The following is a 72,089-nucleotide window of genomic DNA, read 5'->3' on the forward strand; positions in this document are numbered from 1 at the left end:
ATCAATCAGCATCTTAACTGTGGTATCCCAAACTGCTTTGAGGTATAATCAGTTATTAAGTGTGATGTGGCAGCCACTTCCTTGTTCCCAAGCCCATTCTAGTCTCCTGCTGCAGCAGACTCGGTCTACAATACGCAGGTTTTGGCTTCAGACCTGTATGACTCCGTTAGTACTCTGTTTCATTAAGGAAAACTCAGTTTGGGCAGCCAGCATGACACAAGAAGTCCCCGCTATAGCTCAGGCTCCTTTTTCCCATTAGGAGCCTCTCAAGCTGCCAAGTCACACAGTTCCAGGAGGGAGATTTTAGGCCAGTTCTGGATTTTTGACAACCCTATCATGATGCATTCTGGTATCTGCAATGCAGAGCTGCCAACGGAAATGATTTTTAAGAGGGAGATATTTACAGTGCACACCCTTGCCACTTGTCATCCTAGCCCCAGCCCACACCCCAATGGTCAGTTCTACACTTTCCATCTTGTTGCATGGCACTTTTGGAATAGACTTCCCATTTTTGTTTTTTGGTTCAATTTCGGGAGGTGTTTTTCCCACGAATTTCAGTTCATGGAATGTTTGATTTGTTTCATTCATGTAAAAAAGCAAACATTAAAATAAAAACAAAATGGTCAAAAAAAAAAAAACCAAACATGGCCTCTCAAGGCCTCCCACCCACTCGGAAAAATTCCAGAGCCAGGATCCCCCCCAGTCCCCATTTACCCGATCTGGTGGGGATCTGCCTGTGAGGCCTAAGCCTAGGCCCATGCCAAAGCAATTTACAGCAATATTGTACATCAAAATGGTGCTGTCCACTGGCGTGAATGCTCCCGAGTTAAATAACTCTGGCGTGACCCCAGCAGATGGCGTCAGTTGAAGAAGAAAAGAAAAGGATGTCGGATGTTGTTGAAGCTGTTCCGAGACCTGGGATCCAGGTCTGGGCCTGACCCTAAGCCAAGTCCCTGGTATTGGGACCCAACTTCCAGGTCAGGCCTCAGTGTTGGGCCTGGATCCAGGCTCCAGCCTAGGCCAAGGCCCAAGTGTTGGATCTCGGCCTCCAGGCCAGGCCCTGGCATTAGGCCCTGGGTCCAGGTCAAAGTGCCAGCATTGGGACACTGCCTCCATACCAGGCCATGGTATTGAGCCTGGGTCCAGACTCCAGCCTAGGCTGAGGCCCAGGTATCAGGACCCAGCCTGGCTGCTTCCGCAGATACCCGACGGATCACGTAAGTTTGTTCAGTGAGGAAAGAAGCAGAAGCCCCAGTGTCAGTCTGGACCTAGGCCGAGACCCCAGTGTCATGCTCCGGCCTATACCACAGCCCCTGCTTTGGGCCACGGCCTATGCCCTAAGCGAGGCCCCAGCCTCAAGCCTAGTTCTGAATTATTCATTTATAACAAATGCAACGAATAAGGTTTGTTTCATTCGGGGGCCCCCCAAATGAAACGAATCTGCCTTATTCATTACATTTTGCGCATTTGTTTTAAACAAATGCACCTCCCTACTAAAACGGGTCCTAAGTTTGTACCTGAGACAATAGAGGGTAAAGTACTAGAAGCTACTGACACACCTTCCATCCCTCACCCCCTCCAAAAGTAACACACATACACATCAGCTGGGCTTATCCAGAGCAAAGTGCCCTTGTTCCCCCAGCAACTTCTTTGTGGCTATTATTCATGTAGTGTTTTAATGAGATGTACAGTAATATGATCCCCTTCTGGGGTACTCCAGTATGTATAAATATTTTTATTTTGTTTTATTGCATTAGTTTTAATTCTTTTAATGGCAAGAAATGATTAAATTAACTGGATTCTAAGTGTTATACTTCAGGTATGAACTCTGATATTTCCCAAAACCTAGTTTTTGTTTCTTTATTTCTGGAGAGGGGTATCAGTTTTTCTTTTTGGACAGGATATGAAGATAAGTGACCTCAAGTTATGAAATCTAAAGCACTTCCAGTCCATTTCCTGAGATAACACTGCTGGCTTCTCCGCAGTTACTGTAAAAGAAATGGGCAGCCTACGCTGGGACATGACAAGTCAGTACGCCGAGGTTCGAGGGCAGCATCTGGTCTGTGCGATATTTGGAAATGGAGCCTTGTGCATGTCCTGTGATAGGCTCTGCTGCTGAGTCATCTCATGCCTCTATGGAAATACCCTCTCCCCCACACACACACACTAATTCCATCTCCCTCGCCGCGCCTTGCCTCCCCTCCACATGTACATCCACACACACACACACGCTGCCCCTCCTTGCTTCAGAATTTAAAGTCAACAAGTGGAAAACAAAATAGCAGGAGAAGTTGGCAAGCACTAAACTAGAGGATCCCCTCCTTTCCTACTGGAACTCCGCCTGGTTCCCTCGGAGGCTGCAGTGGTTGGAAAGCTGCAGAACCCTGAGAAGCTAGATTTACTGGGGAATCGTACGCAGAAGGAGGAAATGGCGAGTCGATGGTCCAACTCCCTGAAGGATCCAGAAATTGAGCTTTTTGTGAAGGTAAGAAGTGAATGCAGTGCATACAGCTAGAATGCTTTTTTTTTTTTTTTTAACTTTTATACATAAGAACAGCTCTGTAATAGACAAAGAAGGACTTGAAATGGAAGAAATCCTTGTACTGGTGATTTGTGCAAAAGATTTTGTCTCATGGGCTGAAAATGTTTCTGAAAAAAAAAATATTTTCATCTTAAAAAAAACTTTCTGAATCAGAACAATAGATGTGATTCAGAAAGTTTTTAAGAAGAAAATAGACAACGATATATGTCTTTGGATAGTACAAGATGTTCAAAAGGGTTTGGTTATCCCTTATTTAAATTTGGAAATATCTTTTATCAACTTAAATGCTGCATTTTCTCTGGGATAATACTTCTAGAAGTTTCTTTTGAATATCCTTTACCAGTCTCCGAAAACAAATACTTCCCATCACACAGCACATACACTAAGTATAGTAACAGAAGTAAGGACCAGGCTTAGAAGAAAGCATAAAAAGTTGAGCTTGCAACTTCATGGCCTATGATCTGGAGTCACAGCTGTTCAGTTTGGATGCAGGAGAACTTTATGGGTGCTACAAGGAATAGCGTTAATGGCTCAGAAGAAAACAGGGTCTCCTTTGAGCCAATACTCCACCAATGGCTAGGCATGGTGTTTGGAAGCATTGTACAGCTGAGGGGGTGCCAGGGCTGAATTTCAACCATGGTTGTACTACTATTCTCCCTGTGGAAAGGATCAAATTACCTATTTAAGCTCAGAAAAACAAGTGCTCCATTACACTGCAATGTCTTGGGTACAAGGGCTAATTATGCAAATAGAGGGATAGTAATAACAATAACGGACCAAACTCAGGTGACGCCTGGTATCAGAGTTTATTTTTCTGTATTCAGTTTTTGCAAGATCAAATCATGCTGTTACATTTTGGGGCCTGGAATTTTGTGGCGCAATTTAGTTTTGGTAACTAGAAAGATTTTCACAGCCTGTGGGTGAAAGTGGGGGCAATTAAATGGGCAGAAACATATTCAGAGGAAAAGGAATGATCGTTTTTCTGTAGTTTTGCTCCTGCCCACGTTTCATCCTGACAGGATTTGATGGAATCCCCTAAAACAGGCCAAATTTAAGGACTGATCACTGGTCCCACTGCACCCTCGCATGTCTTGTAATCTTTCTCAGCATTTCTCTTGTTGTACACATTCACATGCTTCACATCAAAGGCAAAATAACTGAATAGGCCAAAGGGTTTGTCATATTCCTCCACATTTTGCACATTTCCTGAAGCAGAGTTATTTTAAGATGAATCCACATTCAGTGGTATGTAAATGGGAAATAGGTGTGTCTTATTTAGCTTTGCTCTAAGAAGCATTTAAATAAGATGTAGGCTTTTTTGAAAAAAATAAAATAAAAAACGGAATGACTTCTGGAGAGTTTGTGCTTATTTTTCCACTTTTGACTTGATAAAGCAATCTGATAGCAGCAAAGGCAATCCAATGACGTTTTTCTTTTTTTGACACAGCTTCTCCCAGTGGAAATAGTTCAAGGAATGGTTCAGATGTATTTAATTCTGGAATTTTAAAAAACTTTTAGAGTTTAATATCTTTCAAAGGTGAGAGTTTGCTGTGTAGGCAATCCTTCTCAAATCTGTACATACCAGTATCTACTCCGGAAAGATGGAAAGCTTATAACTTAAAGGAGCACATTATTTTGTTGGGTTTCCGTTAAAACTGATTCATTCATTTTATTTTCTAATATTACAGATGTTTTGGTTTTTTTTAATTAAGTTTCAAATAGCAAGTTTGAAGCCAACTGCATGGAACAACCATAATGAGTATTTTAAATGGAATAATTGTATTTATAAAACTACAAACAAAAAAAAATGGAAAATCTGCAAATTCTTTGCAAACCTTCTGCAACGGTGACATATCCTGAGGTCTAGCAATATGTGTTGGAAAAATAGGATCCTAGTGCTTTGTTTTAATATTTATAGTGTAAGTTTACATGCCTCTGTGTCATTTGCATGAGTGTTGAAATTTACAATTAAGTACAAAGGAAAGAGTTTCTTGTACATTCAAAATATTAGAGGTTTTTGCAAATTTTTAAATCTCATCCTTTAATCTGGTATTAGGTGTTGCATTTCTGCATTTTTTTCTGCAAGTGGATACCACATTTTGCCCGGTAACAAGTTGATTCCTAGTCTCGTGCTGTTTGTCAATTTTAGACCAGGGAAATCAATCATGCTGCCCGATAAGAAGAAGCAAAAGTGAAAGAGAAAATGTTCTCTCTTGCTTCTAGTTGGTTCCAGAAACCCCATAAGATACCTCTCCCCAACTCTTGGCCTAATAGTTTTATCTTGCCCACCCCCAATACAAATTAAGGCCAAGCTCCTTCCATTGGCCAGAGATGTGCAGCAATATGTGGAGAATGCAAATTAGTATGCTATGCTATGATCCCCGAGCTATAGTCCTTGAGGCTACCTGACTTGAAGGCATCATGAGATGAAATATTTTCCATCCCAATACATTCTGCAGGAAAATAAAAAAAGAACTATTATCTCATGATGGAATACACTAGGTCAGCAACTCAGTAGTACCCACACCTTTCAGTGTTCTGCAATATAAGGCTTGCCATACTGGGTCAGACCAAAGGTCCATCAAGCCCAGTATCCTCTTTCAACAGTGGCCAAGCAAGGTCACAAGTACCTGGCAGGATCCCAAGGGGTTATTACGTTCTGTGTATTTGTAGACCCTGGATCAGGGTGAGAGCTGACTCCACCCACAGGGAGGAGCCCTGTGGGGGGACTCACCACGATAGGCATGGCCTTAGCTCAGACTGACACAACAGTAATAAATACATTTTGTTGCAAGAAGGTGGTGGTGCCACTTTAATTAAAAAAACAACAACAAAATAACAGGAAAATAGAAAGGTCAAACAGTGTTCCGATACATTTTAGTTAAGATCTACCAGTCTTGACCTGCTACCCTTTGGGATTGTGGGAAGTATTGAACGAGTGGATGTGACTCGGTTATTTGCGCTTTCGAGTGGTGGAGGGACTGGGGGGCATTCCATGAGGTTGGCAGGTGGCACATTTGGGACTGGTTGGAGAGGGTTCTTTTTCACTCAACGCGCAGTGGAGCTCTGGAATGTGTTGCCAGAGGATGTGGTTGGTGCAGTTGGTATAGCTGGGTTCGGAGGGGGTTTGGATGGGTTCTTGGAGAAGTCCATTGATGGCTATTGATCGATTGTACTTGGGGAGTGGCCACTGCTATTGATTGCGTCAGTGGCATGGGTTCTTCTTGGTGTTTGGGTGGTTGCCAGGTTCTTGTGGCCTGGTTTTAGCCTCTGTTGGAGGCAGAATGCTGGGCTTGATGGACCCTTGGTCTGGCCCAGCATGGCAATTTCTTATGTTCTTATGTAATAGATTTTATTATTCTGGAAATATAGAGGATCCCTCCTAGTGGGATAGATAAACACAGTCCAGAGATATAGATGACTCATAGATGACATCCCCGGTAGTGGTCCACGGAGCAGGGTACACAGGGGAATCCCTCCTTAGCTGGAATCTCCTGTAGGATCTGGTAGTGGCCCGCAGTGTGGAGTACGTCAAGGATCATAGGAGAATAATTGTCAAGCAGGAGGTCAGCGAAGCTGTAGAGCAGATGATAGTCACTCTGAAGTGTGCGAAGAAGATTGCTGAGGTGATCACGGTAGTGGCCCGAGGTACGGGGTACACCGGAGGTTCCGTCAGCAGAAGATAATGAAGTCACAAGGCTGAACCAGACAAGCCTGGAGTAGGTAGAGAGATTCCAGGCAAGAGGCCCTCCAAGGAGTGGATGGCCAGAACGCGAAAGGCCCCCGAGGAGCGAGTACATAAAGTGTTCGTCTCTGGTCAGGAGCGAATTCAAGTAGCGAAGGGAAGGTCTTCGAAGAAGTGGAATTCAGCAGGAAGTCCTTGCTAACTCGTAGGTAGCTCGGACCTGGTAGGTAGCTCGGCTGGTTAAAATACATGCAGGCAGATGATGTCATGCGGAGGGGACGCCCCCAAGGTTCCTGCCATGACGTGTATAAGATGGGGCCTGGCATGCATGCGCGTGCCTTAGGTAATGCCCGATTCAAGATGGCGGACGGGATTGCCCATGCCATCCCAGGAACGCTGAGGAGAGCGGCATGAAGAGGCAGAGGTCACCAATTTTCAGAGAATTACTGGTGCAGGAAAAAGGAGGTGAGCAACAGAGGTCGCAGCTGTCTGTGACCAACGGGCGTAACAACTACATTGTGTGTCCCCTGGTCTTTGAACTTTTCGAAAGAGTAAACAACTGATTAACGTTACTCATTCCATTCCACTCATTATTTTATAGGCTTCTATCATATCTCCCCTCAGCAGTCTTTTCTAGGGATGTGAATCGTTTTTTGACGATTTAAAATATCGTCCGATATATTTTAAATTGTCAAAAATCGTTAGAGCCGCGATACAATAACAATTCCCCCGATTTATCGTCAAAAAATCATAAATCGGGGGAAGGGGGAGGGGAAGGGGGAGGGCGGGAAAACCGGCACACTAAAACAACCCTAAAACCCACCCCGACCCTTTAAAATAAATCCCCCACCCTCCCGAACCCCCCCAAAATGCCTTAAATTACCTGGGGTCCAGAGGAAGGGTTCTGGTGTGATCTTTTACTCTCGGACCTCCGTGCATTGTAGAAATGGCGCCGGCGCTACCTTTGACCTGTCATATGACAGGTCAAAGGTAGCGCTGGCGCCATTTTGTTTTTTTGTCCCCCGACATCAGGAGCGTAGGAGATCGCTCCCGGACCCCCGCTGGACCCCCAGGGACTTTTGGCCAGCTTGGGGGGCCTCCTGACCCCCACAAGACTTGCCAAAAGTCCAGCGGGGGTCCGGAACGATCTCCTACCGCGAATCATTTTTCCGTACGGAAAATGGCGCCCGCCATACGCCGTATGGCCGGCGCCATTTTCCGTACAGAAAAACGATTCGACTGCAGGAGGTCTTTCCGGACTCCCGCTGGACCCCCAGGGACTTTTGGCAAGTCTTGTGGGGGTCAGGAGGCCCCCCCCAAGCTGGCCAAAAGTCCCTGGGGGTCCAGCGGGGGTCCGGGAGCGATCTCCTATGCTCCTGACGTCGGGGGACAAAAAAACAAAATGGCGCCGGCGCTACCTTTGACCTGTCATATGACAGGTCAAAGGTAGTGCTGGCGCCATTTCTACAACGCACGGAGGTCCGAGAGTAAAAGATCACACCGGGACCCTTCCTCTGGACCCCAGGTAATTTAAGGCATTTTGGGGGGGTTCGGGAGGGTGGGGGATTTATTTTAAAGGGTCGGGGTGGGTTTTAGGGATGTTTTAGTGTGCCGGTTTTCGATTTACACGATTTACACGATATTTAAAAAACCCAAACTGCGACGATCCGATTCCCTCCCCCTCCCAGCCGAAATCGATCGTTAAGACGATCGATCACACGATTCACATCTCTAGTCTTTTCTCCAAGCTGAAGAATCCTAACCTCTTCAGCCTTTCTTCACAGGAGAATTGTTCCATCCCGCTTATCATTTTGGTCGCCCTTCTCAGTACCTTTTCTAATTCTGCTATATCTTTCTTGAGCTGTGGTGAGCAGAACTGCACACAGTACTCAAGTTGAGGTTCTAAAATCTTTGTTACTGAAATTTCCACAGCAATACAAGGGAAAATATTGTGGATATGTGTGTGGAAAGGAAGCAGTTACAATCTGTATTCTAAAAGAAGGAAGATCCAGTAAAGTTTCCAGTGCCTTATGAACATTTTGTATCAGTTACTCGTATTTTTTGAAGGAGGTTTTTTTTTCATTCTTTCCTTTTTTTGAAGCGGTTGTGTACATTTCCTTAATATTGGAGGAATAGAAAGATACCCTATACATTCAGACTGTTCCTACGTGTCTGGAAATAAGATCATCCCAGAGACCTATCCTGGATGACCAGCATTTGGCTTGCCTCCTCGCCAGGGCCAGATTAAGGCCGATGCCCTAAGCACAGCCCAACAATGGTGCCCCCTCAGCCCTACATTGTTTAACTGAGAAGACATTAAAACTCAATAAGTGATGAAGGTGAAATAGGAGATTAAAAATTCAGTTTTCTTCCAGGTCAGACTACACAACTATATTAAATATATAAACTTTATTTTATTTCATTTCTTTAACACTAAATAGCAGTAAGCAATATAAGCAAATTATATACTTACTTATAAATAGGTGGCAACAGGAAAAAATGCAAATTTTCAGCACTCTGTGGTGCCCCCCTTCCCTTGGTACCCTATGCACATGCTTATTTTGCTTAATGGTTAATCCAGGGCTCCTCCTCCCAGTGGCGGTGGAGAGTCAGACAGGATGGATGAAAACGCAGACGGAGATTGAGTGGTGGTGGCTCAAGCAATGACTAGGGACTTGGTCTGCCCATAAAAGGGGCCTAACCTTATGGCCTCTGGATCAAATCAATCGGAAATACTGGATGTGCAGCCACATCTGAGGTGGAATATGGCAGCAATTCTTGGTCAGCATGCAGCGTCTTAGAGCAATCTGAAATGAGGTAAATTAGCAACAATGCAGGGTTAGCAGGGATGGCAAAACTGGTTTAGATTAAATCAGAACTCCCCCCCCCCTCCTCCTCATCCCACAAATTAGGGGGTAAACGGAGGGGTTAGTTTATTCCTGAAGAAGCAGGAGCTTTGGGATTTATCTGGGTTTAATCTGAACCCACAGCAGCCTGGGGTATGGTATAGTTTTACAATGAATTCATGATTCTCAATGCAATCTGTGACATGGACCAACGAAGGTTAAACATTGTTTTTTGAAATTGACTTCTAAAAGCTGGAACATCTTTCGGCTTTAAAAAAATAAGGAAACTGGGTTGGCTGTAACCAGAAGGCTACAAGATGGGATTCAGTCTACATCACAGATCATTCCTCATCCCTCTCTAGGATGTAAAAAGGGTCCACACACCTGACCCTCTGCTCAACATCATCTTTAGGAAGACCTCACTTGTTCAACCCTCCACCAAAACACTGTGGTGTCATGCACCTGAATTTAATGTACATCCTGCTCTGGCACCTGATGCTCCAAGCTTCTCCAATGCTCATGAAAGATAAATCTAAATGAATAAAACATGAGAGAGATCATTTGAATATTCCAAAAAATATCTTTATAAAAAGAACATTTAAATAAGAGAAAATCGTGAGCCAGTCAATTTCACATGCCTTCTATTTAGATAAGCAAGAAGCGCAATTAGCCTTATACCTGTCATTCTTCAATACTTAAGCATGAATTTTTAACCTGGTTTCCTGCAGGCAAACTAGTTATAAAATCATTACGGTGAATTTTAAAAGCCGATAAGCACCATAATTGGGAGATGTGCGCACAAGTCGGGCTCCTGCGTGTTCACTGAATTTTAAAAGTCCCCCAGATGCACACATTGGGGTCAGTTTTAAAAGCTGCGTGTGGGCGTTCATGTGCGTGAGCTACCCGGCGCGCACACATGAATGCCCAATTTTATAACATGTGCGCGCAGGTGCATGCATGTTATAAAATCGGGGGTCAGCATGCGCAAGGGGGTGCACACTAGAGATGTGAATCAGAACCGGAATCGGTTCTGGTTTCGGATTCGTGGGCTATCGGGAAATTATTTTTTCCACGGTCCAATCGCTGGGGTTTTTTTTTATCGGCTGTGCCGAGCCGATAACTCCAAAACACAGCCCGTCCCTTTAAAATTAGTTCTTTAGTATTCCCCCACCCTCCAGACCCCTCCAACCCCCCCCCCCCCCCCCCCCAAATTTTTAAGTACCTGGTGGTCCAGTGGGGGTCCCGGGAGCATTCTCCCGCTCTCGGGCCGTCAGCTGCCAGTAAACAAAATGGCTCCGATGGCCCTTTGCCCTTAGTATATGACAGGGTATCTGTGCCATTGGTCGGCCCCTGTCACATGGTAGGAGCAATGGACAGCTGGTGCCATCGTTAAAAATGGCGCGGGCCATTTTCAATCGTCAGATAAACGATTCACATCCCTAGTGCACACTAGTGCATCTTGCGTGTGCCGACGCCCACGGCCTTCACCTGTTCCCTTCCCCTTAATCTATCCATCCTACCTCTTCCTCTAACCTTCCCACCCCCTAGCCCTATTCTAACTCTTCCCCGATCTTTATCTTACCTCTTGCGCCTGCCTCTGGGCAGGTGCAAGTTGCGTGGGCTGGCAGCCTGCTGGCACGCGATCCTCCGACACAGCGGCACATGGCCGCTGTGCCGGAGGCCTCTAGCTCTGCCCCGCTTCGCCCCCTCCCCGCCCCATCCCACTGCTTGCAGATCTCTCTCGATTTCAAAAAGGGGTGTGGTCTGGATGTGGTCTGGGCAGGGCAAGAATTGTGCCTGTAAATTCTTACCTGCCCTGGCACACGCCCAGGTCCACTTCTGTGTAAGTTTACGTCTGCTATGGAGGAGGTGTAAGTTATAGAAAAGAAAAGTGCCATTTTGGAGGGGATTAAAGGATCTGGGGTAACTGAGGAGTGTGCAAGCTATCCAACCGGGGGGGGGGGGGGGGGGGGTGTTTGCAGGACCTGGTTCTTAAATGGTCAAACTGGTGGATGAACTGGTGAAACTGGCAATGGCGTGGATGTGCACCCATTATAAAATACCATGACTTACGTGGCAGAATCGGAATTTGTGTGCCTAGGCACACGCCCACTTGAAATTAGGCACACAGATGCATAAAATCGCCACGTCCCTGGGCGTGTGCCGATGCACATGTGCCAAGGTGCTGCTTTGAAAGTTACCATCTTAATGTTTATGTTTCCCCCTCCGTCAGTCTCCCTTCTAATAACTTTAAAACCCTTCATCCAATTTCATTCTGATTTCTGTCATGCATGCAGCCCAGTCGCTCTGTCCTCTGCTCTAACTCACACTGTTCATGTGCCTTTGATGCCAACAAGGCTTAGGATCCCTGTTTATTTTTAATTCCAAAAGGCCTGTTCAGCTGAGTTGAAATCTCAGGGTGGTCAGAGTATACTGTGATGTCATCAAGCATTTTGCAAGCTGCCTTGCCATTGGTTTATGACCGTGCTCAAACAAGGAAACTGGATATCATGAAATGTGCACACATCTCCATGCCTGGAGGCATGTGTACTTATCCTCAGTTCGTAATGCAGTTCCAGTTTTCTTAGGGGCCACTTGATTCAGCCAGGTGGCAGGAAGGCTCTTTACAGCTCTGTGTGGTGATGTGGAACGTAATATACTGACGTCTCAGATATTCTCTTTGGAACATTGCATGATATTATTTGCTTAACATTCAAATACAGGGTTTGTCACTTTCCAATGATTTTACCATCTGATGAAGCCCGTGGGAGCAAAACATTCGGCCTTTGTCAGGGTTTCTGGTAAAGGGAAGACATCTTATGTGTATTATAGACGACAGCACTGTTCGCAGTAACAAGCCAGCTAAGGATCGATTCTTATGTGAAGACAGGATAACATCTGTATGTTCAGCATTGGCTGTTATAAATAGTTCATCTAAGGATTATTTTAGTTGGACTCTAATTTATTATGACATTTAAATATTTTTGTATTGAAGATTGTGCTATTTTGATATCTTGCATTTTTGTATACTGATTTGAATTCACTGAATATGCTGTAATAAAAGTTGCTTTATTTTTCCATTAGTGTTCTGCAATAATAACCTTTATATATTTAGTTCAGATCTAAACTGAATACATTCAGGTATAGAAGGTATTTCCCTGCTCCAGAGTGCTTACAATGTAAGGGCCCAATGTATTAAGGGCTCTTTGTCCATTCTATGGACCTGATTTTCAAAAGCATTTACACACTTAAAAATGGGTTTTGCATGTGTATATGCACTTTACCTATATAACTGGGCTTTTGAAAATTGCTACTCTCTATGCCATTGAATTTACTCACTTAAGTACACTTTTGCAGGTAAATGGCTTTTGAATATCGCTGCGATGATAGTTACATTTACACATGTAAATTCTTTTGAAAATTACCCCATGTGTCTATAGGGAAAATGCTTAGTAAATCAAGCCTTAAGTTTGAACCTGAGACAATGGAGGCTGATGTGCCTTGCCAGGGTCATAAGCAAAATTTGAAGCCTGGCTTCCCTGGTTCTCAGCTTGCAGGTTATAAAATAGTCTGACCACACGCAATTGTGCACCCCGTTTTTAAGCGGGTGTGCATATGTACACAGAAATCCTGCTTCTACCGCGTAAGTCGGGGAATTTCAAAAGAGGCAGGTGTCCACACCATTGCCGGTTTCACCAGTTCATCCATCAGTTCACCCAGTTAAACAGCTGGGTCCTCCCTGGTTGAATAGTTACCCCAGACTCTTAAAACCCTCAGGTGTGGCTAGTTTTTCATTCTTTTCCGCTTACACCTCGTCCCTGGCAGAAGTGAACTTCCACGGCAGGGGATGTGGGCGCGCGCCCAGGCGTGTGAGTATCTGCGCGCACATATCTCTTGGCCCTGCCCCGAAATGCCCATGCCCTGCCCGGTCCACGCCCACCTCCACCCCATTTTGAAAACTTCTGAGATGCGCCTGCTGCTGGAGACGTGCACGCATCTGGGCGGCTTTTAAAATTCGGTGGGCGCCCGCGAGCCTGTCTTGTGTGCGTACCTCCCGATTTTGGCGAGCCGCTGGGCTTTTAAAATTCACCTCTTTATGTCTAGACCCCTATGCCTTGAGCTGGAGGGCGACTCTTCTAAAGAAAGAAAATCAGGGATAACTATGAGACTCTCTCTCTGCACTGCTGTTCTTGACTGATAAGCCAGTGGCAGTGTGAAGTAACACAATCAGAGCCAGGGCGGATTTTTAGGGGGGGGGGGGGGGGGCAGGGAGAGAGATCAGCCACCAAGGGGCGCTGGAACACTGACTTGTGTGGTTCCATTCCACACAGACAGGAAATTCCAGTCCCGGGATGAGGCTTCCTCCAAAGGCCAAGGCCTGGGGCAGTCACCCAGATTCCCAAATCAGAGAAACTCTAACGGGATTCACTTCAGAGGGATTCCGAGACCCTAGTGCTGCCCATGCAATGTATCGAAACAGAATGTAAAAAACTTTTCTTGGCGAGCAAACATTTTTCTCTGAGGACCAAACGATTGACCCTGCCAGGAAGAGGTGTTCCAGTCGAGAAGCTGCGGGGCATCCCCCCCACACCTTCCAGCTAGCTAGCAGTGGTGGGGGTGGGTTCCTCTGAGTTCTGGATGAGTCCCGCCGACTGTAGTTTGCCCATCTCTGGCCCTAATTCCTCTGCTTTTCTGAATGTCGAATGGTCTTCCCTAATTTTAAAGGGAAATCAGTATTGGGAGTATACCACAAGCACTACATCCCTTTATTCCCATTCGGGTGTTCACCCTTCACAGTATGTACCAATGCGCACAAAGCAGATGCATCATTTAAAGAATGCTGTTTACTTTGGCAGATAAAATTCCAGGCTCTTGGAATGTATGCACTGTTCCTTTAAATAAGCAAAAAAAGGAGGGGACATTTCTCCCACACCCACCCTCTTGAGTTTTCCTTCTGCCAGTGAAGCTTCTCCCTTCCTGTTGTATCCATTACCAAGTTCCTTCTCCCTATACTCCCCTGCTACTGCCTGAACAATACTGGCCGCTATCTTCCTCCTATCTTACCTCACGGCTCCCTGACAATCTACAGACTGCAGAGAAAAGGAGAAAGGTGAAGAGAAGAAGGCGAGAAAGGGAGATGTGTTTGAACAGAAAGGAAAAAGGACATCTAAGAGACTGAGCAGAAATGAGGGACAATTAACTTCCTTATCAATCATCTATTCCAGCTTCTTGCAGTCCACAGAAGGAAACAGCAGCAGCAATTCTAGCTAGGTGACTCCAAATATTTTCCTGTTTCTTAAGGTCTTTGCTTTCTCTTTTGATTTTAATCCTAGGTAGAGTTGTCAACTGGCTCCAGATTTTCAGGACAGGTCGATCCGGTCCTGATTTTGCTCCTTTGCATGCAGGGATTTGTAGTTCTGACTTCTCAATTGCATTCCTTAAGAAAGGCAAGCCCTCAAGTTCATGCATGCAGTCAGGTAAAACCAGGTCTGGATCAGCCTAGCCTGAAAAATCTGAAGCCAATTCCAAACCTTAATCCTAGTTAACCTTGTTTTTTCTTTTCCTTGGGTCTGGTAGTTTCTCCCTGCTTCTTTGGGCTTTCATTGGAACTGGGGTTGGGACTCTGCACCATGAGCTTTTATTTGCAGTTCTGTTCCTCTGTTTTATATCCCCTCTCAACTCACCTAACCTAGGCCTTTCAGCAACAGTCCTTGGCTGGGGGCCATCCACCAGGACCTCTCTAGGGGCCTCATTTTCCAATATCGCAGTGGTAACGCATGAGGGGGCGTGTCCTATGCAAATAAGGCATTTTGAGAGAGAGAGAGAATTTTGGTCAAATACGGAGATAGGAAAACCAACTTTGATGAGTTATAAAAAAAATAATAAATTGTGACTTGGTGGAATGTGACTCTTGATGTGGTTACCAATCAAGGTGAACTGAGTAGAGGAAACTATTTGAAGGAAATTTCTAAACCCACAGTCGTAATTAGTAAGCAAGACACATTAACGTTAAATAGAAATGATCTTTCTGTTTCTTTTTCCCTCAAACCTGATTTTACTTATCTCTCTTTTAATACAGTTATTTATTCTTTAAATGTTCTACTTGCAATTTTAATATTCATATATGCAACATTCTTTTAGAGAAACAAATAAATAGAGAAATTAATTATCTGTGTTCCTGCACTACAACTATGCCTGCGTCCTACCAAACATCTGTATGCTTTCAGGGCAGAATTACGTGGAATTTTATAAACTCTAGGGCTCCCCCCACACAGTTTATAAAATGCTAGCATAAATCTCCACAACCCCCATTTACATACGCAGATGATGAATGCGCAAGCAGTTTTGAAAGTTGGGTTGTTAAAGTTCATCGGGTATCGTTTCCTAGAGTAGATTCAGTTTAAGTAGGGAGGAGAACAAGCCAGAAGTATATTTTATGTCAGAGTGCTGTACAAGATTCTGTGAAGCTTTCAACACGCTCTGTTCTGTTATTGAGTTAAAGTATCTTCATTTTATTATTTTTGAATTTAGATAGCACTTTTTTCTAAAGCATTCAACCTTTTAATTACAGAATTAAAAGTCAATAAACAAAAAATATATTGGACTAGCAATGCATTTCTCGATTAGCGTTCAAAAGCGACACCCCTCCCCTCGGGTCAAAAGACAAATACTTTATTTAATAAGAGCCTAACAATTATGTTCTTGCCTTTTGAGAGTTTTTTGCAGACCAGCTTGTGCATTAGTGAATGGAATTTAGCCAGGATCATTGTCTATTATTTATTTATTAAAGGGTGGAGTTTAAAAGCCCAACGTGCGTAACGTCCGGCGTTTACGCACGTGGCCGGGCCTCGCGCGCACCGGGTGAATCGTCAAAGGGGCCCGGCCACGCGCGTAAACGCCGGTATGCGCATAAGTGCCCGGCCTCTTCAAAGGGGCAGACTGGGACAGAGCCATTGATCGCTGTCACGAAGACTCGGCTGCCAGCGCACACAGCTTGCTTCAGGTCAGGCCCTGAAGTACGTAATAAAACAAAAAAAAAAGAACAGGTAGGGATTAGGGGATGGGGAAGAGAAGGGAAGGGAAAGGGAGGTTAGGTAGGGGGGTAGGGAAGTCCCCCCCCCCCCGACTCCGCTCCTTAATTGAAAATCGCAAAAGTGCCCCCCCCCCGTGTGTGCCACCCGCACATACGTATGCACGACACGCGCATGTTAGAAAATCAGCGCCCATTATAAATCTACCCCTTAATTAAATATAGGTTTTTAATACATCACTAAATTCAAATAAATCAGTGCAAAGTTGATTACAAAATCAGTTCTAGTCATACATAATTATAGTATAAAACAGAAAACACAACATAAAACAAAGCAATAAAATAATACATAAATACACAAAAATAAACATTGAATAAACACATACCTAAATTCTCATAAAGCATCTCATCATATTGATCTAACCAAAGAATAACCAGAATATAGGAATTCAGGTCAAAAATGCTCTTTTGAAATAATGATCATTTCAAGAAGGCTCAGTTACATCAGGAAAAATATTAACCTCAAAACCCCATACATGTAACAATCCTGCAAAAATTAGTCCACCATTCCCAATAGAGTATCCATTTTAATAAAGAAGGAAAGAAAGAACAGGAAAAGCACAGCATATAAGAAAATAGCTCACTCAAGCGACATTAAGCTACGGCTTCCTCAACAGTGCTTTAAAGATGTGCAGTTGTTCATGTTACAGTCCGTTCATGTTTTATGTTTATCAACATGAGGCCTGAAAGAAGTTATGAGTAGGTTCAGCACAACAGTGTCCCAAATGATGTATGTCCATAAAGGAAACAGTACAGAAACAAAGCAGGTGTGGCTTTCAAAATCTTTAATGACTGTTAAGAACGAAATTAAATCAGAAATAGGTGAGGGGAAGATCGTAATGAAGCTGTTTGCTTTAACAACTAATGGAAACTGTTGCATGTACCGGCTGCGGCAGGCCCGCAGCCAGGCTCTCTTACCCTCTTCTGCCTGCTCCAGCATCTGGCTCCACTTCCCTCGCGGCTCTGGGCCGCCGTCTCCATCCTCGGGCCGTCCCTGGCGCTCCTGTCTCCATGGCTGACTCCTGTGCTCCGTGGTGGGCCTCCCCGCGTGGTCCGTGGAGAGATGCCACCGTCCCGTGCAGTGCTCCTCACAAGGCGCGTGCGCGCACATCTCTGTTCTTTATAAAGGGACCGCAGCGGGAATCCAACCTGTGGCCCAGGATGATGACGTCACTGAGCTCTGGTATATAAGGCCGGGCTCAGCTCCTGTTAGTTGCCTTTGCAACAGGTCTCCCCACTGGACATGTACTTTGTTGCCTCCTTGGTGATTTCCTTGTGTTCCTGGTTCCTGTTCCTTCCGTGTTCCTGCTCCTGGTTTTGCCTTCTCCTGTTCCTGTGCTTCGTGTTACTCAGTTACTCTTACGGACTGATCTTCTCCTGGACCCGACCACTGCTTTGCCTGACTACGCCATTGATCTTCTCCTGGAGCTGACCACCACTTCGCCTGACCACGCTACTTCTTCTCCTAGTCCAGACCTCTGCTTCGCCTGACCACGCTACTGTTAATTTCCTGGACTCAACTTCTGCCTTGTCTTGCCACTGCTCCTTGATTGCTGCCTGCCCTGACTTCAGCTTGTTCCAAGACTTCTCTACAGTCTTAGTCCTGGACTTGGCCTTTCAGGCTTTGGCCTGCTCTTGCTCAGGCGCCCCCTGTCTGACTCTTGTTCTTATTGGCGCCCGGGTCTCCGGGACTCCGCCTCGTCCAGTACAGACTCTCCAGTTCTGCTGCTGCTGTCTCCTGGCTGACCTCATCATCATCTCATCAAAGACCTCGGATGGAAGCCCACCTAACTCCAGCTGGCCCCGGCACCCAAAGGCTCAACCCGTGGGGAAAGAGGGCTGGTATTGGTGAAGCTCCAGCCGGCCTCCGTCAGTCAGCCAGCTCCGCCTGCTGATGGTGGGGACCCATAGGACCTCCCCTACAGGTAGTGTCAACCCCACCTCAGCCCAAGGGTCCACCTCCTGTGCAACAGAAACTGAAATATTTATCTCAAAATTTGACAGTGCAATTTCTTTCAAATTTTTATAGCATTAAATGCAGAGGTCTGTAAGAGAACCCTTGTTCTCCAGGGCATGTGGTAATTTTCTAAGAGAACATTTTGAAAATTAATATAAACCATACACACTCAAAGCACCTAGAGTACATATTTTTCACCTGTTTTTTGAGAGTGGCCAAAGAGGGTAAAATAGAGTTCTTATGTGTTGATATTTGATGAGTCATTCTTTTATTATTTGTATTTATTTTGGGATTTTTTGACTATAACAATTGTAACTGGTTCTTGTCCAAGACTGGATATTTGACAGTTGGATCAATAAGTTTAAATATTATATCTGATTTTCAGAGTCATTTATCAAATCGCGTTAGGGTCATAACGCATGTGATAAATAATGCATCGCGAGATGCATATGTAAATTTTTAAAATTTTGTCAAAAGGGAGCAGTTTATGAAAATGAGGTGTATTTAACATTCTGTGCAATAACATAATGCACCTTTTAACACTGAGCATTAGGAAGGAAGAATGAGAGAAAAGGGAAAGGGAGGGAGAGAGAGAGAGAAAGTGCACCTCTAGGGTGGCCTGCATAATAGTCAACTATTTACTCCACTGTAGGAGGGTCAACTAATAACTCGAGGTGAGGTTTTGGTGGTGGTCTAGGGTTTGGGGGCAGCTTTACATGCACAATCAGATGTGCGAACAGCACAGTACACATCGGTGAAGCTTTGATGTGATTTGGAGTGAGAAAAGGTACACAAAGAGGAGATTTCTACATTGTACTCTCAACCTAGCTTGATGCACTCTCTACCAAGCTACTATCAAGCTAAGGAGAGAGTACATTGTACAAATCTCCTCTTTGTATACTTTTCCTCACTCTAAATCACATCAAATCTTCACTGATGTCTACCATGCTGTTCGTACCTCTGACTGTGCATGTAAAACTTCACCCCAAACTCTATAAATAGTTGACTTATAGGAGAGTCTCATAAAGAGTCTCTCTCTCTCTCTCTCTCTCTCTCTCACACACACACAACACAGGTGCAATAAATTTAACACATCTTGCAGTAAAATGCCTCTATTCAAAGGTTTCCTAACCACACTCTGTTTTTATCACAGAGCTATTTATGCAAAATTTATAGCAAAATGATAAATCTAGGTCTTTATTTGTTGCTTTTTTGATTGATGTTGTTTTTATTTAATTGTATTGTAATCTGCCTATATTGTTTTATTTAATTGTATTGTAATCTGCCTTTCTTAGGCAGAAAATAAGCATTTTTAAATAAATAAATTAGCATCCATGTTTTTGAAAATGTCAGGTACACATGCTATTTTACTTCATCTCCCTAAACATGCTCAGGGGAAGGTTTTGTTTTAACCTGGCTAAAAGTATGCATAATATGGAAGTCAGTGTAGATTGCTGATCAGGCTGAGGTGTGCAATATTCAGATAGGGCAACCTAGACACGTTAACCCCTTTCCAGTCCACCCCGAATATATTCGTCAGTGAGCCTAATGTATTGTGCAGTCTTCCCCGAATATATACGTTCGTGGAAATATAGAGGATGTAATACCAGACAACACCGAAAAATGTTCACGTCCTGAAAGGGGTTAATCCATTTCACTGAGTTGCTTTGAGAATGAATTGTTCTTTCCATGCTTCCGTTCTCAAGATAAATGTTAAATATTATGGTAGTCCAATTTTTTATTTTTATGTTGAACTTTCCATGTTTCATTCACTCAATCTGATGTGCCCTACAATAAATCTATGCACACAGTAAGGGTCAATTTTCAAATAGTCCATGTTGTTACACACTAGGATAAGGGTATTATGCTAATTTTCTGAAAAGGAACTATGTAATTAGTTCCTTTTTTGAAAATCGTCATAAAATCCTTGTGCTAAAAGTGCCTGGGTGCTTTGTATCTGCTGCTTTATGTAGGCAGCCAAGGAAGGAAGGCTACTTTTGAAAATGTCAAGTTTGCGTGCTATTTATAGCCCTGACTTAAATGCTTCTTTTTAGCCAAACTGTGGAGAGTTTTCAGATGTAAAGTGGATGTGCTAATCCAATTTTAACACAGCACGCTTGCTTTGAAAATTGCCATCTTACTGGGGAGTTTTCAAAGAGGTATGTGGGGGGGTTGTGTGTGTAAATATAGGTGTATAAGTAGCATGTATGTGCATATGTGCTACTTTATAAACCTCACCAATATGAGCAGACATGCAGTATGATTTCCATAATTTGAACAGGAAAAAATGGGTGGTATATAGGTGTTCCATGGCAGAGCTGAAAGGATATACCTAAGTTACTGTTTTGTTAGAAATATATGTGTTATGGTTAAGTGGTGTTTAGGTGGATTCTTGGGTACTGTGGTAGGTGACCACGCCCATGGGGAGGAGCCCCGTGAGGCGCCACAATACTGGGCTAAACGCAGACGCACAAACACAGAGTTTAGTTCTTTTATTAAAAGCTTGAAGTGTACTAACAGAGGTCGTCTGGATGTAGCAGTCTCAGTACCCTCGGCAGAGGGGACCCTTCTCACCCCGTTGGTATAGGGGGATTCCGGTGTAGGTTTCCCAGCAAGGCAGTACTATGGATGAGATAGACTGAGATAGACTCTGCCCACCCACTTCCACCAGCAAATGGTGTATCCACAAAATTTTGAAAGTTGAGCTGTTATCATATTCATCAGATATTGTTTCTAAAGCAGATTTAGTTTAAGCAAGTCAGAACTATTTTTAATTGAAATATATATATATATATATATATATATATATATATATATATGCACACATATTTAATGTTATAGTTCTTCATAAGTTTCTGCAATGCTTTCAGCACTCTCTAGTCAACCCTTTATTTACAGAAATAAAAGTCAATAAAAAATGTATAAGGTGATACCTTTTATTCAACCAACAATACATTTCTTGATTAGCATTCAGGACTACACTCCCTTCCTCCGGTCAAAAGATAAACACTTTATTTAATTAGGGCATGTACATACAGTAAAGATCAGAGATTTTTCTGAGCCTAATAATTCGATTCTTTCCGTATGGGAGTTTTCCAGGCTAGCTTGTGCACTAAAAATTGAAATTTAGCCACGAAACTGAATTAGCCTCCTTATTTGTACAAAAGTACCATGTTGTTAATTTCCCTGGAGATGATAGGACTTTGGTTTCAGCTCTCCTGTGAAAGATGGGCACCCTCACCTATTACCATGCTGGAGGACTGGATTTGGAGGGAAGAATGGCCCCTCGTCATTAACATTTCTTGCAACACCTAGGATTCCTTGGAGTTTTCTCATTCAGGTTTTCACCAGGCCTGACGCTGCTTAGCTTCTAAGACCTCATGAAATCAGAGCTCAGAGTGGTATGGCTACAGACCTGCCCCCTATCTGCATTCTTTCCTATTCCCCGAACCTTTAATGTAGCGTTATTATTTCTAAAATACAAGAGCTCAATGATGTTTTTCAGCACATTTTTTTTGCCCCTATATAGGCTGGTCTGGATGGAGAAAATATTGGAAACTGCCCCTTCTGCCAAAGGCTCTTCATGGTGCTCTGGCTTAAAGGTGTTAAATTCAATGTTACCACTGTTGACATGACAAGGTAAGGAAAGACTATCAAAGATTGGGTATACCACTCAAAATACATGTAAGCTGGGAGATGGGAAACTCATCCAAAGCCTGTAAGGAATTTCCATGTGGCTTTCATGCCATAGCTAAACCATCTTTCTTACCAGTCAATGTCCTTATAGGTTTATCCAGTATCGGACAGATATGTGTCTTATATCTCATTGATATCACTGTAGGAAACCTGAAGAGCTGAAGGATCTAGCCCCTGGAACTAACCCCCCATTCCTGCTGTTCAACAGAGAGCTAAAAACAGACTTCATTAAGATCGAGGAGTTTCTTGAACAGACTCTGGCTCCACCAAGGTATTTTATTTAGACTCTCTTTACATAGACCACCAAAACAATTATGTGGAGGTTCAGAATATTCAGAGCAGTAGCTCTGAATAATCTGAACCTCCACATCAGCAGTGTAAAAATCACCAACCCATGACTCAATTTCCCCTTGCAACTGAATTAGATAACTCACAGTAAGGTCACCTACAAGAGGCTTATCTTTGAAGTTATATTTCAGTCTCTTAATAAAATAGCTAAATATATTTTCTACTGCAATATACTCTAAATACCATATGTTTAAATTGTTAGCACTGCAGTTGGTGCATACATCAGGCATGCAAAGTAAGAAATAACAGAATATATCATCTCTCATCTGACAGTTCTGTATCATGATATATTTCTGGTCAATATAGATAGTATGTGTTGAATAATTTGTTGAAAAATAAAGCTAGGCACATTAAAGTATACATAAGTCACATTTATTCAGTTCCAAAATGGAACTTTTATCATGTGGGATACAAATACCTGTCTAGGGAGGAGGCACTATGGTAAGGTGCTCTCTCTCTCTCTCTCACATCATACTGAAACAGACCTGTCAGGAGACATCGTGAACCGCGATACACTGGCAATATAGCCCAAATTGGGCTAATAGTGCAACTTGCGATAACAGCCTTTCGCATAGCTGCAATTTGTGATACACATGCTTATTAGCATAAGGTACACCCCTTTTTGGTATCACATGCGATACCAAAAAGGGGAAAATGAGGCCCTATATGCACACCATCCTGTCAATCCCAGTGCTTAATTTTCATGTGTAAAGCATTCAAAAATTCTCCAAATAATTGACAATAATTTCCAAATAAAAATGAATTTTATATAGAAATAAAGAATCTGGGTTGCACCTGCAACATGATGTAATCATCATATTAATCCTACAGAAGACTATTCCTCTCGTGACCATGGCAACATAAATAAGTTGGCCTCATGTCTTCCATTTATTTATTTAATGATTTTAAATACCATCATTCGATACACATCACAACAGTTTACATAATGGGCCAGATTTTAAAAGTGTTACACGCGCCAGGCCTATTTTAAAAAGGCCCGGTGATGCACGTAAAGCCCCGGGACGCATGTAAGTCCCAGGGCTTGCAAAAAGGGGTGAGGAGGGGTGGTCCGGGAGTGGGGCAGGGGCAAGCTCCTGGCACAGCGGCCATATTTGCTGCGCCAGGGAATGGAGATTTGTGCAATGTTCTCTCAACCTATCTTGATGTTACCCAGGTGGAGAGTCCATCAAGCTAGGTTGAGAGATCATTGCACAAATCTCATCTTTGGGTGAATTTCCTCACTCCGAAGGTCATCAAATCTTCACGAGAGCACTGTTCTGTTCGCACGTCTCAATTTGAATGTCAAAGTGGCCCCTAACCCCTACACTAATACCTAAACTGCACCTTGAGTTAATAGGTGGGTCTCCCATAGAGATATAAATACCTATCTCTCTCTCTCTCTCTCTCTCTCTCTCTCTCTCTCTCTCTCTCTCTCTCTCTCTCTCTTTCTCTCTCCCTCCCTCCCTCCCTCCCTCCCCATAACTAAAATCTGTGTTAAAGCCATGCGATAGGACTTCACAAAATGGTGAAACCAGCCCACTCCTCCTCTTTTTCTGATTTGCATCGCACCATACGTTATGGTGCTATCGCATGTGTTAAAGGTTCTTAACGCATGCGAAAATACCATAATGCTATTTGATAAATGACCTTGTAAATGTTCTGTTAATTCATTCTGAACTACCTTTTCTAATAGTTTAGCTAGAAAAGGTAAATTAGATATAGGTCTGTAATTATTCAGCATTGAGCAATCAAGGTTATTTTTCTTAAGAATAGGTTTAATTATAGCAGTTTTGAGTTGATCTGGAAAATGATCTTCAATTAGTGATAAATTAATTAATTAGTTTTCAGTGTTGAGGTACGAATACTGACTAATGGATGTGTAGTTGGATTCATTTGTTTTATCAATGTTTCAATTTCAAGAGAAGAGGTTAGCTCAAATTCTGACCATTTAGAGGTTTCTCTGGCATGCATACTTATTGATTAGTTGTCAAAGTATTCATTCCTGAAGTTAAAATAAGAATTTTGTTCTTTAAAAAGTGGGTAATTAATTTCATTACATCTTTCTTCAGGGAGTGATGTGTGTTCCTCACAAAAAAATTTTGTAATATTTTGCACAATGGAATAGAGCACTTTTTGGATTATATTTGAACTTATGTATTTTGTTGGAGTAAAATTCTTTCTTTGTCTTATTGATTAATTTTTTGTAATAATTTTAAAAAGCTCTGTAATTCCCTAGACTGTTATTTGATTTATTTCTTCTCCAGATTTTCTCCTTCTTTCTTAGTTCATGTTTTGTGTTCCTAAATTTAATGTAATACCAGGGATTGTACCTTTTTGGATGTTTTATATTTTTTGTTCGTAAAGGGTTTATATCAATGGCAATTATATTGGTCATATTGAACCAAGAGTTAATGGCTTGTTCACTGTCAGTAACTTCAAGGTTACTAAGGTGTTTTTTGATTTCATTAATTAACTGTTCGTTCTTGAAAGGTGGACAGTAGGTAAAAGAAACTGGTTGAGTATTAATGAAGTCTGGATTTGTTTTAAATGAAATGGAGGATTGGATGAGGAAATGATCAGACCAGGGAACTGGTGTATTAGTCAGCAGTGTAAAGGTGGCAAATTTAGAGTTGATGAATATCAAATCAAGAGAGTGTCCAGCTTTATGTGTCGGTCCAGAAATGATTTGTTCTAGGCCAAGAGCTGAAAGAGAGTCAATGAGTATGTAGCATGCAGAAGAACGTGGATTGCTATCAATGTGGAGGTTAAAATCTCCAAAAACTGTTGATGGCCTATCAGGATCCAAGATATCTGCTAAGAATTCAGTGATTGGAGAGCAATTATGATCTAAAAGACCGGGTGGACAATAGAGTAAACAAATCTGTAAAATACATGATTCAAATAAAGCAATTCATACAGCTGAATGATATCCACAGGCATTGATCTCAAATTAAAGTCTTTTTTGGCTATAAGCTTAGCCCACCACTTTCCCGTTGCGGTCAGGGAACTGAAAAAATCGTGTAGTTTGGATTTCTTAAATGATTGAGTATAACATTGTCCGTTTTCTTTAACCAGGTTTCGGTTACAGCAAAAAAGTCAGGTTTAAGATCCACTAGTATGTCAGAGATAAAGATTGGTAAATCACAATCGAAGAGCCAAGTATATATTGCAAAGAAAAAACTCTATCAAAAAACAAACACATGTTGCAAAAACAAATTAGCAAAATATCACAAAAATAAATTAACTTATTAGAGTAGGACCATCATACTACCCTTTGGATTTAGAACACGATTGATGTTCAAAGAAGACCAATTGGGTCTTGTATAATCATCGGTCCAAATATAACCAGTTCAAAAGATAAATTTTTATAATTTTTCAATATAGTAATGTTTCTACAAAAATATATAAATATTTACTTCCCCTTTAATGGCAGGCTTGGTGGCATTGGATAGATTAAAGGGGAAGTAACATAAGAACATAAGAACATGCCTTACTGGGTCAGACCAAGGGTCCATCAAGCCCAGCATCCTGTTTCTAACAATGGCCAATTCAGGCAAGTACCCAAAAACTATCCCATGCTAGTAATAGCAGTGGCTATTTTCTAAGTCAACTTAATTAACAGCAGGTAAAGGACTTCTCATCCAAGAACTTATCCAATCCTTTTTAACCCAGCTAAACTAACTGCACTAACCACATCTCCTGGCAACAAATTTCAGAGTTTAATTGTGCATTGAGTGAAAAAGAACTTTCTCTGCTTAGTTTTCAATCAATGTGCCACATGCTAACTTCATTATCCGAAAGAAAGAGTAAATAACCGATTCATATTTACCCGTTCTAGACCTCTCATGATTTTAACACCTCTATCATATCCCCCCTCAGCCATTTCTTCTCCAAGCTCAACAGTCCTAACCTCTTTAGTCTTTCCTCTTAGGGGAGCTGTTCCATCCCCTTTATCATTTTGGTCGCCTTTCTCTGTACCTTCTCCATCGCAATTATATATTTTTTGAGATGCGGGTCAAGAATTGTACATAGTATTCAAGGTGGCATTATGACATTTTGCGTTTTATTCACCATTCCCTTTCTAATAATTCCCAACATTCTGTTTGCTTTTTTGACTGCCACAGCACATTGAACCGACGATTTCAATGTGTTATCCACTATGACGCCCAGATCTCTTTCTTGGGTAGTAGCATGATAGCATCTAATATGGAACCTAACATTGTATAACTATATCATGGATTATTTTTCCCTATATGCATCACCTTGCACTTATCTACATTAAATTTCATCTGCCATTTGTTTGCCCAATTTTCCAGTCTTACAAGGTCTTCCTGCAATTTATCACAATCCGCTTGTGACTTAACTACTCTGAATAATTTTATATCATCTGCAAATCTGATTACCTCACTCATCGTATTCCTTTCCAGATCATTTATAAATATGTTGAAAAGTAGGTCCCAGTACAGATCTCTGAGGCACTCCACTGCCTACTCCCCTCCACTGAAAAAATTGTCCATTTAATCCTACTGTTTCCTATCTTTTAGCCAGTTTGTAATCCATAAAAGGACATCACCTCCTATACCATGACTTTTTACTTTTCCTAGAAACCTCTCATGAGGAACTTTGTCAAATGCCTTCTGAAAATCCAAATACACTACATCTACCGGTTCACCTTTATCTACATGTTTATTAATCCCTTCAAAAAGTGAAGCAGATTTGTGAGGCAAGACTTGCCTTGGGGAAAGCCATGCTGACTTTGTTCCATTAAACCATGTCTTTCTATATGATCTTTGAACATCAGTCGTGTTCTAAATCCAAAGGGTGGTATGATGGTCCTACTCTAATAAGTTAATTTATTTTAAAGATAAAGATTGAGCATTAACTAGTAAGATGGTTAGCAGGAAACAATTAGTAAGTATTGCAACATTATTTGAAGGAATAGGCGTAGTTCTGTAGTTCGTTATAGCACAGTCTGATGACATTAGGCAGTGAATTGTTCAAAAAGATTCTGATTGTTTTAATAGAACAAAAACGTTAATAAGATTGTTGAATCAATGTAACTGTTAACTTTGACTTGCCTTTATGCCTTAGCCTGGAGAACCATTTATCAAAATTGTTTTATTAAATATGCTTTTTTTTGCTTGTTGAACGATTTGCTGAGAGATATATTTTTAATTATGCGAACAGATTTTACAAATACATCACAGTTCTTTAATTTTCTTGTAGGTAATGCTAGACCAAATATCGGACAAAACTTGCATGTGCATGAAACTGCAATTAGGCTATTTTTGAGTTATTTTTATTTGTTTGGTCACTTGTTTTAAATATTTTTGTGCATTATTTATTGCATAGCTACAAATCTTGCTGAATCCATCAAGTGTGTTGTAGCTTTCATTTAGACAATAGTTTTTGGGGAGGGATGACCTACTATCTTTTCAGAGTAATTTATAAATATTGTCATGATACAGAACAATAGCAGCCTTGCACAGTGTGTACATGCAATAATTTCATAAGGAACAAAGTATTTCATTAATTTTCCTGAAAGATTATATTTAGGAGCTTATGTCATAAGCACTTTTCCCTTAGACAAAAAATAGAAGAAACCCTTTAGTTTATTAGACCCTAATGTTTTTATAGATATTTTCAGAGCTTGATTTAAGAACCTGCTTATTTGAGTGACTACAAGCAGGCGCAAAAATTGTCCAACTGCCTTAGGGCTGGATTCATCATTCCTCGCTGTTCCTGGAGCCTCTGGCCCCGCCCACACCCTGCCCCCTTTAGTAAAGCCCCGGGACTTACATGCGTCCTGGGGCTTGACGCGCGTCACCGGGCCTTTTGAAAATAGGCCCGGCGTGCGTAACCTTTTTAAAATCCAGCCCTTAGTCTTCATAAATATAAAGATAGCATTTCAAGCAACTAGACCTTACAAGGAATGCTGGTTAAAGATAAACTTCATTTGTCATACAAGCTTGAGTTGTTGGAAAATAATGCATGGGAATGTTATCTTGGGTTCACACATGTTCCCAGAGTGCTGACTATCACTTCAAGAGTTATGCTCCATAAATAGTTAATTGAGGTTCTGAAATGTTCTCCTGAGTTGCTGCCGCCAGCAGTAAGAATGCAAGGTTTCCCTCTTTATTGGACGGGTGAGGCTGGGAGTGGAGAGGTTAAGCCAGTTTGTTTCAGTTCTTGGGCATGTTAATCTTAAATTATTGGAACAATCTCAGGAAGATGTGTGATGACCAGGACAAACACTCCTGATTTCCTTTGCTTTGCAGCCAGATAGGATTTCTTTCGTAATAAGGATGAATTATTTTTTAATCAGGAGGTTAAGGATTTTTTTATTATACAGTTTTAATTATTACGTATGTGTTTTGTACCCTGCCCTGAACCATGGAAGAATGAGTAAGAAATGCTTTAACATAAATACAATAAAAAATAAGGTTTAAAACTTCTAAAAGATTATAGGAAGAGAGAAAAATATTTTGGCACTACAAGTGAAATTTGACCAATGGGGGGCTGAATTTTTTCTAAAATTTCCAGTTAAATATATAGCTAAAAGCTGAAGAGTACAATATGTCTTTTTGTGACATAGCTTACATGGATAGATTTCTATAAGAACAAAAACATTCTTAGTGGTGGATTGCTGCCTTAATGCATAGCAGCTCACTAATTATATTTTAGTGTTGCCTAGGGCCTTTATTTCTTTTATTGGTTTCCTTATCATTTCTTTTTTTTTTTTTGTCTCTTCTCCCCCTCCCTTTCTTTTTGGATTAATTATATAGCAACTTAAATTAGGATTTCATATATTTTCCTTTTCTTGTTGCATTTTGTTTCTTCCATATTTATTTTTTCCAGTCAAACGTTTGGCTAGATATTGTGGAAATGATATTAAATAAATAGTAATAAAAAAGTAGAATCCCTGACCCCCCTCTCAATGCTGATGAGAAAAATGAAGCCCCTCCCTCGATCTCCCTCTCACCCCTTGTTCCCACTTCCCACACTCTGATGAGCAAATGGAAGAACCCTCCCAACCCTTAGAACCCCCAAATATACCTAATGCCAAGCTATCAGTCAGTATCCGGCGATGCTCTGACCCCTGCCTACCAGGAACCTGGAGGATGAAGGGAATATTTTAAGCATTGGGGGAGTGATAGCTGGGACTGGGGTGAGGGAAGTTTTTAGCTGACTGGGAGAGGAGGGCATTTTTTTTTTGTTTGTTTTACGTGTACTTGGACATAGTCTCCCTCAAGTAGTAAACTTCTAGTGCGCCTGATCACAACTAACGTGGTTTTAAATTTAGCTTCAGTTCTGAAGCCCATTGCACATTGCGCATTGATGATAAATGAGATTATTGGTGCCCCATATGGCATTTTATCTTATGCTAGCATGTTAGCATTTAACTCAACGACGTCAGCTATTTAGCATATCTTTTTTCTAGGTTGTTGGCCTTTACAAAGTTTGTTAATTAATGTACATGCAGGGCTGCCCTCGGGGGCAGGGGGGAAGGCAATTGCCCCAGGACCCTCACTTTGGGTGCTCCACATTTCAATAGGATCAGCAGTATGCACATGCTAATGGGGGTTGGTGTGCGCATTTAACACAAGTTTAGTACATTGGCCCCAAAGGCCAATGAAATTTGCTGAAAAATGTACCTCTCTTAGGGCCTGATTCATCAAGGTCTGAGAGAAATTCATCACAGACTGAGAGAATTCATCACAGACTGAGAGAAAAGCCTTACCTGTGATCAGCGCCAAAATGGAAAAATCCCTCCAACACATTGTTATAAATAGTGGATTGTTTACGAACTCAGGAAACCACTTGAACACAGAGGTTTCGTGTTTGCCTGTTGAATTTCATATTAGCCTGTTGGCATTTCTTCAGAAAAGTATATTCATTGGCCAGAACTGAGATTCTTCATTATTGTTAATCATCTTCTCTGGTTTGTATATTGCACTCTTATTGAAAGCAGTTCCATTATTTCTTATCGTGGAATATCTGGTCAAAGCTTTATTGGGGTACCAAGGAGCAATGCCCAGCACTGAAAAAGTTCTGAGCAGTAATGGGGTTTTTTTTTATACTGCCACCCTAATTATTTATTTATTTGCTTGTTTTGATAAGGGAGACTATAAATTCAGGACCATTATTCCTGTGTTTGAAGGAACTGCTAAAAGTGCATATTCAGTAATTGTAATTGCTGCAATTCAGCAAAGATCATTGTCTCTGCATTTCATCTTCTCATCATCTCTTGTCATTATCCCTCCATTCTCACTGTCACTCTATTTCATCTCCCTAAATTTAGGTACTCATTTCATGTTTTTCTTACTCTATACTGCTGCCACCATCATGATGTCTTATAGAGGTCAATATTCAAAAGTATTTTAGGTTAGTAAGTTAGTCGGACAAACAGAAATTTGAAATTCCTGCCCCTCTCACCAGTGGAATTTTCCCTAGGTAAGCCATTAGTTGTCTAAATATTTAGCTGATTAAAAAAGGCAGGGTGAGGGGCAGTGTTTTTGGACATGGCTAAAATGTATCCAGTTAGCACCGATATTCAGTGTTGGTCAGATAAACTTATCTGCATAATTCTAGCCATGAAAAATGCTGTCCTAAAGTTACATGACTCAGTGCTGCTGAATATCGAGTTAAAATCACGTGAGTAACTCTCCCACTCAATGACCTGCTGAACATCAGTTTCATAATCACTACATTGTGATTTACCTTATCCATTTCTGGGTATGAATTCTTCTTCTAAAAGTAAAAAAAAATAAGAATTCATCATGCACACAGTGGGAAGTATTTACATGTTTTGATTTTATTTTGCTCTCTATATTATAAAGAAGTTGGCTAAGCCTCTGGCACATCTGCAACATGAGCTCACATTGCATTCTCACTGGCAGCTGGGGCATGGGCTGGCTCTCCGCTGCCACCACCGGCAGGCAGCAGGCTCAGCACCGTGACATAGGCAGCAGCAAAAAGGCTTAAAGGGGTTTCCCAGGCCCCACCTTTGGCAGGAAGATGAGGACCAAGGGGGGGAAGGGTTAAGTGAGAACGAAGTGAGGAGGTGGGGGGGGGATGGAAGACAGGGGAAGAGTGTGAGAGGAGGGAGGGAGCTATGAGTGAAGTGGAGGGAAAACAAGAGAAAGGGATGTGAAGGGTGATGAGTTGAGGAATTGGAACAGAGGTGCATGAGGAGGGGGTAAAACGAATGGAGAGGGGGAGGTGAGAGTGAGGGGAAAGGTCCCAAAACATGAACACTGCATCCAGAGCAAAGTGAGCAGTGAGCAGAGCTCAGCCCCTAGCAAATAATAATAATAAAAATTATGGTTGAAATTTTATTTTTAAAAAAAGAGCTTTTGTGTAAATCAGTTACTTCCACTCTTTCCTACAGATTACTCATATATATTGGTCTGATAGCTACCTAAAAGTTGAACTTTCTATGAAAAGAAAGCTCAAGATGCACTTTATAATGGAAGTAATTTTAAAAAGCCGCCCTTGTAAAAAACTTTAAATTCATATAAAATTTTCAGGACAAGATTCAAACTGGACACTTGTATGATTGTTTCACTGTTGCAACCGTTGCTGCCCAACGGCTTCACTCTGCCTACCTATCTTTTTCTGCGACTCCTCCTGCTCCCTGTGGACATCTGGCTGCCGCGACGTCTGCCCGCCGTCCTCTCTGGCGTTCCCGGACCGGCTTGGGCGCTGCCTTCCACCATGCTCCTTAGGGACCTTAGGGCGCGCGTGCGAACACTGCCCTCATTCTTATTTCCTCTATGGCAGGAACCTCAGGGGCGTCCCCCTGTGATGACGTCAGGCTGCCCGCATATTTAGGCCTACGTTTGTTTGCTAGCCGTTGAGTTAGCAAGGGGATTTCTAGGGATGGGATTCGCTCTCCATACCCAGCTACTCTGCCTTTAACTGCTATTGGACTCTTTTCTGCTAACGGGGTACCCGCTCCTTGGGAGCCTCTCTGCTTCTTTCAGGTCGCTATCAGGAACTGGTACTCACTTCTCGAGGGCCCATGTTCCCTGACTTGCTGCCTATGTCCATCTCCTCTTCTACTTGGAAGAATTCGCTACAGACACCATCTGTGAGTACTACCATCATCTACTCCTCAGAGCTGTTTCCCTGGAACCAGGTACTCGCTCCTCGAGGGCCTGCCTCCGTTCCAGTGCCAGTGCCATCTCCTACTTGGAACTGCTGCGTGAGTACTTGCCAACAAGTCTCTGCTCCCAGGGATCTGGTACTCGCTTCTCGAGGGCCAGCTCTCCCTATCTCGGGGCTTCTCCATACTGGGGAGTCTGTGAATGTCTTATTGTACTCATTCTCTCAGTTCTTTTCACTACAGCACTGCTACTGGAGGAGCCGCTGTTCCAGCACCCTGAGGAATACTAGCCCAGCCGGGCTCCATCTTCTACTCACTACCGCTACCTTTGGTGGCTTCACAAACTGTCTAAATAAAGATAAAATCTGTGTTTGTTGGTCCAGAGCTGAGCCTGACCTGGGCTCCTCACGGGACTTCCCCCTGTGGGCGTGGTCAGCTGCCACAGTGTCCAAGGGTCCACCCAAACCTTACAAAACATAACAGATTGCTAACTCCATGGATCTGGCACAGCTCAATGCTCTGCAGGCCATTCCGGGCCTGGCCTTGTGCATTGCTGAACAACAAGACGCAATGGAGAAACTCACTTCTGCGTTCCATCAGCTGCATACACAGAAGAATCAAGGCGCTGCTTCCAGTAATGAAGGTCAGTTACCTGAAGTAACTATAAAGACTGCTGTACCTCTGCCTGCTCCAGTTCATTTCTCTGGAGAGATTCAAAGAACTAGAGGTTTTCTAAATCAGTGCTGCATGCATTTTGCATTACAGCCTTCTCATTTCCCCACGGCCTGCGCCAAGACTACTTATATTCTATCTTATCTTGATGGAAGGACCTTGTCTTGGGCCTCAATGCTGTGGGAATGTAAGGATCCAATTCTGCAGGATATTGACGGATATTTTGATTTGTTTAAGTCCGTTTTTGACAATCCTGCTAGAGTGACTGTTGCTGGTTCTACTCTGGTGGACCTGAAGCAAGGCAACCGACAACTGTCTGATTTTACAATAGAGCTTAAGACTCTTGCTTCGGAACTAGGCTGGGATTCCAAATGCCTGAAAACCCTCTTCTTCAGAGGTCTGGATACTTGCTTGAAAGACGAGCTGGCTGCTCGTGAGACACCTGACTCGCTGGATGAACTAGTGGCTTTGGCTACTAGAATTGACCACCGGCTCTGTGATTAGGTGAAAGAATTCAAGCCTACCACTAGACCGGTTCAGAAGGAGGTTCGTGCTAAACCTGCACTCCAGATAGTCCCAGCAATACCTTTCGCCAGTGGAGAAGAACCGATGCAACTTGGTCGCAAAAACCTGACTTCAAAAGAGAGAAGACTTCAGAAGAGGCATGGACTGTGTATGTACTGTGGACAGACTGGTCACAATGTCCCAACATGCCCAATTCGTCTGGGAAAAGGACGGGCCTAAGTCCTGCGGGAGGACTGTTCTTAGGCCTTACCACGACCTCTCCTCTGCGCTCTCTCCCAGTATCCCTGATCTGCGGACCGTCTGAAGTTCAAACTTTTGCTCTGGTGGATTCAGGGGCAGGAGGCAATTTTATACTTCGACGCCTAGTGGAACATTTGAGGATCCCCCTTGCCATTTTGGAAGTTCCACTGCTCTTATCATCTATCCATGGAGAGCCCTTGCGGGGTGACGTGGCCTGGCGTACCGAACCGGTAACCCTTCGCACCAGAGCCCTCCATAGTGAATTACTCTCCTTCTTTGTGTTAGAGAAGACTATGCACCCTATCGTTCTGGGTTTTCCCTGCTTGCAGTTGCATCAGCCTCAATTCGACTGGGCCACCTTAGAACTCTCCAGCTGGGGCCCAGGTTGTCATGGCAAGTGCCTTAAGGAGGTTTCTCCTGTCCTCTGCATGTCTACATCTCCAGTGATGCCAGGACTGCCGCCTCAATACGCATCATTCAGTGTTGTGTTCTCCAAAGAAGCTGCTGACATCCTCCCTCCACACAGATCCTACGACTGTGCCAGAAGGCTGAAACCTAACACTGAACCTCCTAAAGGACGTGTCTATCCACTCTCTGCTATTGAGGACAAGGCAATGTCCGAGTACATAGAGGAAAATTTACAGAAGGGATTCATTAGACCATCAAAGTCTCCAGCCTGCGCAGATTTCTTCTTCGTCCTTGTATTGACTATCGAGGTCTGAATGAGATCACGATCAAAGACCGATATCCCCTGCCTTTAATCTCAGAGCTGTTCAACCGGCTTCAAGGTGCCAAAATATTCTCGAAACTTGACCTGAAGGGGGCCTACAACTTAGTTCGCATTCGCAGTGGCGATGAATGGAAAACAGCCTTCAACACTCGAGATGGTCATTTTGAGTACTTAGTAATGCCCTTCGGCCTGTGCAACGCATCCGCCGTGTTCCAGAACATGATGAACGACATCTTGCGGGACCTGTTGTACAAGATGATATCCTGATATTTTCTCAGGACTTGCTACCCATCTAGAAGACGTCAAACAAGTACTATGAAGACTACGAGAACATCAGCTGTACGTCAAGCTATCCAAGTGTGAATTCCATAAGGACTCTGTGCCTTTTCTTGGCTACATTGTGTCTAAAGATGGCTTCCAGATGGATCCCCAAAAACTAGAGAGTATTAAAAATTGGTCCCAACATACCAGCCTGAAGGCCCTGAGATGATTTTTGGGGTTCACCAATTATTATAGAAGCTTCATAAAGAATTACTCTTCTTTAACTGTGCCCTTAACTGCAATGACCCGGAAGGGGGCCAATGCTTCTAAATGGTCTGCGGAGGCCATTTCCACGTTCAAGACTTTAAAGATTGCCTTTTCCACTGAAACATGCCTGCGTCATCCAGACCCCAACAAGCCATTCATTGTGGAGGTTGACGCCTCTGACGTCGGTGTGGGGGCTGTATTGAGCCAAACCAGAGACTCCAAAGCAATAGGTCCCTGCTCTTTCTTCTTGCAACGTTTCTCTCCGGCAGAGAAGAACTATGGGATCAGAGATAAAGAGCTCCTGGCTATTAAGTTGGCATTCGAGGAATAGCGGCCTTGGCTCGAAGGCACTCAACATCAAATTACTGTGTTTACGGATCATAAGAATCTGGAGTATCTCTGCCATGCACAACATCTTAACCACAGACAAGCCAGATGGTCCTTATTTTTTAACCATTTTGACTTTGTGCTCAAATATCACCCCGGAGACAAGAATACCAGAGCTGATGCCCTGTCATGCTCCTTTCTCTCAGAGGATGTTCCAGAAGAACCTCAGCACAAAATCGACCCAAAGAAAGTCATCTTGGGTGCTACCCATTCTGTGCTCGCTGGTAAAACCATTGTGCCTAAACATCTCAGGAAGAAAGTGCTCTATTGGGCTCATGATTCCAAGCTGGTTGCGATCCTGGTCAACGCCATACCCTGCTGAAGCTCCAGAAGTATTATTGGTGGCCAACTATCAAGGAAGATACATTCTCCTACGTAGCATCTTGTGCCAACTGTGCCAAGTACAAACCTACTTCTGGCCAACCGTGAGGATTGCTGCAACCGCTTCCAGCTCCGGAGCAGCCCTGGATGCATATAGCTACTGACTTTGTAGTTGATTTTCCCCTTTCTGGAGGTATGAATACCATTTGGGTTACAGTGGACCGTTTCAGCAAGATGGCCCATTTCGTGGCACTGCCTGGCTTACCTTCAGCCTTGGAGCTTGCGAAGCTCTTCATAACCCACATCTTTCGCCTTCATGGCCTACCGAAGCATATAGTATCGGATCAAGGATCACAATTCATGGCAAAATTCTGGAAGGCTTTGTGCAAACTTTTCGACATCTCTCTATCATCAGCCTATCATCCTCAATAAAATGGCCAAACAGAATGGATGAATAGGACCCTATATGAGTTGCCGTCAGAATAAATGGGCCAAATTGGTACCATAGGCTGAATTCGCCATTAATTCTCATCCAGCAACACCCACTTGATCAACACCTTTTGAAGTGGTATATGGACGTTTACCATCTCCGCCACTTCCACTGAAGCTCTCAGTGACATCCCCAGCAGCTCAATCCACTGTTGATGATATCCATCAATTATGGACTCACACAAAAGAAATGCTACTCAAAGCAAGTGATAGAGCTAAAAGATTTTATGAAGCTCACCATTACATAGCGCCTGTCTTTCAACCTGGAGACAAAGTCTGGCTTTTCACTAAGCATCTTAGACTGAAGTTACCCTCCTCTCAATTTGCTCCTCGCTACGTTGGACCATTTCCAATCCTCCGACGTCTTGACAACATCACTTACAGTCTGAAGCTACCACCTGGATTGAACATCCGCAATGCTTTTCATGTTTCACTTCTGAAACCACTCATTCTCAGTGAGTTCTCTTCCAAGTTTCAGGAACTATCTCCCATCAACGCAGAAGATGACCTAGAATACAAGGTCGAAGCCGTTCTTGATGACCGAAGACGAGGCAAGACTTGGGAATACCTTCTTTCATGGGAAGATTTCGGCCCCGAAGAAAACTTTGGGAGCCTCTGACAAATATCCTTGAAAAAGAAATGCTCCATCAGTTCCATCTCTCGTATCCTTGGAAACCAAAATCTGATACCCACAGAGGAGACCGCCCTTTGAAGGAGGGTACTGTTGCGACCGTCATTGCCCGACAGCTTCACTCCACCTACATTTCTTTTTCTGCGACTCCTCCTGCTCCCTGTGGACGTCTGGCTGCCTCGGCGTCTGCCCGCCGTCCTCTCCGGCGTCCCCAGACCAGCTTGGGCGCTGCCTCTCGTCATGCTGTTCAGGTACCTTAGGGCATGCACGCCGCACGGTCCTCATTCTTATTTCCTCTATGGCGCGAACCTCAGGGGCGTCCCCCAGTGATGAAATCACATTGCCCGGATATTTAAGCCTACGTTTGTTTGCTAGCCGTTGAGTTAGCAAGGGAATTTCTACGGATGGGATTCGCTCTCCGTACCCAGCTACTCTGCCTCCAACTGCTATTGGACTCTTTTCTGCTAACGGGGTACCCGCTCCTCGGGAGCCTCTCTGCTTCTTTCAGGTCGCCCTCAGGAACCGGTACTTGCTCCTCAAGGGCCCATGTTCCCTGACTTTTTGCCTGTGTCCATCTCCTCTTCTACTTGGAAGAATTTGCTACAGACACCATCTTTGAGTACTACCACCATCTACTCCTCAGAGCTGTTTCCCTGGAACCAGGTACTCGCTCCTCGAGGGCCTGCCTCCGTTCCAGCGCCAGTGCCATCTCCTACTTGGAACTGCTGCATGAGTACTTGCCAGCAAGTCTCTGCTCCCAGGGATCTGGTACTCGCTCCTCAAGGGCCAGCTCTCCCTATCTCGGGGCTTCTCCATACTGGGGACTCTGTAAATGTCTTATTGTACTCATTCTCTCAGTTCTTTTCACTACAGCACTGCTACTAGAGGAGCCGCTGTTCCAGCGCCCTGAGGAATACTAGCCCAGCCGGGCTCCATCTTCTACTCTCTACCGCCACCTCTGGCGGCTTCACAAACTGTCTAAATAAAGATAAAATCTGTGTTTGTGTGTCCAGCGCTGAGCCTGACCTGTGGCCTTTCAGGGGACTTCCCCCCATGGGTATGGTCAGCTGCCACAGTGTCCAAGGGTCCACCCAAATCTTATAACATTCACTTCTGCTTCTTTTTCCTTCCTTTTTAAGATGTAGTATAGAGTCATTTTACCCCCTTTTAAATAGAAAATTCTTGGAAGTAGGCAAGTAACAAACTATAGCTAATCAAAGTGCTGGTGCTGGACTCAACAAATGCTATCATCGAAGGATTAAGGCTTCTCTTTCTGTGCTTGTGTAGTTGAAAAGACCCTATCGGGGCCTCTCGAGGGACATTTATTTCACCAAGATCCTAGCATGCTAATAATAAGCTGGGCCTATTCATTTTCTCCCTTTGAATATAATCAGTTAATTCTTTGCTGAGGAAATGGCTTGGCTCAATCAAAAAACACAATAGGAGGAAATGTTTTATATGCTCTCTCTGTGAGTGAGGAGGAGGAGATGCAGGTGGGAGAGGAATGCAGAATGCAGACCTTAGCTCGCTTCCATAAGAGTACTGTAGATTTACAATATCTGTTTACAGAGGGGTAAACAGGTATGGTTAGATGTTTCCGCAGTGGTGGGAATACTATTAGTTGTTTAGCTTTAATCTATTCTCTAGATGGTGGAATTTGCTGAGCCGAAAAAGCACATTCATCAGGGTAGCCAGGAACACAGCCAGCTCTGTGTGCAACGTAGTCACTCTTGGCACAGCTGAGCATCCTTTGAAAATGGAATAAACAAGTAAAACCTTAAAGCTACAGTGCTGCTACTCCTTTTCCTAAAAGTACAGCATCTGCTTACCTGCTTCTTAGCTCAATCACTTCACCTTCCACTCTTGCTCTTTGTACTTTGTTTTTGTCCAGAACACATTTCATTTCTTAGTCTATGCATCCATTAGAATAAAATGTGTGAGGCTTTTGCTATGGCTGCCTCTCTTGATTTTAGAAACATTCCCTGACCTTTGGCTCTTCGTACTGTATTCATACTTGGGATGTATCAGGGTGGTACTGCAATGGGTCCACAAGGCCAAACTGTAGAGGAACGCCAACATTTTCTTACGGGCATCTTGAAGGACATGAGAAGTATGCTTACAACATCGAATATGTGTTTTATATTAAAGATGAAAAATAATCCAAACAGAAATGTTGACTTTTCGTTAGCTGTGTAATTAGTCTGGGAGGGGGGGGGGGGGGGAAGACAGCAATCGCCTCCTACTTTTTTTGGCTTGCAGTCCATGTAGAACATGCCCAAGCCCTCTTCACTACCATTCTCGACCGAGGATCTCCAAGGCTAAGGTGCGATGTGTCTTCATTCAGGGGTACCTAGCAGTTTCCCACATTTTTTAATATGCCTCCTCCTGCCTAGCCTACTCATTGCAGTAGCAAGGGCCGTGGACGGGAGATGATTATCTGAGGAATCCAGAAAATGTATGGCCTGAAGTCAACCAGTGGAGGTCACTGCTAAGCAAAGGCTAGAAGTGTCTCTACCACACCAGAGGCTGTATGCAGTATCACAATATTCCCAGCCACCTTTCAGCCGAAGGAGCAGGAGCCGGGTCTGAGAATTGATCTGAGATTTCTCAAATAACCATGCACAGCACTGTTGTTGGGCCTCTGGTGTAGCTTTGCATTGAGGGGAATTTTTTTTTTCTTTTTGGTAGTACAATAGCAATAATGCTTCACAGCACAGGGACAAGATGTACATAAGCAGAGCTGGGCATATAGCTTCACTCTCCTCTTAAAGGTATTTTCTATATTTCTTGATTCTGAGTATGTTCATTCCTTAATGAATGAATACATAGGAAATAGATTTGTTTACATCAGCCTAGTTGTTAGACCCAATGCATGCAATTCTATCTCATGCTTATTCATTTTAAGTGGAAGGTTAGTAATAGTTTTAAACAAACACAAAAAATACTGAACTGATCTTGATTTTTCTAAAGGCAGAGACTAAAGAGGAAATTGAGAGAAATGCAAACAGGATGATCTCTCAGTATTGTAGCATTGAGACAACAGGATCTGATTGAGAAGGGTTCATCCCTCCGTTGTCAGAGGGTGTCCAGAGGGCTGGTGGGAGAATTAATGTTTTAGTATATTCTAATTGTCGTCACCATTTTCATGTGTATCTAGGCCAGCCATGCCTCCTACTTTGTCTCTCTTGAATGCCTGTTTTTCCTCACAACAGAGGAGAATAGGGATATGCATCGGGTGCCCGATCGTTTGCGCTTTCAGGTTTGTGTGGCCATGGGAAAATCTTGTTTTCCCATGGATCGGCATTTTTTTTTAGTAAAAAATCGTTTTTCGGCTTAGTGCGCGCTAACGGGAGTAACAAAAAATAACAAAAAGTAACAAAAAAATAACAAAAATAAATGGTTTTTTGTTAGCGCACACTAATGGGAGTTAGCGCGCACTAACCCGAAAAACAACTTTCATGAAAATTCGGGGGAAAAAGTGTTTGTTTCTCATTTTACCCGATATATAACGAATTAAGAAATATCATACGATATTTCTATTCATTATAAAAACGATTCACATCCCTAGAGGGAATAAATATTGCTAAAAACTGGGACAATTGTGTTGGTGGATGTATTTAAAGTTGGTTCTTTCAAAATTATAAAGTATTGTTTTACTAATTCCAAGGGTCACAAGAGTGAAATTATCTGTTAGATCAGGGCTTCTCAAACTATAGATACAATGTAGCAAAACCCTTTTAGTAGAGTGCTGTCCTTAGTATATCAGCCGCTTAAGTGCAAAAAAACCTTCTGCCATGTCTGGTTTCCAGGATATCCACAGTAAACTTTTAAGTTTGCATTCATTTTTCTAAAAAACAGGCTAATCTGAATATTTTGATACAGCATGTACAACTGCTATATAATATACTGTGTCAATTATATAATTTGGTTATGGCTTTCCTAAGGGTGAGTTCAAATAATTAGTATTATTACTTATGTCCTTGTCAGCACTACATGCATCTGGTATGTGCCATCCAAATAAATAATAAAAATAATATCCTCTCCCACCAAGGCAGCAGGCTATCAAGGCTACTTCTATCACATTTTGAGACTGCCAGACGTCATGCAGGACAGGTCCTGAAATGGAGATGCCACTAATATTGAATTTGCATACATGATTATTTGTTTTCTAGTTAACAACCATCATCAACTGAATTTTTGTACTCTAATACTTTTCTTCCTCTATTTCTCCTGCATGCACTGAAACACTGTTCTATCTGCTTTTAAAGGTATCCCCACCTGAGTCCCAAAAGTAAGGAGTCCTTTGATGTGGGGAGTGACATATTTGCAAAGTTTTCTGCATACATCAAGAACACGCGAAAAGAAGCAAATATAAGTAAGGAATTCTGATACTGGATGTTAAAAATTGATGATTATTTTTAAAGGGAAATTTGCAATACTTTTCTGGATATCCATGAAAATGCTCATACTTACAGTACTGTACAGATTAAAACTCCTTCGCTATTCCAATTTCAAAAATTTGCCTGAAGTGCGAGAAGATGGCATTTGCAGTATATTTACAATGTTCACAATCACACTGGAGTTATCCTTAGCCTTTCAGAGCTGCTCGGCACATGGTCACAAACAGTATCTTCTGGGCATATCCATTTCTCTTGTGCAAATTAAACACATGATGATCAAAACAATCCTGAGCCAGTGGTGGTGGTGCGTGCTCTGTAAGAACGAGTGATGTAGGTAGTCTCACTGAAGTATCAGCTATCGCTGTCAGAGCTCTGACTGGGAGTATTTTGTAGCCTTGCCAAGGCATTACATGCACTGTAGTAGTAAATCCAAAGAGAGCAATAAGAAGATGTAATAAGAAAGCCATATTACATAGGCACAGTAGTTATAGAAATGAAAGTGCAAAATGTAAAGAGAAAACATAGCATACCAATTATGAACAAATACTGTTATCAGAAAACATGAATTAATAATAAAAATGATTGCAGTTCATATTCAAGGTGCACTATTGTTTCCTCTTTACCTTATGTTCCTAAAAAAACTATATAAAAAAAGACTATAAATAAATAAATAAATAAATATATAAACATTTTTTCATAAATCGTATTTAACCCCCTTCCCCTCAACAAGGGGGAGTCACACTTCTAAGCCCTGCTGAGCGCTGACCCACTCGTTGAACATTCGGGGACATAAATTCTGTGAGGCTGACGGGATAAACCCAGGATTCAGGCAAATCCTCTCTTCCCATTCAAAGAAATGGTAGAACTGTGCCTGATGGCTATATCAGCTCGGTAAACAGGCTCTTCTTTCTCCATTGGCTGCCCCATTACTAACTCCTTGGCAATTCCTGTCCGAAACTAACAAGGAACTCCAGGCGATTCCTCTCACCGATTCATGGAGTCTCTACCTACAAATGCTGACCCACCCTTTGGGGGATGGACACATTTATCGCTCCCAGTTGACCATTATTGTTCTGGAACTTCCTGTTGCTGGAATTTTCCTAATAACAGACTAAGGGGAATCTGTGCCTCCCCCTCCCCCCATTCCCTTTACAATCATTTTCTTGTATGGCCTTTCACTTTTCTGTTAAAATATACTTGGAAACGGCATTATGCTGTGCCAAGGTACAGTGGTTTTTGAGTATGATATGGCCAAGGGTTCAGGAGTGTGGGTGGGTATGTGTGACTATGAAATGCAAGCCAGCATCCTTCTCTCTTGATTCAGATTTTGAAAAGGCTTTGCTGAAGGAATTTAAACGACTAGACAATTACCTGAACACTCCACTTCCTGATGAAATCGATCACCACAGCACAGAGGAAGTTCTGATTTCCGAGAGAAAGTACCTAGATGGAAATCGACTCACCTTAGCAGACTGCAATCTGCTACCCAAGCTTCATATAATTAAGGTAAATCAAAGCCTTGGATCGCTTATACCAGAGTGCAGCCGTTCAGAAGATCAGCATGACCGCTGTGGAAGGTAAAGGTCCATATACTCCCTGTAAGGGCAGAGCAGTTCACTGCTATAAAATTTATGCACAAATTGGGGGACATTGGATTGGTAGTAAAAAGCTACCTTCATAAACTCAAAAGTGTGATAATACTTTTGCATTTTTCTGGTAATAATAGGAAGTAGATAGGTAAATAGTATCTCACTATAATTTCCAAGGCATGCCACTTATACCGGGGTAATTATTTGATATTTCTACGGCAATGCCATTCATCTGGCATATACTATGATATGGTATTGCCCTCATATTTCTATGCTCTGTCGAATAGGATGGCAATATTGTAGACATTTTGCTAAAAAAAAAAATACCTGAAGCTGATCAGCCTATTCATGCCAACATAAAGCTGGGAGGTCACCATATTGCAAGAAGTATTTTCCAGATCAGAATTTCAAAGAATTACAATTCACTTGCCTTTAAGTCCAAAATAGGATAGAAAAGACAGTTACTGGGTGGGCTTGATGCTCTGAATGATAATCTTAGTTACACAGTCTAACTGACTCCAGGAAAGTTCTGTGCCCTCGTAATTATCAAACTCTACAATTTCCCTTCAGCATGCATTCAATTAATGACTGCAACAGAAAAGAAATCTTATTAACCTTTTTAGTTCATCTTAAACAAGATTCTGAATCAATTCTGAATACAGAATGTATAAGTTTTGTGTTTTGTTTTTTTTATTAGCTGATGCCACTAGAGGTGTCTGTTGTACTGGAAGAGCTGTTTCAACAGATATCAAGCCAACGGACAAGAATAAAATCTTAACATGTTTGTCCAGCATCTACTGTGGTTTGACCACATTTCTTGCTGCCTACGCCCACAGTAGAGGAAAATAATAGATGAGCTGCATTGTGGCTTAGAAACTAGAGAAGACTGGCACTATGTGCACAGGATGATATTAATGATTATAAAATTAATAGGTTTGGGGTGTTGTTACTGATTGATGTCATTAGAGGTTTCTGTTACACAAGAACAGCTATTATAATGCTAAAAATAACATAGCAGGAACAGTCAGTTTTATTTGATATTGCAATATGTTTACTAGGACTGTGTTTATATGGGCAGCCTCCACTGAACTATATAAAGTATAGCCAGTTGACAAAGAAATTCAATATATGTATGTGTTCAAAGATGCTCATGGCACTGAACTTACTCAGTACTATCTAAAATTAATTTGAAACAAGTACAAAAATACAACTGCACAAACAGGAGCACAGACAGAAAATGCCAGGCCTTGGCAAGTTGGATTAATGAGTCAAGCGTGGGGAGAGTTAGAGACAAGGTTGATGGGTTATTGATCCACCATGGTTAGTGAATATCCAGCATCCTTCTTGTTGACAGGCATGCCATCTATCTCCGAACATTTCCTGCTAAAGAGTGCTTCTTGCACACATTTCATTTCGTTCATTTTTTTCTGCACCTGCTTATACCCATTTGTATTTCCTTTTCATGTAGCAACATGCGCTCAATGAAGTTTGAAGAAAATAGAAGATATTAAATTAAAGCAAAGAATTGAGCAACTGGATTACATCTCAGTTAAACTTACCTTTATTTGGAATGAACTTGGTCAACTTGACCAAGCTGTAATCAGCTTTTGTGAAAGGCTCAATTTCCAAGTTTCCCTAAAGCCATTTAAACTAGCCTCATACATATAGTAGGGGCATGGGTTGAATCAAGATATTACTTGAAAGGAAAGCTACCCTGGCTTTCAAACAGCTGTTAACGTAGAAATAAAAGTGGGTTTGCTCTTCCTTAGTGCAGGTCTTCCAGTTTGTCTAGTCACTACTTCTCTCTTTATCATCCCTCTTATCTTTTGATTCTTCTTTCATTCTTTCTTCCCTTCCCTACATCATCTGTTAAATTCTCTTCCCCCTTCTCCATCTCCCATTTCTCCTTCCTCCTTCATCTTTCATCATCCATCAATGTCTGCTTTCCCTACCCTACAATCCTTACCTTTAGAGATCCCCTGGGCTTATCCCATGCTTTCTTGACTTCAGATACTGAAGACAAGGACAGGATACAATTTCAGGAAAGCATGGGGTAAGGACTGGGTAGCTTTATACTTGGGGTGGATGGGCATACTAGATAGGCCAAATGGTCTTTTTCTGCTGTTACATTTCTATGTTTATATGTTGCTGCTCTTGCCATAGGTTTTCATCTGCCCCTCAAATTCCTCTTCATCTACAGACTCAGCCCTTCTCTTCCTCCTTCAGGTTCCTTCTTCCCCTTCCATACCTCCATCTCTACCACCTTCAAGGTTTGTGCTCGGGATGGGCTTATCAAATTTAGCTAGTTTTGTGCAATATTTAGCAGTAACCAGCTACATTTGTTTAGACAACTTAGTCCACATAAATTGCTGACCTAAATTTAACCACACAAGATTTGCACTGTTAGATTTAAGCAGATATTCAGGTGCACTCTTAAAGCTGAATTTTAAAAGCTAGGTGCATGCCAAAACTGGAAGATGGGTGCGCATGTAGCAAGAGCATGTGTCCACCCAATTTTATAAGCCGCCCACATGCATGCACAAGTACCAATGCGCAAATATCTCGCATCGGAGGAAAAAGGGGCGTGGTGTGGGGGTGTTTTTGGGCAAGGCTAAGAGATGTGCCCGCAAGTACCTTCATGCCTTGGTGCGCACCCAGGTGCAGTGCCGCGTAACTTTTCTTCTGCTACGGAGGAGGTGTAAGTTTAAAAAATATATATTCAGGAATCTGCAAGAGGTTTGAGGTGTCTGGGGTAACTGGGGGGAGTGCAGGCTAAAGAACCAGGGAGGGTTTGGAAGGCCTTTAGCAGAACACTGGGCAAACTGGTGGATGAACGGATGAAACTGGTCCTCAGCTGGACACGTGGCAGTTTTACAATTTAGGAAGTTGCGTGTCCATAAGCTGACTTACACTCCTGGACATGCACAAGCTTAACATTAGGCACACACATGCGTGTGTCTAGGCTATTTTATAACATGTTCATATGTTTCCTAACTCCAATATCATTTAACTCCTAACAATCATCACATCACCATCAACATCACTATTAGCTACCTCTTACAATGTAATTATATGTAATTAGCTGGTTTTCCTTTTCCTTTTTCCTTCTCATTCCAAGTTCAATTTTCCTTGTTACATGTAACTGCTATTTCCGCACTATTGTTCAAGTTTAAGTTTATTTTGCACTCCTGTTTCATGTGAACCAGCATGATGGGACTATTGTCTTGAATGTTGGTATATAAAAAACTTAAATAAATAAATAAATAAATAAATAAATAAATAAATAAGTGGGCACGCATGTTATAAAATTGCTGCATCTCTGGACACGCACTGACGCACACGTGTCTATGTGCACCCGCATGCCCATCTGAAAGTTACCATCCCTACCGATTAAGTGCAGCTGAATATCTGGACACAGTTGACTGGTTTACGATAGCTGGTTAACTTTGCCCACTCTGCCACCTCTCAGTTTCATCCCCGATAAGAATATCCACAAGAAAGGCAGACATTGCTGAAATCCATCCATTCTGCAACAATTCACCAGTTTCAAAAGAAACATGCTTGTAAATACAGTGAAAATGCTTTTTTGCCACTTTTCAATTTTTCTTCATTGAATTTTGTCCGAAAAAAAATTCAGTCAAAGCAAAAACAGCAAAGTAAATTTTTTGCCTTTGTAAAAAAAAAAAAAAAAAAAAATCATCAAAAAGTGATACTTGTGCAATTTTTATTGCACATTTCTATATCCAACCCTAATATAGGACTAGAGACAATACAAAGTCAAATGTCGGTATTACAATATTATCATTATTTATTTATTTATTTAGGGTTTTTATATACCGACATTCTCGATATAAATATCAAATCAGGTCGGTTTCCATAGAACAAAACTGTCACAGGTAAGGCGTTACATTAAACAGAGTTTTGAACAAAAGAACGTAAATCATTAAATATTAAATATAAAATAGACAACAATAATTCTATTATTGTTGTCTATTTTATTATGTATTATTCAATAGATGCAGCAATTTTATAACATGTGTGCCCACATATGAACATGTATTATTATTATACAATTATGTATTGTACAATTATGTATTATACATAATTATGTATTATATGTACAATTATGTATTATACATAATTATACGTAATTATACATAATTATATAATTATGTATAATTATGTATAATTATATAATTATACATAATTATACGTAATTATACATAATTATAATTACACAAGTATGTATTATACATAATTTATTATACATAATTATGTACAATTATGTATTATACACAATTATGTATTATACAATTATGTATTATAATACAATTGTGTATTGTATTATTCTATTTTTATGACTTATTTTTTACTTTTTTGAAATTCATCCAAGGTGGGGTACAACAAATTACCTAAGCCAGAATAGTAAGAAAGTCCATGCAGTCAGGGCCTTACAGCTGGAGAAAGGATAAATTATCCTCATACATAGGCACTGATATGTGCTTATAGATTATACTTTGGATAAATATTATAATACTTAGAATAAACAGTGTACCCACATGCATATTGTATGTAATGGTGGCTTCACATCCTTACCAATTATTTTTCACTGTTTACAATTGCTGGGAGATTTTTGCATTCTTGGTTCTTCCCCCTTGCTTGGGATTGGTCAGTGCTCCCCTCTATAAACTAGGTTGCGCATGCTCCAGGTGTGGTTGGATTTAGCTTTTGGTTGAGGTGGAAGGTTTTCTGGGTGGTGAATCCCTGTATGCCCCAGAGCCTGCACCTCTGGGATTATTCAAGCATAGAAGCCCTGCTAGAGTTCTCGCAGACCTAGAGGGTTCCAGCTTGTGCAAGAGGAGAGGAGTTAAGAGGAATTTTTATCTTTTCCTGACCAGCTGCCAGCTCAGAAGGGCAAGCATCCTTGTCTGAGGGGACCGGGTTGTGGTTCCTGAGCTCTGTGCCCATTTACAGCAGAGCCACCCAGATCCAGGGTACTGCCTCACCTTCCCCCAATGAAATCGGAGTGTGTGGTTTCCCAGGCGTAACAACAGTTTGCGAGAAGTTTGTTTTTTTTCCACCACCATCTCCCTTGCACTTTTGGAGAGGAGAGGCTTTACTCCCCCATCTCCAGGAAGAGACTTTGGACACTGATTCAGAGGCTGACATAGAGAGACTGTAACACTTGCTTTCCCATACCATGATTTTTGCTATTCTTGCCTGGATTCATTTTTTTTTAAGTTGCAGTAAATTATTTTTGCTGGAACACTACTCCAAGCCTCTGCCTGCTTTCTTCCAACCCGAGAACCAGACTGCAGAAAACTACTGAGTTCTATAAGTGTGATTGAGTGGAAAAAGATACTGCATAAGGTACCCGCCCCCAAGGGCCCCAGAGGCCTGTCTTCCTCCCCGCTGCGACCCCGGCTTCCCAGGTACTCCCTACTGCAAGGAAGTGGTGAGAAGAGTGAAAGGTCCGGGACAGCAAGTGTGCTTCTGGAACCATGTGACCCCTGTAATAGGGACCTCGACCCAAGAGAGGGTTAGGGTTACCTGTCACCAAATCTCTGGGGCAGGGGAACGAGAGAGAGAGAAAGAACTGAATGACAGAGGACAGGTAGAGCATAAGACATTAGAATAGCGACATTTAAACATAACAACCAAGAGAAACCTTGAACCCAACAAACCTACCCAGCTATTCAAAAGCATCATCGATTAAAGGACTGGAGGAAAAGCCAGGCTTTCACCTGCTTCCTTGCTCTGCCTTACTATAGTCATACCAAGGGTCTTATTCACTAAGGAGTGAATTTTCAAAGGAGTTACACACATAAAATTAGCATGCACACATGTAAGTAGCTTGTAGTTGCATACATGCTATTTTGCAAACATCAAAACTACATGCATGTTTCAGGTTTGCATGCACATTTACACACACAAAAAAGGGACAGTCTAGGAGCGTTCTGGGGTGTGGCTAAGAGTTATGTGCACCCAGTTGCTATTTTATACAACTTACTGTGCACACAAAGGTAGATTTTTTTAAAACATGCGGGCATCCATCTGCGCGCGGTTTCCGGTGTACGCACATAGACGCACCAATTTTATAACATGCGCATGCTGCTGCGTGCATGCTATAAAATACAATGCCCACACACACATGCGCACCTTATTTTGTATCAGTGCATACATGTGTGCATAAGTGACCAGTCGCACGCGTAGGAGAGAGGAATTTTTGAAAAATGCATGCAGCAACGCGAGTAGGCTCTCTTGGTTGTTGAGCAATTTTAGATCTAATTCTCAGTGGAGCACAGGATTTGGTGAGAGAGGTAATGGTGGTGGGGCTGCTTGGCAATAGTGATCATAATATGATCAAATTTGATTTAATGACTGGAAGAGGGACAGTAAGCAAATCCACGGCTCTCGTGCTAAACTTTCAAAAGTGAAACTTTGATAAAATGAGAAAAATAGTTAGAAAAAAACTGGAAGGAGCAACTACAAAAGTAAAAAGTGTGCAAGAGGTGTGGTCATTGTTAAAAAATACCATCCTAGAAGCACAATCCAGATGTATTCCACACATTAAGAAAGGTGGAAAGAAGGCAAAACGATTACCGGCATGGTTAAAAGGGGAGGTGAAAGAAGCTATTTTAGCCAAAAGATCTTCATTCAAAAATTGGAAGAAGGATCCAACAGAAGAAAATAGGATAATGCATAAAAGATGGCAAGTTAAATGTAAGATATTGATAAGACAGGCAAAGAGAGAATTTGAAAAGACTTGGCCGTAGAGGCAAAAACTCACAATAAAAACATTTTTAAATATATCCAAAGCAGAAAGCCTGTGAGGGAGTCAATTGGACCGTTAGATGATCGAGGGGTTAAAGGGGCACTTAGAGAAGATAAGGCCATTGCGGAAAGATTAAATTATTTATTTTCTTCTGTGTTTACTGAAGAGGATGTTGGGGAGGTACCCGTACTGGAGAAGGTTTTCATGGGTAATGATTTAGATGGACTGAACTAAATCACGGTGAACCTAGAAGATGTGATAGATCTGATTGACAAACTTAAGAGTAGTAAATCACCTGGACCGGATGGTATACACCCCAGAGTTTTGAAGGAACTAAAAAATAAAATTTCAGACCTATTAGTAAAAATTTGTAACCTATCATTAAAATCATCCATTGTACCTGAAGATTGGAGGATAGCTAATGTAACCCCCATATTTAAAAAGGGCTCCAGGGGCGATCCGGGAAACTACAGACCGGTTAACCTGACTTCAGTGCCAGGAAAAATAGTGGAAAGTGTTCTAAACATCAAAATCACAGAACATATAGAAAGACGTGGTTTAATGGAACAAAGTCAGCATGGCTTTACCCAGGGCAAGTCTTGCCTCACAAATCTGCTTCACTTTTTTGAAGGAGTTAATAAACATGTGGATAAAGATGAACCGGTAGATGTAGTGTACTTGGATTTTAAGAAGGCATTTGACAAAGTTCCTCATGAGAGGCTTCTAGGAAAAATAAAAAGTCACGGGATAGGTGGCGATGTCCTTTCGTGGATTACAAACTGGCTACAAGACAGGAAACAGAGAGTAGGATTAAATGGACAATTTTCTCAGTGGAAGGGAGTGGGCAGTGGAGTGCCTCAGGGATCTGTATTGGGACCCTTACTTTTCAATATATTTATAAATGATCTGGAAAGAAATGCGACGAGTGAGGTAATTAAATTTGCAGATGAAACAAAATTGTTCAGAGTAGTTAAATCACAAGCAGATTGTGATAAATTGCAGGAAGACCTTCTGAGGCTGGAAAATTGGGCATCAAAATGGCAGATGAAATTTAATGTGGACAAGTGCAAGGTGATGCATATAGGGAAAAATAACCCATATAGTTACACAATGTTAGGTTCCATATTAGATGCTACTACCCAAAAAAGAGATCTAGGCATCATAGTGGATAACACATTGAAATCGTCGGTTCAGTGTGCTGCGACAGTCAAAAAAGCACAGAATGTTGGGAATTATTAGAAAGGGAATGGTGAATAAAACGGAAAGTGTCATAATGCCTCTGTATCGCTCCATGGTGAGACCGCACCTTGAATACTGTGTACAATTCTGGTCGCCGCATCTCAAAAAAGATATAATTGCGATGGATAAGGTACAGAGAAGGGCTACCAAAATGATAAAGGGAATGGAACAGCTCCCCTATGAGGAAAGACTAAAGAGGTTAGGACTTTTCAGCTTGGAGAAGAAATGGCTGAGGGGGGATATGATAGAGGTGTTTAAAATCATGAGAGGTCTAGAATGGGTAGATGTGAATTGGTTTTCTACTCTTTCGGATAATAGAAAGACTAGGGACACTTCATGAAGTTAGCATGTGGCACATTTAAAACTAATCAGAGAAAGTTATTTTTCACTCAACGCACAATTAAACTCTGGAATTTGTTGCCAGAGGATGTGGTTAGTGCAGTTAGTATAGCTGTGTTTAAAAAAGGATTGGATAAGTTCTTGGAGGAGAAGTCCATTACCTGCTATTAATTAAGTTGACTTAGATAATAACCACCGCTATTACTAGCAATGTTAACATGGAATAGACTTAGTTTTTGGGTACTTGCTAGGGATGTGCAGAGCAAAATTTTATGTTCATATTTTTTATGTCCGAAAGGGGGTCCCACTTGCGGCCAATATGGACATAAAAAAAATCCAATGAGTTGGGTATATGTACATATGTGCAAAAAAAAAATTTAAACCCCCTCACCCTCCTTAATCCCCCCCCCCAGACTTACCACAACTCCCTGGTGATCGAGCGAGGAGTGAGGACGTCATTTCTGCAATCCTTGGCGAGAAGCATGTGACGTCGGTGGCACGTCGAGTGACGCGGCGTCACGTGATTCCCGGCGAGTTCGCGCCGGACGGCTCGTTCGGCCCAAAAAGAACTTTTGGCCAGCTTGGGGGGGCCTCCTGACCCCCTCAAGCTGGCCAAAAGTTCTTTTTGGGCCGAACGAGCCGTCCGGCGCGAACTTGCCGGGAATCACGTGGCGCCGCGTCACTCAGACTCGGCGTCACGTGATTCCCGGCTCGTTCGCGCCGGACGGCTCGTTCGGCCCAAAAAGAACTTTTGGCCAGCTTGGGGGGGCCTCCTGACCCCCCAAGCTGGCCAAAAGTTCTTTTTGGGCCGAACGAGCCGTCCGGCGCGAACGAGCCGGGAATCACGTGACACCGACGTCACGTGATTCCCGGCAAGTTCGCGCCGGACGGCTCGTTCGGCCCAAAAAGAACTTTTGGCCAGCTTGGGGGGGCCTCCTGACCCCCTCAAGCTGGCCAAAAGTTCTTTTTGGGCCGAACGAGCCGTCCGGCGCGAACTTGCCGGGAATCACGTGACGTCGCGTCTGAGTGACGCGGCGCCACGTGATTCCCGGCTCGTTCGCGCCGGACGGCTCGTTCGGCCCAAAAAGAACTTTTGGCCAGCTTGGGGGGGCCTCCTGACCCCCCCAAGCTGGCCAAAAGTTCTTTTTGGGCCGAACGAGCCGTCCGGCGCGAATGAGCCGGGAATCACGTGACGCCGGCGTCACTCGACGTGCCGCCGACGTCACATGCTTCTCGCCAAGGATTGCAGAAATGGCGTCCTCACTCCTCGCTCGATCACCAGGGAGTTGTGGTAAGTCTGGGGGGGGATTAAGGAGGGTGAGGGGGTTTAAATTTTTATTTTGGCTCAACAATCGCGATTTCCCACATATCGAACATATCTATGTTCGATATGTGGGAAATCCGATCGTTTATGTCGAATCAATTTTTTAAGTAAAAAAAAAATATGAGTTGCGTTTTACTAATGCGGTCAATCCGAATGCACACCCCTAGTACTTGCTAGGTTCTTATGGCCTGGATTGGCCACTGTTGGAAACAGGATGCTGGGCTTGATGGACCCTTGGTCTGACCCAGCATGTTCTTATGTTCTTATGTTCTTAGGCTTTTCCCAGTTCCCTCCTAGTCTGCTCCAATTAAGGAGCGAACTGGGAGGGAACTTCCCTATCCCCCCTAACTACCCTTTCTACCTCTTCCCCTCTCCTCCCCGACCCCTAACCCTCACCAACTATTACGTTTTTTATGTTTCAAAACTTTCTTCATTTTCCAGCACTGGCCAGCTGAAGGCATGCACTTCCCCGGGACAAAGCCTAATGGCCACTGTCATGGTCAGCCCCTACCCCGCCCCTCTCCTCCAGATCCCACCCCCAGGCCCATCCTTTTTGGATGGCCCAGCACCTCGGCGCACACCAGAAGATACGCGCGTGGCCAGGCTGTTTTTAAAATGTGCTCGGCGTGCGCACGGTCTGGCCACGCGAGTATCTCCAGGATGTTACGCGCATGGCCTTTTGAAAATTCAACTGACATTTGTCAATTTATTTGCGTAATTTTCAACTGGTAATTATCTAACACAATTGATAACAGACTCAACTATTGTCTGCTATTGGTTGAGTGGAAGGTCCGGGTGAATTGGGAGGGAGCTCAGGGTGAAGAACCAGGAGGGTCTCAATGAGCTGGAGAAGGACTGGGTGAACTGGTGGAGGTATCAGCAAACTAGTGATTTCAATTCCGCGTGCATGTTTTTAAAATATACCGTCTTCCATGTATAAATCAGTGTTTTACCCGAGCAAGTAGTGTTTTTTTTAATGTGAAAATAACCATGCATATGTTTATAAAATAGGTAGGAAAAGAAGGTGCAGTTATTTTCATGTAACCAAACCTGTGTGCATATATTGGGGGGTAGAGATATCTGGATTCTATAATCTGTATGTACCTGATACACACAGGTGTGGGAGATCTCCGCGCAGCCATTATGGACCACGAGGAGTTGAAATGTTTGTCCTTTCTTCTATCTCTCATAGACAAAGAATGAGGAAAACACCTCAGTAAATCAGGCCCTATGAATTTTTTTGTGCACAAAATAACTTTTAGTTCACAAAGAGAGAGGGAATATAAATAGACATGTAGATAAATTGTGGCATGATTCAAACATCAGTATGGAGTCATTTCACAATCTCTGAATCACCATTGTTCCCAGAGAAACACAAATAGAACAGCAACAGTTTAAGAACGCCCTTAGATGATCTCAAAGGTCAGGAAGCAAGGCAGATCAAAAGGAAATCCTTAGTCAGGTATAGTCCATAATTGCTTAGCAATTTCTTTTTCTTTATATTCCATTTTTGGTGGTATTTTAGAGTGGATTACATTCAGATATGTGGGGATTGCAAAAAGCTGGTCCTGTTTTTTAAGTCAGTTCATGACTAATACATGGAAGGAGAACATTTTTGAAGATTACCTTTTATAACGATCGGGTAATTACAATTAAGCTGTAAGCTATCTCAGACGTTCCCCTCAGAGAGGCCACTGTTCATTCCATGGGCATGCAGTGCATATGCAGCACCTATGCTGGGAAACTCTTTGCCTTCTGCCCTGAGAGAAGAAATGGAATATTTAACTTTTCCAAAAAAAAAAAAAAAAAGTCAAAGCAATGTTATTTTTAGTCAAGATATTTATTTATTTATTTTATTTTATTTAGACATTTAATATACCATTGTTCCAAAAGAAGATCACAGCAGTTTACAGTATTAACGGTTTACAGAATTATCATTCATGATCATGGTCAACGATCATATGCTTTGTGCCAGCAGCAGCAACGGACAGGAAGTGCTATTTCTCCGATCCTTCCTGTCAGCCAGAGGGGATCCCAAGGAGAGGGTCAAATAATGATTGCATGGGGGAGGGATATTTATGCCAGAGGGACAGAGTGGAGAAGGTGGATTATGCCAGGGCATGTGGGGAAGGGAAGATGATTATTGTAGGTGATAGGGAAGGAAGGTGATTATGCTAGAGGTATTGGAGGGGGGCAGGCCAGGGAGGTGGGAGTGGGGAGAGGTAGGGAAGGTGACAGTATATGCTGTGACAAAATGAAGCCAGTCCCGAATGTACCATGACATGGAAAAGATTGGGAACCACTGCCCGATCATCTCAATGGAAACTCTGCAGAAAGTTACAGCTCCCACATTATGATATTTATTTCCATACAGCATATCCAGGAATTAGGATACCTCTTAGCATCCTGGCCTCATCAATAAAAGAGGAAATATCCGAAAGGATCAGGCTTACTTCAGGCTCCGTCAGGTCCCAGGCAGTCATCATTGGTATTGCAGCCCACCTGAATCATTTCCCCTAGGGACAAAGGCTACCTGTGGCCTGGATACCTCCACAATACCTAAAATCTGTCTTTTCTTTTTGCTCCAGCAGGCAGACTCCTTCCCCTGAAGTTCTCTGTACATAAATGCTAAAGCTTTCTTTTCAGGAACGAGTTCTCATATGATGGTCACAATCCATTTTCCCTAATCCCGGAAATATAATGGGATTATCCTAAATCTTCGACTCTGACATAGGGAAGGTTTGAAACTATAAATTAAAAAAAAATCAGAGCATTTCAAATTCACGTCATTTTGTTCACTGTGCTTGCTATTTATTCTTGCAGAACTGTGATAACCTGCATGCAAAACGAGATGATAAAATGTTTTCTGCAAGTTTTTGCACCAGTGGTGAACATCAGGTGAATCTTGCTAGTGAACGTAGACGGAAACCTTCACTTTGACCTGTACATTTGTTGTGCAGTAGCAACACGATCATGAGATCACTCTGACAATTCTGTAGCCTCATTCGTGTCCAGAACTCTAAACGTTTTTATAATTATTAATATCATCCTGATCACGTAGAACCAGCGCTATCTAGCTTACAAATAATATTGCATGTCTTTTGTTTCCCTTTGCCATGGGGGTTGGCTGCCTTTTGTAGTTACTAGGCCCTTTTAAGTGGGACATCAATAACGATCAATTTTCTCTCTTACATCTTAACATCTACTGTCTTCAACAACCAGATTTCAGTACGAGGTGTTCATAGACATTGCTGCAATGACTGTGATCCTTTTTATACTAGAACAGATATTTGGTGCTTAAAGCCAGTCTTGGTGCTCCAATCCATAAAAGCTTCAATGTACATAAAAGCAGTATTAACTCATTAAAGTATCTTGTCTTATTTCTCCTCCCCTTTTTTAGATAGCTGCAAAGAAGTATCGTGGATTTGAGATCCCAAAGGAAATGTCAGGGGTCTGGCGCTATCTCAACAACGCATATGCTCGGGATGAATTTAGCCACACGTGCCCAGCTGACAAAGAGATTGAGCGCACTTACGCCAGTGTCGCAAAAAAGATGAGTTAGAAATGAAATTAAAATAACACAGAGGAGGTGGAGTATATCTCCAGACAAAGACATGCATCCAGTTTAGTTTGGGAGTGGTGATTGTTATCAGAACTTCCCCTTTGAACTCTCGAAATGCTTCAGCCATGCCCCTTTTTTTCCCCAGGAGCTCGCATTCAGATGGTTTGTCAGAGTGATTGGAAACGCTCTTCCTGTTTGATGTCAGAATGATTTAGGATGGCTGACATAGCAGCAATGACAACAGTCCATATTTCATTATAATGATCCCATGTTATATACCACAACCATAGCACAATAACCCTTTTTTGCTTACTAAAGAATTAGTTTTTGTACAGTACCTTGGGGAATACGGAGTCACATCGGTTTCAAACTGGGGCATTTTGCCAATGGGATATGCCACTCCTGGGGGCCAATGCAATACAGTGCGCTCAGCTGAGCGCACTGTATAAGCCGCACTCGGACGCGGTTTAATTAGGCGCTAATCCACCCCCTAATGCAATAGGGGGATTATCGCCTATTTAATGCACATCCAATGTGGAGTAAATGCTATAGTGCTCATCACATGCAAATGCATGGGAATGAGGCTATTACTCATTCACTCCGCATTCAAAAAAAAAAGTGTGCGTCTCAGACGCACATTTAGCTTTCAGATATTAACGCCTGCCTGAAGCGCATGTAAAAGAAGTACAGAAAAGCAGAAAAAAATGCTTTTCTGTACTTCTTTTCTTAAGTAAAAAAAAAAAATACCTCGGCGGACCGCTGAGTTATGAAGACCGACGCCAGTAAATTTGGCATCGGTTTTCATAACCGGCCATTTGCCAGTAATGAAAACGGACGCCAAGTTTATCAGCTTCCGTTTTCATTATTGGCAGATGGGCGGTTATGAAAACCGTTGCCGAGTTTACCGACGTCGGTCGCATTAGCAAGGAGGCGCTAACTTCGCACAAGCGACCCTAGCGCCTCCTTGCTAGCGCAACCCTCTAATTTGTTTAGAGCATGGCGCCCCCCTTGCGCACATTAAGAAAACGGGCACTGAAAAGTCAGCGCCCGCTTTCCGCATTTAATATTGTATTGCCCCCCTAGAGAGCACCAGATAATATCCTGATTGCACCATGCTTCAGATATTTGTATAGGTTAGCAAACATGTATGCATGTCTTTGTAACATAACTAAGAAAAGTGTCCATGCTAGCTAGCCATAGTCAAAGCTTGTATCCTTCTACTTCAGCACTTTATTGAATAACACAACTATTGGCAGTAAAGAATTATTTTTCTGTAGCTTTTTTGATAGTTTTCAAAGAGTTTAGAGCCAGAATATCACATAACATCAGTTTTAATTAACTTTATTTCTCTAAACCCTTGCGGCCTGCTTTTAAAATGCATTACACGCTTACAATTAGGTTTTACGTATGTAAATGCACTTTACCCGAGTAAATGGGCTTTTGAAAATTGCTACAATATATGCCATTGAATTGTCCATAGGATTGACTCACGTAAGTACAGTTTACGTGAGAAAATGACTTTTGAAAATTGCAGCATTTACATGTGTAACTCCTTTGAAAATTACCTCCATTATAGTAAACCCCAACTTAAGAATGGCCAAAAGTCATGCTTTTTGGGGGTCAAAAACATGATGAAGATTTAAAGAGTCCTTTCATACTTTGCAGAGCCCAGAAATGGAAATCATGCTTTAGGCAGCACTGGGTATTTGATTTTCAATTTCTTGCTATAAAATGCCATAAAAATACAATTATCACTTGCTGAAAAAAATGCTATTTTTCAAGTCGTAAGCAATTTGTGGCTGGCAGACAGTTTGAATTCTCTTATGAGAAATCTGTTTTCCCTAGAGTGAGTCCTTGTTTTTAGGGTCTTCCATTACAGGTTTCAAATAAATCTTCAGCTCCGTAAATATATGCCATTTTTGTAAGGATATTACGAAACAGCGTGAAACCTGATTTGGCAAGATATATATTTTATTATTTAAAACCAAATCATATAGGACAATATATATACTGTATTTTATATATAAAACTTACCTTTGTGTCTGTAGAAGTTTTTATAGAAGTGTGTCTCTAGAGATAGCCACAGATTATAAAGGTTTATTATATGTGCATTTTCTTTTTTGTACAAAACAATGTGAAACATAACTGTTCATCAACTAAGTATTTTTTTACAGTGATAGTTACAGAAAGATGAAGCTCTACAGCCCATTTTTATCACATTTTGGTAAACTTTGGTATGCAACACACATCCAAGCCGGATTCATCGAGATCTCATCCCACAGACACAGAATGGGAGAATGGCCAAATTAAATCAGGCCCATTAAGTGTGTTTGAAGCTTTAAGGAATGAGGCTAAAACAAGATTACTTTAAAGCACAACCTAATGAGTGCATGATCCAGCACTAAATAAGCAGTAATGAGAGGCCAAGGGGAACATTGGGCTATAAAGCAGATGGTGGAGGCTGACAGAACACCTTGAAGAATGAGAGGAGAACTCTGATCCTGTAGGCCTAGTTTAAAGTGATTTTACATCACAAAATTTCCAATAAAAAGAAATTGGGAAGCAACTGACTTTTCCAAATGTATCTTCATTCCTCTAAAGCTGGGTCTTATTGCTGTTTTGACTTCCACAAACATTGGAATACTTTCAAATTTGGCTGCAGAGCTTTATTTGACTTTCAAAGTTCCCAAGACTAATAGAATCCTTGATATTCTGCCTATGCGTTTATTGCGATTGTGTGACACATGAAGCAAAGTCAAGCTGAGTCCACTGCTTACACTGGAGGGTCATTTCACTGCTAAAATATTCTGAATGTCATATCATGGACAACTAAAACTTAGGGTTGCCAGCTGGCTCCAGATTTTCAGGACAGGTTGATCCAGTCCTGACTTATTCTGACTTCCCTGTTGCAGCCCCTAAGAAAAGCGAGACCATAAATACCTGCATGCAGGGAAGTAGAACCAGGACTGGATCAACCTATCCTGAAAATCTGAAGCCAGTGGTCAACCCTACTAAAACTGTGTTATCAAAGTGTTTTAAAGGGTGTTATTAATATTATGTTAAGACGTGCTTTTATGTTGTGCTGTATGCTTCATTGCTCTTGGATATGCTTTACTCTCGTGTGAATTCAGGTCGTACCCTTTACAATGGCAACAGGTAGTGTGAAAGTTACCTGCTCACTATAGATGTGCACCCATACACTATTCAAACCTGTCCTTGAAAGAAATGGACTGCATGCTCACATAGTAGCCTCTTCTCTGGTATTTACCCTTGAAGGCTTGGGTCAAACTCCCTTCACAGTCCCAACAGCCCCAGGGCAGGGATTCTCAGAAAGGGAGGAGGGGTGGGGGGGAGAGGCTGTACCTCCAGGGCTCAAGGGATGTGGTGAAAGCCGTTCTGTGGGTAATGCAATAAGGCCTTGGGGTGGAGAGAGTAAGAGAAGCTACAGCGCCCCTTGGGGCCGATGCAATAAGGCCTGCGGTAAAATGCAGTGTTCATGCAGATGAACGCCAGATAATCAGGGGGGGACACTCGAGTTGTGCGTTTCAGTTTAATCTTCAGCAGTAATTATTTGGCACCATACACACCTGTTCTTGCTTAACATCCATTTCTCAACTCGGTTTCCAAATCTTCTCCGTGTCTGTGAAACTGTCCCTCAACACTGGGGTTTTGAGATGTCCTGCCCTTTATGGCAGGGGTAGGCAGCTCCTGCAAATGCATCTGCTTTTCGGGATCTCCATGATGACTATGCAGGAGATATATTTGCGTGCAATGGAAGCAATGCATGCAGAACCACATGTATCTCATGCTTAGCCATCGTGAGTATCCTGAAACCCAGACCTGATTGTGGCACTTGAGGACCAGAGTTGCCCATCTCTGCTATAGGAAAGAGAATGGTAGGTATCCCTGGACAGAACTGGAGTCTCCCAACGCTGTCAGAATCTCCTTCCCCAAAATACTTGAGCTCCTTCAGTTTTTCACAGCTCCCAGGGTGAAGACCCCACTGAGGGGTCTCCAGATGAAAAATACTCTTCCCTTATTTCTCTTCTACAGATGGCAACCAAAGGTTTTCCAGTTCTCCACCCAGTGGGAAGAACTTCTTTACTTTCCCAGTTCAGACAGCAAAACTTCCAGTCCTCAAGCAAAAGACAAATCGTCGCAAAATATACAAATCCGGGCGGTGAGTCTCCACGGTCCATTCACTGGGTGTGAGATGGAATCAGCAGGTCTTCTCCACTCCTATTCTCCTCAAAGCCCTTTTATTAGCCACGACTAGCGGTTCACAAGAAAACTCCCAATATAAATGACAAATGTTTCTGAACTCAAAGCCCCAGACAACCAAACGAGACAGGTTGGGTACTGGAAGAGTAACCGTCTCCTTCCTATTCTATGTAACCAGGACATTAAGGCCTAGCTCCCAAGAAAAGGGAAAGAAAAACAAATGTATTCACTCCTTCGCTTATTGCCGATTGGTCCATTCACTGTCACATGTCAGTGAAAGGACCAATCCTCTTTCAGAAGGCTGTCTTGAAAGGGGGAGTGGTCCTTTATCTGCCAAGTGCCTGGAGGTGGGATTTGAGGGTCTGGCAAGCCCTGACGTGGACCTCAGAATTCACCGGTTCAGGTAGAGGACCCCCGGGTCTGGCCCGGGCTGCTTGGCCTATCGGGCCAGACCTTGGGGGAGGGGGGGGGAGGGGGCGGACTTTGGTCAGGTTAGCTGCTGGTGTTGGTCTGGGCACCCAGTGCTGTTGTCAGTGCACAGCAAACGTCTCCTGGCTGCCTGATGCTTTTGAGTGCTAGGGATGCACAATTTATTCCTAGCACGTCCTTTATACCGCACCAGCTCATTTTAATATTACATGGGGCGCCCAGGAGAGGTGGCTGTGCGGGAGTTAGGGAAACAGGCGCTCAATACGAGCGCCCATTTTACCGCATGCCTTATTGCATCGGCCCCAAGGGGCACTGTAGCTTCTCTTACTCTCTCCACCCCAAGTCTTCAACGGCCGCCATCTAGTGAAGTTCCCAAGGAGTTGCCACATTCATGCTACTGAATTTTACCAAGCTGTAAATATGTATGATGTGCACTTACAAATGATTACCACCCCCCCAAAAAAAAATACCACTGTTGTGATGCAGATTTAAATAACCGCATTGAAAATGTTACCACAATAAAGCACTCTTTGTATGCCATTTTGCCATATTTTATTTGCTTGTTCGTTGAAGACAATGATGAAACTAGGAAAAAAAAATGTAGTGGTGGAAATGGGTTCTTTCACCTCCTCTTTTGCAGTTAACGCAAATACTGTACTTTAAGGGAGTGCTCAGACTGTTTTGTTTTGTTTTTATTATTTTTTTAATTTTAGTTTGTTGCAATCCTTTTCATTTCTTTAATACAAAATAAGAACAAACACATGAAATTTTAACACCAGAATAAAAACAATTTAAAACAAAATGTCAGATCCACAGCCAAACCACCCTGACCCCAACCCCTAGACCCTTCCCTCTTGCCCCCACTCCCCTCCCGAGGGTAAGAGAGCAGGAGGAACCGAGGAGACTTGGGGGATCAGGGCGGGTGGGTGTTGGTGGCCATGAGAGCTTTCTTCTTTTTAAACAAAGCAAACAATGTCAATAGTGGCCTCCTGTTAAGCCGAGGAAAAGCATTAGCAGCCCTGATCCCCCCTGCCAGTCCTGAGCCCTGGGATTCGCAGTTAGCCATGGCTGGGACCCCTGTACCCAGGGCCGGCACATTCCAATAGGTGAGCGAGGTGGTCGCCTAGGGTGCCAGCCATTAAGGGATGGCAAAGAGCAGCCATGTGGGGCCGCGAGTGGAGCCTATCCCACTCGCGGCCGAGAGGCGTAGAGACTCGGCGGCCCGCAAGCAGCGCCCATCCTGCTCGCGGGCCGAGAAATGCAGACTCTCGGCGGGCCACGAACAAGACACATCCTGCTCACAACCGAGAGAAGCAGAGACTCAGCGGACCACGAGCGGCGCCTCTGTGTGTGTGTGTTTGTGAGTGAGAGGGGTTGTGCGTGTTCGAGAGAGCAATGGTGTTAGTGAGAGAGAGCCTGTGTGCCTGTGTGAATGAGACAAGGAACCTAAGTGTGTGTAAGAGAGGGGGCCTGTCTGAGTGACTCAGGTCGGGACCTGGATCAGGGGAGGGGAGGGGGGATGGGCGCAAGGCAGAAGGTTTGCCTAGGACGCCTAATACCCTTGCACCAGCCCTGCCTATACGCCTATTAAACACTGTGAGAAACCTGGGATTTCTGTTTGGCGTTTCTTTTAAACATCTAACCCAAGTACAGCAAGTGGTTAAAACAGGCTTTTTTTAAACTGAGAAAATTGCAGCCTCTTAAGAATATTGTACAATGTGATGATTTCAGATCTGTTGGCCAAGGGTTTGTCTTTTCAGTGTTTGACTATTGCAACACTCTCTGTTGGGGCTTCCCTAAATGTCATTTGGGTGGATTGCAATTGTTACAAAATGCCGCGGCATGTTGGATCTCTGGTTGTCCAACACATGGCACCTGTGTTGTCCAACACAGGCCCCATGGTTGTCCAACCATGGGGCCTGTGTTGAAATCCCGTTATTGGCTTCCAATAGAGCAGAGGATAAAGTTTCAGACTCTTAACCTGACCAATAGAGCTTTGTATGAAGGTTTTCCAACATATTTAGCAGCACTTTTGACTTGGTGAACTCCGCCTAGAGCTTCACGCTCCGAAAATCTGTTCCTACTGTTCACACCCTGCATGAAGCAGGTACATTTGAAGGAAACGAGTAAGGGGGCCTTTCGCTTTTGCTGCCCCCAGTCTCACACTGTCCTTTCATAAGCTAGGGGATTTTAAGATTTATTTTTTTTTAATTCAGGAAGCTTTCGCTAATTGTGTATGATATGTTTAGGAATTGAGTTGCAATCTATGTCTCTGCAATGCTCAGATGATACCTTATTGTTGTTAAGGATTTTATTAGTTTATTAGAAGTTATTGTGTCATTTTTGTGTTATGTTTCATTAGCTGTATCTTTCACTGTTGGAATCCACCTGAACTGGTCCTGGTAGCAGGCAGCATACATATGATTGTAAATAAAATAAATAAGAATGGAAGCTTGTTTATTTTTCTTTCATTGTGTTTTAAAAAAACACACAATGAGCCTAAGAGAAGCATTCCATTTTGTTTCCAACGAATGTGCACCCTTTCTGTATTTTTCCAAGAACATCTATCTCAGGGGTGGCCAACTCCAGTCCTCGAGAGCCACAAACAGGCCAGGTTTTCATGATATCCACATGAACATGCATGAGACAGATTTGTATGCACTCCTTCCATTGTATGCAAATCTCTCTCATACATATTCATTATGGATATCCTGAAAACCTGGCCTGTTTGTGGCTCTCGAGGACTGGAGTTGGCCACCCCTGACTGATCTGAAATTTAAAAAAAAACCCTTCACCTTCTCAGAATGCACTTCCTCTTCTGAATGAAGGCAGTCATCAGAAATGGGAGAAATCGTCGAATCTGGAACTCACTTGATCACTTGTGGATTTTTAATTCTCCATAACCTTCTACACATTTCAAAACTCCTGAGTTTGCAAAAGAATAAAAGAGACAGAGAGAAGTCAGAGACAGAAACAGAAAAAAGAAAGAAGACACACTATAGCCTGGAAAGAGAGCAGAGAAAAAAACTAATAATGAACTGAGTGGAAAATTGAAAAATATCACCAAATATATCTTCTATTAAGTGAAATAATTCCAGGTCACATGCAGACAAAGGGGCACGTGGGTACACATTGATGCCCAGTGACACGCTGTTTTGTAACATATGCTCACACACACACACACATATCTTATAAAATAGCATAGGCGCATATATGTGTGCACCCTGTTTTGCAACTGGGTGCGCACAGCTGCGCACATCTGGATATGAGCCGCTCAAGTGGGGGGATTTTATAACAGGCGTACATCCACACCATGACCAGCTTCACCAATTCGCCCAGCGTAGAGCTAGGTCCTCCAAACCGCCCTGGTTTAATAACCTGCTCCTCCCCCAGTTAGTCCCAGGTCCTTTAAACCCCTCATACATGGCTGGGGAGGTTTTTGTTGTTACACCTCCTCCATAGTAGAAGTAAAGTTACACGGTACTGGACCAGGCGCATAAGTATTTGCGTACTGTCAATAATTTCTGGACTCAAAGCCAGGGCAACAAGAACACTTCAACTCAGCAAGAGGTTTTTAAATTTAATTTATTTGGCTTCTTAAAAGACAAGTGTTCCTGTGAGATGCGATATGCCCTCTATCTGTAATAACTAGCATCTCAATGAATATATGACATGCCCTGACTTATATAATCAAAATACAGCACTACCGAAGTTTCCAGAATGAATGACGTGACTGCCCAAAGACTTCTTTACAAAGATACATTATGCTGTTGTCATGACAATCTATCATGTATAGGAAATGCTTGTGAGGACACCCTTCATTCATTTGTAAAAATCATATTCTTTACTTGTCTTTCCTGAAACCACCCTTCCACCATAAAAGTTCCTTTATCACCCTGGCTTTGATGCACTGTGTTCTTCTGTTCTTCTCTTGATATTCTTTGTTGTGTAAACAAATCGCAAGTCTGTGGCTTCAATAGGAGTTAGGCCTGAATTCCGTTCTTGGCACCAGGATTTAATTAAAACTGTAACCTCACAGGATCTTCTTTTCACCTGGCTCCTGTCCGTTGAGATATGCATTTGTAAGACAAAAGCTTGCATCCTGGTTTCATGCAAACTAAGTTTCCTTGTATTATGAAGTAAATGTTGCCATTGAATAGGCCTCTTCCCGTTGGTGCCAGTAGTTCTACTTCAGGGATATTCTGCAAGTCATGCTCAGAAAGACACTCAGAGTTCATTCACCTCTGACAGGCCACAGTACAGCAGAGGCGTCTGGGTATTTTTCCTTCCTAATATTGTGTATCTGATCAATCATATTCTTCATGTCCCTCTTGGAATACCGTTAATGGACAGGTATTCCATCAACCAGTCTTCGATGATGAGCCATGACAAAGGAACTTAAAGTGTGTCCTAACCCCTAACCTTGGTATTTATCAGGTGTAGTGCATAGGTGTGTGTCCCTCTAGATTCCTAATTAATATGAAGGATACTCCCACAAGCATTCACTAGTTAATCAGACAATAACATCATAACTAATTTTCACTAGGTAGCTATTAGCTCTATAATGGAGCTATACAGATACCTGCATTATAAAAAGGCCCTACTTCATAATAGCATAATCACATATGTTATCTTTCAGAGTTAAGTAATTACATACTAGTGGTATAACATATAAAGATAAGTACACAGAGAGACCAGTATGAAAGTACCATGTTTCTCATATAATACTAGGTATACTGGGCAAATCTTTTCAATGAGTACTCTTATTATGAACAACTACCCAGGATAATATTCATTAAAATGGCAAGCAGGGATTGCACATTACCAGAAAAGTAAAAGAAACCAATAGAATAAAAGAAAACCAAAAATCAATAGAAGAACTCATACTGTGTTGTGCATACATGATGTGGGATGAATTTATAAACGTGTTGCAAAGAATAAGACATATTCTAGTCATATGCTGCAGTGATGGAAGATCAAATACAAAGGCATATGCATTATAGGCAAAGGCATAGCAAAAATCCGAAACATCATACTAATTCTGTAGGGTATTTATAGTGCTATCCAGTATTATGACAACAACCTGTAGCAGTGAAAGCCCTCACTGTATGAACAGTCCTAATTCACTTGTGGCAGTCATATGTCCAAGAGATAATACAGCTGTGGATGGCAAGGTTTCTAAACCAATGTCAGTCGAGGGGTATTAATTATTAAGGTAGATGATGGCTAATAATACTGCTTCGTCTTCAAGTACTTCTAGAGAAGTGGGGCTAATACCCTTCTTAAATGATGGTAAGTCTAAGTGTAATTGGGAATAATCATAAAAACAAGTAAAAGCTGACACTATGAGAAAGTCTTTAGCATATTATGTGAACTAAAACAAAATAATGTACTTTGCAGAATTGATAAACCATCAATGTGAGTGTTCGCACAGGGAAAGGAAAGAATATAATACAAATAAAAGACAGAAATAAGGAAAATTATATCTTCCCCTTTGGAATCCTAAATGGGAACAAACTAGCTTATAAACAGAATATTTTAAGTCACAGATAGGGTTTCTAGTAAAAGGGCCAAGATAAGAAAAAAGAACAATAAACGATGAGTATACTGCAGAGCTCCTCATATGTAAGGTATGTATTTCTTTCAAGGAGAACAATCTCATAATAAGCATCACAGGCTACACTAGTAAGAAATCTTTGTGAAAGAGAGTGAAACAGTCATTAGGTAAAATCTAGTAAATAGTGTCATAATACAAAGATATTCAAAGACGGGTTCAGCAAAGACATTAGAATAAAAAATAGAATATTGAAATATTAAAGATCAGCAAAGTGATTACCCTAAGTGCAAGCTGCAAAACAAAAGAATAGGAATAGCTTATAACTTAGGCTGGTGTGGAAGAGAAATATAAAGAGATCTCCCTCTTGAACCCTGAATTATCATATTGAAATCACACTGAAACACATCACCCTCTATGTGATCGAAGCAGCTTCCATAGATAAAGATAGAAAAACCTAATACATATGCATTTAGCTGATTCAGCATATAAGTATTATAAAGTCTAAGACTGGAAAATACTACTTAACTTGGAACATACAAACTAATAAAAACAGCATCACTTCAAATAATATCATTAACTTGAACACCTAAGTGCTGACAGAGAATGAAAGAACCTAAATCCTGCATAAAGTCATTCCCACAGAACAAAGAAAAAAGCAAAAATCAGGTATAAATTGTAAGCCTTGCAGTCCATATAATATGTAAGAACTTCTGTGGCCAAATATAATTTCTGCAATCAGTGCGTATATAGTTCTTTTAGTAGGATTCAGTGATGGCAGAGTAGAATCTCTTAACTCCTTAGATTAGATGCATGTGTTTGAAGTCAAACCTAAATAAAAGTACACAAATCCGATTAAGTAATAAGAAAATACTATTATGTCACGTACTCCCTATATTTAATTTGCCAAATAATCCCCACATTATTTCAAAACATCATGCAATGGTCCAGACCACAAACATAAATACTCAGACTGTACATTAAAACATATATGTCACAGCACTGACCACATAATGCATTCATTCATTCATTCCTCATTTTACACATGTAACATAGAACAGACAACATGACAAACGTTTGAGCTCAAAAAATTAAAAAGTACTTTAAAAATATAAAAGAATTGGATCGATCCACAAAAGAAAACAAAAACTCAGGATGACAATTATTCAAAAATTGAAAAGGAATCAAACTGGAAAAAACTAATCTTCATCTCCCATAGAACAGAGACAGATGTGCTTTGTGCTTCGGTACCCTGGAAAGAAATCTAATATATGACAGTTAATATAATGATTAAAATTAAATTTAAAAAATAACATTACAGGTTCCTTAAAAGTCAAACTACTGTTATACCTTAATTCAGAAAAAAGCAGTCATAAAGCTACTTTCCGTTTCTATGATGGTCCACCTCTAGGAGGCGCTGTCCCCTGTAATAAGAGCTACTTCCTTTTACAAATCTAAAACCCCTTTTTTTTTTTTTCTATGCTTGTAAACTCCTACCTCGCTTTCTAAAAGAGAAACTTAAAACAGACAACTTTGCACTTAATTAGAAGTCATTTTATTTCCATCCAATATGCATATGTTCCACAAAGTTCTTACTACCAAATCCTGTAAATACCCTAAATAAAAATACGAATCATTTCCAAAAGCACAAACATATCAACTAGGAGTCTGGAAGTCTGCAAAATAAAAGGATGGCACATACTACTATGCATTAACCAAAAGTTTTTCTTACTGGCACATAAATAGATAATAGGCATTGCTGCTTAACTCTCTGCTGTCCACCGTCTCACAATCTTACATTCAATACCTGAACTCCCATCAAAATAAACCACCTAATTCATTCCCTTTCTTCTAACAGTTAGCATCTAATGAGATTTAATCAAAACTGAGAAATATCTATCATCCTTACTGCCACATAAAGGTCATACATATTAGTGCCTTCTGTTTGTTTCTGTCCTGTGTTTAATTTAAAATAGCTCATATCTGCACACAATTGTTTAAAAGCAAACCCATGATGAAAGATTTAAATGCAACTGACCCACATTTTTATTTCTCTACTTCTACCAAAACATTCTAAATGTCTCACCACACAGCCGTCTGCATATTCATTCTTATCTCCCTGCATCAACATCAAAATAAATCTCTTCCCTCTTTAACATTACGTCATCTCTCATCCCTAATATTCACTTTCCCCATACTTTCAACACAAATTTCTGTTTTCACATTAAACAGATCAATTCATTAATCCCTCTTCTATCACCTTTGCACCCCGTCCTGTAACATACTCAAACCTCAAACATCTTACCTCAGCAGAACTGTACAATTCATTTTAAAAGTGACTCACTCCCAGGTTTTTTTTCTTTCGTCTCAAACACATTCCTAAAGGGGGGTTCACCTCCTCTCCCGCCAAACAACTGTTACACTCAATGAATAGGTTAGTTAAGTGACAAAGCACTTAAACAGATCATTTCATTAAAATGGCATCGCTCTCTTTTGGTATATCTATAAATTGTTTTCCTTTCTATCTCTCTGCCTATGCACCTGACCAAAGAAAAAACAGCCCTTGCCAATGATTAATCAAATCTGATTATGAATGGCTTTAAATAAACACAGTTTCATGCTTTCTAGATGTAACCTACCGCACACTGTACTAAGATCTCTTCACAATAAACCCTCATTACTAACACAATTCTAAAAACGTAGATGCCAATATGAGCATCTCTACATTCCTGGTAAGAAAATATGTATTAAAACTAGCTGGACAAACCGACGAGCCACTTGTTCTCCTTCTGCCAGCATTGCTATGTTTCTATGTTTACTGTAAACATAAGATACATTGTAACAAGCAAGGGAGGGGAAAAGAAAAACAGCATAGAACTGAAAGATTCCTTTCTCTATTTAATGAACTGCAGCAATTAATTCAAATGTCCCTATATACCACACGGCCAGCAGTTCACAAATGTCCAGATTTAAGTGCAACTACAATCACTAAACTTTTGTACAAGGAAACATTTTACACAAAATCTTGACTTATATAAATAGATGCACACAGACAAGAAATAGGCTTCCTTGTTAAAGCTAATCAAAGAAGGAAAAGAAAGAAATTAACCACATGTAACCTGCTGTAAAAGATTAAAGCCGTTAGCATCTTCCTGTACACACAACAAACAACCAGCCTTTGGTAAAAATCCACTAACTAAAAACTCTATCATACTAATAATAACTTTCAAACTTAACTGATTCCCTCTTCTTCCTTTCGAAGCGACTGTACTGCAGTGAAAAAAATCTCTCCCGTACTCTCCCAGGTGTAACTTGAAACTGCTACCTAGCCAGAAACCATGCGGTCTGAGGACAAAAGACCCCTGTTGCTACCGAAACCTCTGTTTGTTCAACTGTTCCTTCTGAAGAGAGCATAACTTAATTTGGATTTTAATCAAATCATCAACTCATGTCCTGTCTCCCTAACATATAATAAAGAACATTTTGCAAAAAGTATTCTAAACCCGATGTAACACACAATCTATATACACTGTACAACAAATAAAATAAAAACATTGATACTTACACAAATTTTTCTTTTTTTTTTTTTTTTTTTTAAATCATTTTTTCTTGTTACATACTCACAAAATGGATCCTTCAGCTTAAAACTTCATTCAACATATTTTTTCTGAACTCATAATTCTCCGGGATAACCTCCAGTATGTATACCTGGGCAACTCACTATCTTTGAACAAAAAGCCAAATTTAAAATGTTCAAGAACCTAGAGTCACGTTCGTCCACCAAACATAACACTACAGCTTATTAATAATTAATAATTATAATAACAACAGCTATTAGAGTCCCATCTGGGGTGCCAAAATGTCAATAATTTCTGGACTCAAAGCCAGGGCAACAAGAACACTTCAACTCAGCAAGAGGTTTTTAAATTTAATTTATTTGGCTTCTTAAAAGACAAGTGTTCCTGTGAGATGCGATATGCCCTCTATCTGTAATAACTAGCATCTCAATGAATATATGACATGCCCTGACTTATATAATCAAAATACAGCACTACCGAAGTTTCCAGAATGAATGACGTGACTGCCCAAAGACTTCTTTACAAAGATACATTATGCTGTTGTCGTGACAATCTATCATGTATAGGAAATGCTTGTGAGGACACCCTTCATTCATTTGTAAAAATCATATTCTTTACTTGTCTTTCCTGAAACCACCCTTCCACCATAAAAGTTCCTTTATCACCCTGGCTTTGATGCACTGTGTTCTTCTGTTCTTCTCTTGATATTCTTTGTTGTGTAAACAAATCGCAAGTCTGTGGCTTCAATAGGAGTTAGGCCTGAATTCCGTTCTTGGCACCAGGATTTAATTAAAACTGTAACCTCACAGGATCTTCTTTTCACCTGGCTCCTGTCCGTTGAGATATGCATTTGTAAGACAAAAGCTTGCATCCTGGTTTCATGCAAACTAAGTTTCCTTGTATTATGAAGTAAATGTTGCCATTGAATAGGCCTCTTCCTGTTGGTGCCAGTAGTTCTACTTCAGGGATATTCTGCAAGTCATGCTCAGAAAGACACTCAGAGTTCATTCACCTCTGACAGGCCACAGTACAGCAGAGGCGTCTGGGTATTTTTCCTTCCTAATATTGTGTATCTGATCAATCATATTCTTCAGTACACATCTCCTGGCCCCGCCCTGTGACACCCACACCTTGCCCACGCCACGCTCCTTTTTCAATCAGAATGATATCCGCATTCCATGGGAGCTGCACGCGCGTGTGGGTGACTTTTAAAATCTGGTGCACGCATGCCTGTCCTACATGTGCCCGCATCTCCCGATTCTGGCGTATGCCCAGCTTGTAAAAATTTTCCTCATAGAATGTTGGCAAAAGAAGGAAAAACGATGGTAGTGGTTTGAAACATAGTGAAATGCTTGAATTTTCATTTTGTTCATAAAAGATGGGATTTGGGCAGGCCCAGTGGCTCAGGCTATAAATGCTGTGCGCATTGCCATGTGGATCCCCAGGATAGGTCCTTACACTCCCTTGATCGGCTGGGGCTAGGGATGTTATGGAGGCAGTGTTTGGGAAAAGGGAGTCATCATCCTTGCTTAAGGATGACACCCACTGGCCGGCTTCAGAGCCCATGAGTTCAGACTCCTGAAGGGAGGCGTGATACATGGCCTCCAAGCCAGGACCATCACTACAATTTCTGGACTAAGCCTAAGCGGAAGAAGATGTAAAATATGAGGGAAAAATCCCTGGGGATTTGTGAATGAGGGCTCTTGGTGACAGATCCCAATTTCTGATTGAGTTGGAAGTGCAAAGGAACAAGAAGAAGCTGCCGAGTCAAAGAAAAAGTTGTGTTTATGCTCTAATCAAAGAGAGCATAAGAATTGCTATACTTACTGGGTCAGAGTGAGGGTCCATCAAGCCCAGTGTCCTGTCTCCAACATGGCTAATCCAAGTCACAAACAGTAAATAGATCCCATGCTCCTAGTACCCAGGGATAAGTAGTAGTGGCTTTTCCCAAGTCTATCTAGTTCAGGGCTTCCCCACCCTGTCCTGGGGATCCCACATCCAGTCAAGTTTTCAGTATATCCAAAATAAATATGCATGCGACAAATATGCATATCATGTAGACTCACTGGGCCTCATGCATATTCATTGTGGATATTCTGAAAATCCAACTAGCTGTGGGGTCCCAGGACAGATTTGGCAAACTCTGATCTATTTAATACAGTTTATGGCAAAGGTGGCCAACTCCAGTCCTAGAGAACCACAAACAAGCCAGGTTTTCAGGATATCCACAGTGAATATGCATGAGATAGATTTGCATACAATGGTGACAGTGCATGCAAATCTA

At 42.0% G+C, this 72,089-nt stretch overlaps 1 protein-coding gene across 3 annotated transcripts; it reads left to right on the forward strand.

The window, feature by feature from the left end:
• The first annotated feature begins 2,119 nt into the window (after nucleotides 1-2,119).
• Nucleotides 2,120-56,692, forward strand: CLIC2 (chloride intracellular channel 2). Of its 3 annotated transcripts, none has more exons than XM_029607182.1 (7): nucleotides 2,120-2,485; nucleotides 21,650-21,759; nucleotides 21,962-22,087; nucleotides 41,064-41,170; nucleotides 42,520-42,701; nucleotides 55,285-55,359; nucleotides 55,862-56,692. In XM_029607182.1, exons 1-7 carry the CDS (start codon nucleotides 2,429-2,431, stop codon nucleotides 56,021-56,023), a joined length of 819 nt encoding a protein of 272 aa, XP_029463042.1. In that variant the 5' UTR covers nucleotides 2,120-2,428; the 3' UTR covers nucleotides 56,024-56,692. The 3 variants fall into 3 exon arrangements, with proteins under 3 accessions (XP_029463042.1, XP_029463043.1, XP_029463045.1); XM_029607185.1 differs by lacking the exon at nucleotides 2,120-2,485 and adding an exon at nucleotides 14,183-14,344; XM_029607183.1 differs by lacking the exon at nucleotides 55,285-55,359 and having other exon boundaries at nucleotides 2,142-2,485.
• The last annotated feature ends 15,397 nt before the right edge of the window (nucleotides 56,693-72,089 follow it).

Source organism: Rhinatrema bivittatum, chromosome 6 (assembly GCF_901001135.1).
Source record: "Rhinatrema bivittatum chromosome 6, aRhiBiv1.1, whole genome shotgun sequence".
Classification (NCBI taxonomy): Eukaryota; Metazoa; Chordata; class Amphibia; order Gymnophiona; family Rhinatrematidae; genus Rhinatrema; species Rhinatrema bivittatum.

Excerpts from the sequence above, each read along its gene's own strand:
- CLIC2 (XM_029607182.1), top strand. The coding sequence starts at position 2,429 with ATGGCGAGTCGATGGTCCAACTCCCTGAAGGATCCAGAAATTGAGCTT. Across the intron at positions 22,088-41,063 it reads CAGACTCTGGCTCCACCAAG|GTATCCCCACCTGAGTCCCA; the intron begins GTATTTTATTTA and ends CTGCTTTTAAAG. Across the intron at positions 55,360-55,861 it reads GCACCAGTGGTGAACATCAG|ATAGCTGCAAAGAAGTATCG; the intron begins GTGAATCTTGCT and ends CCCCTTTTTTAG.